At 46.2% G+C, this 72,089-nt stretch overlaps 1 protein-coding gene across 2 annotated transcripts; it reads right to left on the bottom strand.

The window, feature by feature from the left end:
- Nucleotides 1-37,756: 37,756 nt before the first annotated feature.
- Nucleotides 37,757-69,443, bottom strand: EOGT (EGF domain specific O-linked N-acetylglucosamine transferase). Of its 2 annotated transcripts, XM_073569739.1 has the most exons (17): nucleotides 69,213-69,443; nucleotides 62,236-62,332; nucleotides 61,924-62,142; nucleotides 60,698-60,798; nucleotides 59,063-59,171; nucleotides 58,050-58,144; nucleotides 57,378-57,482; nucleotides 55,191-55,297; nucleotides 54,725-54,828; nucleotides 51,422-51,514; nucleotides 48,291-48,362; nucleotides 48,087-48,173; nucleotides 45,378-45,446; nucleotides 44,959-45,020; nucleotides 44,385-44,504; nucleotides 40,631-40,733; nucleotides 37,757-38,723 (listed from the first exon to the last, which is right to left on the bottom strand). In XM_073569739.1, exons 3-17 carry the CDS (start codon nucleotides 62,125-62,127, stop codon nucleotides 38,577-38,579), a joined length of 1,578 nt encoding a protein of 525 aa, XP_073425840.1. In that variant the 5' UTR covers nucleotides 62,128-62,142; nucleotides 62,236-62,332; nucleotides 69,213-69,443; the 3' UTR covers nucleotides 37,757-38,576. The 2 variants fall into 2 exon arrangements, with proteins under 2 accessions (XP_073425840.1, XP_073425839.1); XM_073569738.1 differs by lacking the exon at nucleotides 62,236-62,332 and having other exon boundaries at nucleotides 69,213-69,442.
- Nucleotides 69,444-72,089: the final 2,646 nt, after the last annotated feature.

The raw sequence follows: 72,089 nt of genomic DNA, 5'->3' as shown, positions 1-72,089 counted from the left end.
TGTCAACACACATTAATGCGCCGCACTCTCCAGACGCCGTGCTTTTCACTTGGCAAGGACCTTGTTTGCTTTACATTTTATATTACCCTGCTAAAGAGACAAAGAGACACATCCAGGAAAATTGATGAAGACAGAACGAGTCACGCGGTGTAAAATTCATTATTCTATCAAGTTCTGGCACTGCTAAGACAGACTGATCAATGCTGGGAGCATGAAGATCCTCTAAACTGATTGATGTCTGGGACAACCCTCCTATCAAATATAACATCTTATCCTATTTTCATAGGTGGTGAAAGCGATAGAAGCGACACCGTGAAATCGGCCGTATTCCCAATATCAATATTACCAAGGCTCGGCCACCTTAGATGTTATTCATTAACATATACAGGGCATAAGTAATCTTAAAAAAATACTTATTGAGATATACATTTTTTTCATCTGTGACACTTCCTGAGCATCCACGATACAGTAAATATATATTTTTATCTGACATTCCCAGAACATCAATGATAGAGAATGCAACCTATTAGTATATATTTTCATCTGTGACATTCCCAGAACATCAGTGATACAATATACACCTTAATATTATATATTTTCATCTGTGACATTCCCAGAAAATCAATGATATAGTACAAAGCTTGTCCGCATATATTTTCATCTGTGACAATCCTAGAACACCATTGTCACAGTATACTGCTTACTAAAATATACATATTTTTTTTCATTTGTGACACTCCTAGAACATCAGTGATACAATATAGAGCTTATTTATGGATATTTTCATCTGTGACATGGACAGGACATCAGTGATAGTTTAATAATATAGATTTTCAACTGTAGCAATCTTAGAACATCAGTTGTACTGTATATAGCTTATTGATTATTCGTATTGATGACATTCCTAGTACATCAGTGCTGCAGTATACAGTTTATTAATATTTATATTTCATCTGTGACATTTCCAGATAATCAATAATACAGTATACAGCTTATCAGCATATATTTTCATCTGTGACACTTCAAGATCATCAGTGATATAGTACACATTATATATATATATTTACTTTTTTATCTGTGACACTTCCAGGGCTTCGGCATTATATTGCTTTTTAATATATATTTTCATTTGTGACACTCTCAAAAAACATCAGTGATACAATATACTGGATCTTAATCATTTTTTTTTCAATCAGGACACTCCCGAGAGTATCAGTGGTATAACAAACTGCTTTTTATTAATATATATTTTTCATTTGTGAAACATCCACATCATCAGTGTCACAGCATATTACATATTAATATGTTTTTTTCATCTGTGACACTCCTAGAACTTTATATGGCTGTCTCAGGAAAGTTTTTACGCAATTCTATTCTACAATCCTACATATCCTACCGTGTCAAATGTATTCGAACAGGAAATCATCAAGATCTGCTGCTGGCAGCTCCCTTTTACAATTGCCGACCGATAACATCCCATGACCGGTGGGAGACCGAAGACGCTGCAGGACATGGTAACATGTTTAAGGCACGCAGGCTGCTCACGGTAGCATGAACAACATGTGATCTAGTATTGTCATGTTGAAAAAATGGCTCCTAGGCCATTTTAAAGAAATGTCCGTACTACTGGTTCCACCACCAAATCAATGTAACACTGAGCTGTTAGTGCACCTTCAATGAAGACTATAGGGGTCCAGCTATCGTACAATATGTCCCCCCCATCCTACGTTCCCTCTCCATTGACCTCATGCCACCATGATGCAGGGCAAGATGGCAATGGAGGCTGGAGTGGCGGTCTGTCCTCTTAAATGATGAGTTCAACATTTGTCTTGGATGCAATGATAGGCAAATATTGGTCTGGAGACCACGTGGGCAATGCCGTCCATTCCAGACAACCCATAGAAGTAGTAGTACCCACCAGTAAATACCTATCATCTGTTTGCTGCTTTGTAGTTTCTCGTTTTTATTTCAGTCACATCAAAAGAAAGTAAAAAGAAAACAAAAATTATCATACAAATAAAAGCGCTTTAATACTCAATTCTCATGCTAACAAGAATATTTCAGTCATTTTTTTTTTTTTGTCTTCTCTACTCCAGAAAACCAGTAAAAGCTGCGGATGACATATAATAGCATATTGACTTTTACAGATCCTTCCCCGGAGAGGTTACAGATGGGATTGTATATATTGTTTAAATCTGAATTCAGCCCTAATTCTTGGAAACAAATGGTTCTGTGTAACCTCGGAGTGGAGATCCGGTCGGAGGAGGTACACCGCTGTTTTATTTCCCGCAGGTAATAAGGTACACGACCCTATTTCGCTGTCAACATCAGAAAAATTTACCGTAAAAATTGACTATATAAACGGCTGTGGGGTCTCGGCCTCTTCCCTTTCTCCTTTATATCAGTCCATAGAAAATCTGTATTTTTTTTTTGTTGTTGTTTCTCGAGATGATTTCCAGTCTGATGTTCCGATGTTTGTGGAGAGGAGCGGGGGATTAGCGCGTCGCAGACACTTCCTGTAAATACACACTGTCAATTTTTATTCCGCGTGCAGCCGGCAAGGGAAAGAGACTGGCGCATTACAACGAGGTTCCTGCGGCTCCTGAAATCATCCTCTAGTTTTAAAATTCATAGCTTCCTAAATTGTAGCATTAAGGGGAATCAGAAGGAAATAATAGGAAGGAAAGAGAAAAGGGGGAAAAACAATAAATGCATAAATGTTCTCAGCTTTGCGAGATCCGCGGTCATTTCCAGCTCGTCCGGCTCCTGATCGGTGTAATATGAGCGATATATGTAGGGACAGACATATATAAATCAGCAAATGGATAACGGCATCACGGCATAGAAAGATGGAAGACAGAGAGATAGATAATAGATAGATAGATGATAGACAATTTGAAAGGTAGATAAAAGATATTAGAAATATATTTAATAGAGAGATAAATTGAATAGATCGGAAGACACATTTTAGGAGTAGATATATTTATAGAAAGATAATAGATTGAAAAATAATAAGTTAAAGTTAGATAGCTGATGAAGAGACTAATGTGTGATTGATAAGTAGTACACTTAAGGCCCTTTTACATTTAGCGATGCACCAGCGATCCGACCAGCGATCCGACCCGGTCAGGATCGCTGGTGCATCGCTAAATGATCGCTAGTGAGCTTTCATACAGAAAGATCTCACAGCGATGCAGCAGCGACGCAGCGCACGATACTTACCATTCACACACAGCGATCCTGCGTCCTCCCGCCCGCCTCCACACGTCGCTGGCGTCACAGCAGGAAGTCTCAGCAGGAAGCGCCCGACGAGAAATGGAGCCGGACATTCTCGCGCGATCAGCGATGGACAGCGGGGGAGCCGGTCGCTGGTAAGTATCACACTTAGCGATATCACTAGCGATATCGCTATAACGTCACAAAACCAGTGACGTTTTAGCGATATTGCTAGCGATATCGCTTAGTGTAAAACCCCCTTTACACTCACCCTCAGGATGACCAATGCTTGTGATGGGCCAGGATCAAAGCCACAAGGACGTCTTGGTGCTTATTTTGATTGGTCGAAAGGGAAGATCAAAAGCTGCAGAGATATCACAAAGTTCGGAACTTCAGAAACACTCCAAGAGAGAGAAGCGCCAATAGGGTCTTATCCGATGATAATTTTTTAGAAATACCGTATTTTTCGGACTATAAAGACGCACCGGACCATTAGACACACCCCAAATTTTCAGAAGAAAAATAGGGAAAAAAATTAATGCGTCAAATAAGGGTCCATCTTACAGTCCGAATTATTCAGCTTACCTGGGTGGTAGGGTGTGATATGGAACGCTGGTGGAGTGAGGTCACAGGAGGTGGTCTGGCTCATCCCTGGCTGGTGCAGTGTGGCGCCCCTGAGGCTCAGTCATCACAGAGGTGCTGCACCTTCTCCTAAGGTGTGGTGCCCCACCATCCAGGTAAGTTGGAGGCTCCTGACCACGCTCCAACACTCGCACCCCACACAGTAGAGTAGTTCAGCAAAACCACATTGCGGCTCCTTGCTTAGAGAGAGACAGAGCACCTTTGGTGGTTCCCTGCTTGGAACACTAAACGTGCTGGGAGGTGGGTGGAGTTGAGAATACATATAAAAGAGCAGGAAGATTTAGGATTAGAAGTCAGTCAGTCAGATGGGGAGTCGGAGAGAGGAAGCCACTCAGAGGGAAGTGGGGATCCCTGGAAGAGGGATGGAGGAAGGAGTGCTGCAGCTGCCTCAGTGATCTGAGCCAGCTGGCACGGGAAAGGAAAGAAGGAGAAAGACATTGAACCGAAGCCTGAGCTTCCATAGGAGGGAAAGACAAGTACGGAATGTAGGAGTGAAAGGGAACATAGAGGACGTGGGTTAGAGGAAGAACCCTGCCTAGACGTTCTAAGCGCCATGCCGGGGCCCAGTCCCCGAGGTTGTATGGACACTAATGGTTCTGCAGCAGACACCGGTGGAGTAGTGGGCTGTAAATGCGCTACTCCCATCTAAGACTTGAGGGCACAACAGCAACACGGATAGAGAGCCGGGACTCAGGAGTAGAGTCCCCGAAGCAGGTTACAGCTGTCTGCCATACAAGCAGAGTTCTTGGGAACATCTGTCAGGAGGAACTCCAGTGTAACTCAGTACTAGGAGATCTTCACAATCAAAGGCGCTATAGAGGAGACGTTCAGAAAAGGCACATGAGTTGGCGGAGTGTTGGAAGGGAGCATTCCATCTTGCCTGGAGGTTCACTGAGTCCCTGACCCAGAGGACACGGCACAGAAGCGGGCACTACAGACTGTGAGTAAAGCTTTGGAACTACATGCCCTGGTGTCCTCCATTCCTTCTTGCGTCCATCAGCCTGGCACTGCTACATCCCCTGCGCCGGACACTACACCATCTAAGTGTCTCTTCACCTATCCTGCCCTGGGACAACAGCCCTGCCTGTGGAGGGCTATAACATCATTGCTTCACTACACCATCTGTCCCAGAGGATCTGTCTGCAGCGTCGGCTTAACACCTCCCTTGCCGAGCACCACAGGTGGCGTCACGAACTATTCATCTAACTACATTCCACCATTCACATCTTCCTATTACTTGGGCGCCCAGGGCCACGGTCCGGGTCACCGCTGCTGTGACACATCCCACTGATAGCGGCCCGGTACCGAGTACCCCACAGCCCTGGGAGGGCGACCCAACTTGGCGTCACGAACAGGATGACGAGACCCGATGCCATCGAACAGGATGACGAGACCCGATGCCATCAGGTTCTGTGTGCCCAAGATTTGTTGGACTTAAAACTTTTGAGAATGTGCAGAAGACCCAATTTAATAGACTGTAAAATGAACATTAAAAATGGCCATTGGTGTGGAAAAGAAGGGCGTGACGAGATGGGAGGTCCTAGGAAAAGACCGCGAACAGTCTTGGGCCTCCCCTGCCTGAATTACTATGTGACAGCAACATGGCCCACCCCCCCAGGGGTTCGTATACTGGCTTGGTATGGAGGCGCTGGAAGAAGACGCCGCCCCAAGAAGGAGGGGCAGAAGCCAGTGGCGGGAAAGGGGCCGAGAGAGGAGGGAGAAGAACGCCAGAACGCCATCTTGGAGAGAGACGGAAGGAGGCCTGCGGAGCGCGGGGGAGTGGATCTCCCCGGTGCCATGGCTGAAGGCTCCAACCCAGTGTCCGAGGTGAATCGCCAGCAGCTGGAGGAAGAAATAGCCCAGCTGACACGCAGCTTGCAACTGAGACAGGAGGCCTTGTGGAGGCTGAACTGGCAGCACGCCCGGGAGGGGCCTACGTCGGCGGTAACCGCCGCTGCTGCATCGTAGCTTCCCCAGGCAGATTCCGTGGAGCCTGCCGCCGCCATCACACCACCGGCAGCATCCGAAGCCCCCTTGCTGCCGCCACAGGAAGAATTGTATGAGGCCCCGAGAGCTGAAGAGGAGGAAGAGAAGCCCCCATCCAGACCTGACGCGGCCGCGCAGGTCCCTACAGAGACCCCCGCGGATCCGGAGCCGCCATTAGCGCCACCGCCGTTCCCGGTATTGCACCAACCGGCGTCCACTGCCACTAAGCCTGCACCGGAGCAGAGACCACACCTCTAGGAGACTCCAGGTACGTCTGATGCCCCTACACCTGGGAAGGCCCTGGGGTGTACCCCGGTCGCAGCGGCTGGCCAGTTCGTGCTAGGTCTGGTCTGGGACCGGGATGCCTGCCCCCAGGGGGAAACACTGGAACCCCTGACGGTGGCGCCGCGATACCAAACGAGCCTAGATCGTTCTTGGGAGGAACGGGAGGATGAGGAGAACTGGGCTAGTTGTCAAGCTACCATCCGGCAACTGGCAGCTGAACACCGGGAGAGGGAGCAGCGCCGGCAAGCGGTACTAGGCCCAGATTTGGACAGGAAGGAGCAGGTCCGTGCCAGTCATTATGGTCCCAGAGATACAGCAGGTTGGGGCCACGTCCTGAATGTGAATCACGAGAGGGGGTTCGGCTTTATCCATGACCCTAGCCGAATCTCCGATCTGTTTTTCAACCGGAGAGACGTAGAACCTCACTTGAGAAAAGGGCACCCTGCCAGGAACCTGAGCCCAGGAGATCACGTAACATTTACCAGACACGAAGGTCTAAGAGGCTGGTACGCGATGAACATCAGGCGAGTCCCAGAGGATCTCAAGACCTGCAGGCAGAAATCACCTACTGCCCCCATGTGCCAAGGTGTGCCAAAAGCAAAGAGAACCACAAGTTTGACCCCACTGGAGGAAGAGTACTTGAGGACTGTCAATGCGTTTATCACATCTGGTAGCAGTTCCCAGTCATCAGCTTCCAGAACCCCAGGAGGGGACCATCACTAGTAACCTGTTGGAAACTAACTCTCGCTACCCAGGAGGGTATTTGCACAGTTGTGCTTTGTTTTTCCATTGTTTTAGTTTTGTTTTTGCAGTGTTGCCCTGTTTTGTTGGCAGCCTTTCCATTGAACTAAGGAGATCATGAACGCTGAATGGTCCAGAACTGGAGTTGTAAATAGTTGCACCTCTTTAGATGCCCTCTCTTGGTTTTACATAGACACTTTGCAAAGATAACGTCTACCTCATTTGGAGCATGACTTTGGAGTCATGGAGTCACCTTTGATTGGTCAAAGGACACTGCAAGAGATCCCGGCTGGGAGCAGTGTCCAGCACTTACAAGAATTATTGAAAAGTTTAATGTGAAATATTTTTTTTTTTTTTTCAGTAAATAATTTTATTACGTTTAAGGCAAAGTGAACAAAGTATCGCTCATATCACATATAAAATGTAAATGTACATCGGTTAAAGTTAATTCAAACATGTGGATCAGGCAAATAGCACTGTATTGTGAATACTTTTACCAAGATAGGAATGGTAAAATAAGAAAAGAAAACAGAAAAAACAGAGAAAGCAAATGTGAAATATTTAATAATGATGTGTCTTATGAGAGTAAATGGCTTTTATATATAGAATGTTTAAATAAAGAGATAAGAGATTTAGATAGAGAATAATAAAGAATTGAAAATGTAGATGATGAACCAGGCACCACGGTTGTCACTCAGAGTTAAGAGAAAAGAAATGTGTTGATGAAGAATACTGAAGTGGTAGTGAGTAACAGATAATAGCACTTTGAATTAAGTATTGTATAGAAAATTGCACTTTTGACTTAGGATTTTAGATAGTTAATTAAGAATTGTTTGCAACGTTCAAGAATGAGTGCCTCTCATATTGGGAAGTTTAGTATAAGAAGTGTTTATTCAGCATTGAAAAAATTTGTATGTTCCTGTGTTGTCGGCTTTGTTTACCTTGCAGCCCGCGGATGTGCTGTGTTTAACGGGGGGGTATGTGGCGCCCCGGAGGCTCAGTCACCACAGAGGTACTGCACCTTCTCCTAAGATGTGGTGCCCCACCATCCAGGTAAGTTGGAGGCTCCTGACCGTGCTCCAACACTCGCACCCCACACAATAGAGTAGTTCAGCAAAACCACATTGCGGCTCCTTGCTTAGAGAGAGACAGAGCACCTTTGGTGGTTCCCTGCTTGGAACACTAAACGTGCTGGGAGGTGGGTGGAGTTGAGAATACATATAAAAGAGCAGGAAGATTTAGGATTAGAAGTCAGTCAGTCAGATGGGGAGTCGGAGAGAGGAAGCCACTCAGAGAGGAGTGGGGATCCCTGGAAGAGGGATGGAGGAAGGAGTGCTGCAGCTGCCTCAGTGATCTGAGCCAGCTGGCACGGGAAAGGAAAGAAGGAGAAAGACATTGAACCAAAGCCTGAGCTTCCTTAGGAGGGAAAGACAAGTATGGAACGTAGGAGTGAAAGGGAACACAGAGGACGTGGGTTAGAGGAAGAACCCTGCCTAGAAGTTCTAAGTGCAAGGCCGGGGCCCGGTCCCCGAGGTTGTATGGACACTAATGGTTCTGCAGCAGACACCGGTGGAGTAGTGAGCTCTAAATGCACTACTCCCATCTAAGACGTGAGGGCACAACAGCAACACGGATAGAGAGCCGGGACTCAGGAGTAGGGAGTCCCCGAAGCAGGCTACAGTTGTCTGCCGTACAAGTAGAGTTCTTGGGAACATCTGTCAGGAGGAACTCCAGTGTAACTCAGTACTAGGAGATCTTCACACTTAAAGGTGCTATAGATGAGACGTTCAGAAAAGGCACATAAGTTGGCGGAGTGTGGAAGGGAGCATTCCATCCTGCCTGGAGGTTGACTGAGTCCCTGACCCGGAGGACACGGCACAGAAGCGGGCACTACAGACTGTGAGTAAAGCTTTGGAACTACATGCCCTGGTGTCCTCCATTCCTTCCTGCGTCCGTCCGCCTGGCACTGCTACATCCCCTGCGCCGGACACTACACCATCTAAGTGTCTCTTCACCTATCCTGCCCTGGGACAACAGCCCTGCCTGTGGAGGGCTATAACATCATTGCTGCACCACACCATCTGTCCCAGAGGATCTGTCTTCAGCGTCGGCTTAACACCTCCCTTGCCGAGCACGACAGGTGGCATCACAAACTATTCATCTAACTACATTCCACCATTCACATCTTCCTATTACTTGGGCGCCCAGGGCCACGGTCCGGGTCACTGCTGCTGTGACACATCCCACTGATACCGGCCCGGTACCGAGTACTCCATAGCCCTGGGAGGGCAACCCAGCAGCAGGTTCGGTGGTGTGGGGGCTCTGCCATTTTGTGAAAGCCCCTACACATCCATCCTATGCTGATGGGCGGCGATTTGGCAGATGATCGGTGGTGCGGGGGCTCCGCCGGCATTGGTGGAAATTCCAGAGCCCCAGCACATCCATCCCAGGCTGGTTCGGCACGTGATCGGCAGTGCAGGGGCTCCGCCAGCATTTTGTGAAAGGAGCCCCCGCACTTCCATTGTTGTAATGCTGATTTGAAAATGGCCACGCATAGTGAGATCTCGGGAGACGAGATGTTGTACCGGGAGACGAGATGTTGTCCCGGGAGACGAGATCTCGTCTCCTGAGATCTGACTCTGTGCATGCACCGCCTCCGGTGGCCATTTTCCTGAAGCTTAATTCAGCATTACATTGCAGCCATTTTCCTGAAGCTCAATTCAGCATTACATTGTTGTAATGCTGAATTGAGCTTCAGGAAAATGGCCGCCGGAGGCGGCGCATGCGCAGAGTGAGATCTCAGGAGACGAGATCTCATCTCCCGGGACAACATTTCGCCTCCCGAGATCTCACTATGCGCGGCCATTTTCAATTCAGCATTACAACAATGGAAGTGCGGGGGCTCCTTTCACAAAATGCCGTCGGAGCCCCTGCACCGCCGATCACCTGCAAAAGTGCTGCACCAGTCTGGGATGGATGGATGTGCGGGGGCTCCGGGATTTCGACCAATGCCAGCGGAGCCCCCGCACCACCGATCACCTGCCAAATCGCCACCCATCAGCCTCGAATGGTGTCTCCTGGTAAGTGCATCTGGACCATAAAATGCACCCCCATTTTTCCCCCAAATTTTTGCGTCTTATGGTCCGAAAAATACATAATAAATAAAAAGTTCGGAACTCGGAATGTACAACCAAGAATCAAAGAAAACTTGACATCTTCAAACCTGAAATGGATAGAACAGGACTCGACTTACTCAGAATGAGCGAACTAAGATGGACTCAACCTGGACATTTCCAATCAAACGAGCATTGGGTCTACTATTCTGGCAATGATAACCGAAAAAGAAATGGTGTCCCTTTTATTCTCAACCAAGAATTAGCCGGATTGTCCTAAGATACAAGGAAGTCAGTCACAGTCACCTCGATACCACTACAATGAGCCACAATTCATGTCACAGTAATACAACTTTCCAACAACAGATGCCGAGGAGGAGGACTTTGAACTATTCTACAATCAAGTTCAAGAAGAAATCGAAAAGATGCCAAAACAAGACTTACTCGTTATTATGGGAGACCTGAATGCCAAAGTGGGCCACGGCAAACATGAAACCTTGGAGGGAAACTTTGGACTTGGTGAACGAGACGAGACTGGAGGAAGAGTCATTGACTTTTGTATGAAAGATCAACTGTCTATCATGAACCCCTTCTTCCAAAATCACAAATGGAGACTCTACACATGGACAATTGGACATCACCGAATGGGACATATAAAAATCAGATTGACTACATATGTGTTTGCCAAAGATGGAGGTTGTCGATTATTACAGCGAAAACAAGGCCAGGAGCTGACCGTGGAACTGATCATGAACTTTTGACAGCAGAGATTAGAGACAAGCTGCACAAACAGACTAGAAAACAGGTCGGTTATAACTTCGATTTGACCAGCAGACCTGAAGTTTTTTGGAACAGTCGGCACACCGACTGATACCACTGGACATGGATGAAAGAAAGCCTCAGAGATTATGGACATGTATAAAGACTATAATTACTGAAGAAGCCAGAAAGACAAAGAAGCACAAGAGACCCCCACAGCCATGGTTAACATAAGAGACCATAAAGATCATCTGATAACGACAAATAGCAAAAGCAAAAGGTATGCAGACAACATCAGTAAAAGACTAAAGAGAGCCATTCCAGTAGACAAAGAACTTTATTACCAAAAGATATGTACAGAGATAGAAAGCGAACAACTGAAGGGCATGACCAGGAAGGCATGCCAAAAGATCAAAGATGCAAAGAAAGTTTCAACCAAGAGTGGGAATGTTGAAAGACGCCAACGAGAACAAACTAACTGAGCCAGAACAGATCAAGGAAAGATGGAAGGAAAACACGAAGCACCTCTACAAGAACGACTCTGACATACGGGAAGAAACTGAGACGGGAAATGATTCCGAAGAGATGTCACCGAGTGTGGAAACTATCGGAATATTACGCACATGCCAGCAAAGTACTACTGAAGATCCTACAAAGATGGTGTTATGATACTGGTGTAGCACTGCTGGAATCCAGTGGCCAGAGGAGTACAAGAAAGGAACAGCAAGTGGTAATAGAAGTTCTTGGAGATAACAAAGGAGTTGGAAACAATCCGTAAATAAAGCAGAAAAGTCTGGATAACAAAGTTCAGGATCTGGAGACTGGAAATAGACTAACGGCTAGACACAATACTGAAGCAATGAGTGAGAGATGCATGTGGTGTTACGTAGGTCTAAACAGGAAACAAGATGGATGTCACAAGTTCAGAATCTGCCATCTTACTAAAGGGCAATTGCAGAACACAACAGCATCCTCCAGTGGTAAGGAGTAGAGATGGGCGAACCTGAGCAGTAAAGTTCTGCGTCCGTACTGAACACCTACTGTTTGGGCATGGACTTCACCAGGAAGTCTGTGTTACTGTTCAGGTTCGGCTGCCCAAATACCGGGTGATTGTCGCTCTGTTATGTGAAATCATCCCTGCCGGTCAGAGAGCCGCGGTTCCCACACTGTCAAATGACAGCGTGAGTGCTCAGCTGTGATCGGAGTTACAAAGCTTACCTCCAGTCACTGGTGTCAGCTGATGGGACTACTGATCCCATCATCCGACACCTGCTGCCGCTAATTACAGTGAGAGCAGGAGCGGTGGATGGGAGTATTCATTAGCAGCTCCTGTGCTTGTAAATAAATTATTTAAAAAGAAAACCAGGGTGGGTTCCCCTGTATTTTTGCTAACCAGCCAGACAAAACTGAGCTGTCAGCTTCAGCATGGCTGGTTATCAAGAATAAAGGGGTCCCAACGCTGTTTTTAAAATCATTTAAATAAATAATTTAAAAAAAAAACGGTGTGGGGTCCCCCCCATTTTTGACAACCAGCCTTGCTAAAGCAGACAGCTGGGGGCTGGTAATCTCAGGCCAGTAAGGGGCCATGGATATTGACCCCCCCAGCCTAAAAATAGCAGCCCGCAGCTGCTCAGAAAAGGCACATCTATTAGATGTGCCAATTCTGGCGCTTTGTCCGGCTCCTCCCAGATAGTTAGATAATAGATAGATAGCCATTGAATAAAGGTACATTTTTAGTAATAAAGATCCTGATTTTCACTTGTATCCAGATCACACACTTAAAAAAGAGAAAATGGGGGAGCTGGATGTATGCCAGTGTTGAAAAGTACTTTCTAAGCTTGCTCCTCCGCTGCCTGTACCCTACAAGACCCCCCCCCAAAAGTGCAGGGGGCAAATTTGGCATGAAATTGCTGCCTCGGTCATATTGATATTTTGCTGCAATGTTTTTCCATAGGAAACCTTTAAGTATCTGGATATGCTGACAATCTTCTGATAGGTAACAGTTCTAGAGTAAGAAGATCTGCACGGTCCTTACGTTGCGTCCCCTTTAAGCCCCTTTATAAGTTATGCACTAATTAATTTTGCTGGAATGGAGGAAACAATCTTTTTTTTTAATTTTCAATAAAAGATTCATTGTGGCGGGGTTCAGCGAAAAGAAACAGATGACCGAACCCCGAATTCTCTTTGAATTTTTGCATTTTCAGCTCTTCGTCGCTCGTCAGTTCTTCCTGTGATACGTGCGGCGCCGCTTTGGTTCGTCCTCTTTTGAAGAATGTTCTCGCACATGATCGTGGGTAACAAGTTTTGCGCAGAGTTTATAAAAGCATCGGTGCTAATTAAGTAAATTAGAGATGCAATTAAATGCTGTGCGCTGCCCCCAGAAAACACCGGTTAGTGCACAAATCACTTTCATGGATATTAAACAGATTTCAGCAATGACGGCACAATACTAAAGGTTGGCACAATGCTACTCGGCCACGTTGGCGTTGCAGACCCTATCTGAAATATATTAACAGCCATAGTGATTTTCTCCCAGCTTTCCCAGATTCAGATACATCTCATATGTACGATTATTTTAGCATTTAGTGTAAGTTCATTTAATTAGGCTCTGTTCACACCATGTGTTCTGTCCTCACTAAATGAAGCAGACATCACGTAGCTATACAGGCAGCTAAACCTCTATACCAGGGTCCAATAAGGAGACTGTAGGTTGAATCTGTGCTTTACTGAACGTGATAGTATATTGGCGCGGTGAAACTACAAACAAAAACATATATGCATACAATCAATACTGGGTTCATCAGGGATTCATATATACATAATATATCATCTGCACTAATAGTTAACCAGGGGAGAACTAACTAAGCAGGCTAATATGAGACAGGAATTGGATACAGGAAACATAAGTACATACCAGCGATGCTGTCACAAGGGGAGAAGAGAAATGAGATGCTTCCTGAATGCAGGCAGAAGGAAAATGGTGGACTGGAGGGAAAATGGGGGCTGAACTAACCATAATCTTTTGCAAAAGGCTACCAGGATGCATTGCAACCTTACCAGAATCACTTTCTATTTCCCTCCATTTACAGTGCAAAGTAAAAGCACACAATAACACTGCGGTTATGACTCCGGTCACTAGATGGAGCCAGAAAACACTGTAAACATTAACAAGCAGATAATGAGGGATTATGAATTAAATGTCAGAGACAGAACACCATGCTTGAGATTTTCATTGAATGTCTGGCATCATTGGCTGCTCATACACCGGGGAATAGTCCTCCAAACTCCCTGACTGTACAGGTGGACCTGACACCACTGATGCCGTTTGAGCACAAAGGGGCAGTCACCAGCTAGTGATGAGATTTTGTTTTCTCTTTTGTTCGATCACTTTTCATTTTGTTTATTGATAAAAAAAATAAACAGCATTACTCTGCAGCATTGTTTCCCACACCCGCCTGAAACTGCTGCACAGGACAGAGAGCTGCATTTCTGGTCCACCGCTGTCTTACTAATTCTTAGCACCCCGGAGCTAAGGGTCCAGGAATGTTGTCCCCTTTCTATTCATTAATTGTTGCAGCAACAGCTAGTGCCACCTCAATTTATTAGTATTACAGCAAAAGCACCTGTCACATAGTTTCCATACAATTAGATTATTGCTTGAGCCCATCAAAATTCTTGATGATCAGGATCTTTAGGCCTGTGAAGTAAAAAGCTAAAACACTAGATAATAAATAGATGGATAAATGATAGATTGATAATTGATGGATAGATAAAGAGATAATGATAGATAATAGATAGATAATAGATAATAGAGAGAAGATAGATAATAGAGAATAGATGATAGATAGATAATAGATAGAAGCTAGATAGATAGGTGATATAGATAATAGATAGATAGACAATAGATAGATAATAGATAGATAATAGATAAATAGATGATAGATAATAGATAGATAATAGATAGACAATAGATAGATAGTAGATAGATAGATAATAGATAGATAGACGATAGATAGACAATAGATAGATAGTAGATAGATAGATAATAGATAGACAATAGATAGATAGATAATAGATAGATAATAGATAGATAGATGATAGATAATAGATAGATGATAGATAGATAATAGATAGATAGACAATAGATAGATGATAGATAGATAATAGATAGATAGACAATAGATAGATAGATAAATATGTTATGAATGAGTCACCGTAGGAGGCAAAAACAGAAATACTAGCTAAGTCCAGAAAACCAGAGAAATTGGCAGCTATCGGATTGCAGACCCCTGAACCTATCAACAACAACTAGCAGTAGCCGTGGGGGTTCCTACGGTGCCCTAGACCCCTCGATCACAGCCGGAGAACTAAATAGCCTAAAGACAGAAAGGGAAATCTAAACTGCCCCAGAGCAGACCCCAAAGCAATAGGCAGCCCCCAACATATAATGACGGTGAAGCAAGATGAAAAAACACTCACACAGATAGAAAGATAGGCTGAGCCAATGATGGGGCCCAAGCTAAATAGGAAAGGATAGAAAAGCTGCTGTCTGCAATCCGCCAAAACCCTATCAAAACAAGAGCCAACAGACTGATAGGGAAAAAAGCCCTGAAGACGCTAGGCTTCAAAAAGACTATCAGTACTCAGGTATTTTCTGAAGACAGAGCAAAAAGGAATTCAGCTCACCCCAGCAGGGAATGGCAGAAATCCAGAAAAACAAGGCAAAACAAAACCAAAGCACAAATGCAAAAAGCAGAGGAGAAAACTTAGCTTTTGAGAAGCAGGAATCAGACTGGTCTCTTAGAATCCCTCAGAGAGATCACCAGCAAGGCAGAAGGGCGTCGGCTGCCTTATATCCAGTCAGCAATTCCAGTCACCCAGTCATCATCATCCTGCTCAGGTGCTTGGTAATCAGCCTCACTACCTTCCTTCACCAGAAGAGGGAGTTCATCAGACCTCAATGGTGAAGGGGAAAATGAACTCACAACATAAATAGATAGGTGATAGATTGATAATAGATAATAGATAATAGAGAGAAGATAGATAGATAATAGATAATAGATGATAGATGATAGATAGACGCTAGATAGATAGGTGATAGATAGATAATAGATATTGTTACTTAAAGGCGTTGTTCAGAAATAAATGATGACCTATCTGTAGGACAGGTGGGAGTCTGACACCCAGAAGTAACCGATGCGTGGGTCAGATCTCGGCAGCCCCATACATTGGCGCCTATCCTCCGCGACTACGATCGCTCGTCCCTGCGCGCTGCTCCACGCGAGCTCTCCTCCAGCATTCAGGCGACCTGAAACTTCCCCTGGATTCACAATAGAGGACAGGATATCCATAACACAATATAGAATCCTACTACCTGCCTCACCACATCAGTCCTGATGAAGGTCCGGATGTGATGACCGAAACGTTAGCCGTGAACACCGGCTGCATAATGAATGGAACTTTTGTTTCGCACGTTTCTCTTTGAGTGCCAAGTTTTTTTCACCGGTTTATACTCCGGGCTGCAGACCCTACTTGGGCACCACCATCCACTGACTGTATGAGTGCCGGGTCTTTTCCTCTCTATTTTACAGAGAGGTCATCAACCCTGGACAATCCTTCTCATTATCTTTAATGTTAGACCCTCGGGGTATAAGAATATATAATACTCCGTGGTGCAGCAGGAAAGCGAAGGCTGAGTGTGTGGACGTCTGTCACCACCGTGACATCATTAGAGCTCCGGTCCTTTTACCGCAGTGTTGGCAGTTGAAGGGTTAACCCGGCCGTTCTATCCGTATCTGCAGATCGCAGAGCATGAGCCCCATATAATCTGCCAGAATACAGCGCTGGCCCATGTGGGATAAACATTGTATGGTCGCAGTATTTCACCTCTGCATATTGGGCACTACATGGCAGTAATAGCCGGGCATTCTGTGGCTGCTTTGTTTTATTTAAGCACTGGATGTGGTGGTTTTTGGGCACATTTTCGTGGTATTATTTCACCTTTGTGTAGATGTATTATCTGGGCACTATATGGCAGTCTTATAAGGCTACTGTTTATCTTTTTAATTTGAGCATTGTATAGTGGGTTTATTTGGGCGCTGTATGGCAGTCTTATTTCTGTACTGTCTTGGTTTTTTTTTTAAGTTAAGCACTGGACGGTGTCAGCATTTGAGCACCATATGATGGCGTTACTTTACTATTGTATAGTGGTATTATTTGGGCATTGTATGGCAATCATAATAGAACATTATAAACCCCTTTAATTTGAGCACTGTATAGCGGTTTCATTTGGATGCCGCATTGAAGTCATATTTAATCATTATAAGGCTTTTTTTTATTTAAGCACTGAATGGAGGCAATATTTGGTCACGATATGGTGGTATCATTTCATCTTTGCATAGTTGTACTATTTGTGCACTATTATCCAGGTATTATACACTTTTTAATTTGAACACTTTATAGTGGTATTGTTTGGACGCTAAAAGTAAGTTTTGGGTATTTTTTTTTATTTAAAGGGAATCTGTCACCCCATTTTTCAAGTATCAGCTGCCGGTACCGCCATCAGGGACTTATTACATTATAGAATGCTGTAGATGAGCCCCCGATGTAACCTGAAAGGGAAGAAAATCGAGTTAGATTATACTCTCCCAGGGGCGGTCCAGGTCCGGTTTTGGTCCAATGGGTGTCACGATCTGGTCCGGCACCTCCCATCTTCTAACGGTAACGTCCTCTCCTTTGCTTGCCGTCGTGGCTTCTGTGCAGGCGTACTTTATCTGCCCTGTTGAGGGAAGAGCAGAATTCTACAGTGCGCAGGCGCCGGGAAAGGTCAGAGAGGTCCGGCGCCTGCCCTCAATAGCACAGAACAGTGCGCCTGCGCAGGAGGCATGACAGCAAGCAAAGAAAAGGACGTCACCGTTAGAAGATGGGAGGCACCAGACCGGACCGCAACACCCATCGGACCAAAACCGGACTCGGACCGCCACTGGGTGAGTATAATCTAACTCGTTTTTCTTCTCTTTCAGGTTGCATCGGGGACTTATCTACAGCATTACAGAATGCTGTAGATAAGCTCCTGATGGCGGTGCCGGCAGCTGATAGTCGAAAAATGGGGTGACAGATTCCCATTAAGCACCTCATGTGGTGGTTTTCGGGCAGATTTTTGTGGTATCATTTCACCATTGTATAGTTGTATTATCTGTGCGCTATATGGCAGTCTTATTTATTTACTGTCTTGCTTTTGTAAGTTAAGCACTGAATGGTGGCACTATTTGATCACCATATGATGGCATTACTTTACTGTTATTATTGTTTCTTTTTATAGCACCATTGATTCCATGGTGCTGTACATGAGGAGGGGGTTACATGCAAAACACAAATAGAAATTACAATGGACAAACTAAGTGACAGACGGGTACAGAGGGGAGAGGGTCCTGCCCTTGCGGGCTTACAGGATAATGGCGAAGGAGACAGTAGGATCGGAGGTTTCAACAGCACCGGTGTTGGTGAGGCGGCGACTCTGGTGGTGACGAGGTGGCACTAGGGTCATTGCAGGTTGTAAGCTGTACTGAAGAGACGGGTTTTCAAGTTCCTCTTGAAAGTTCTGAGAGTAGGGGATAATCGGACGTGTTGAGGTACAGAATTCCAGAGGATGGGGGATACTCAGGAGAAGTCTTGGAGGTGATTGGGTGAGGAACGTATGAGTGTGGAGGAGAGCAGGTATTGTGAGGACCAAAGATTATGTGGTGGGAAGATATTGGGAGATTAATTCAGAGATATATGGAGGAGACAGGATATGGATGGGTTTGTAAGTCAGAGTTAGTAGTTTGAAGTGGATACGCTGAGGAATTGGGAGTCAAGGGATAAGCACAGTGTTGAAGTGGAGGAGTAACGAGGACAGAGGTGGATTAGTTGGGCAGCAGAGTTAAGGACGAACTGGAGAGGATCGAGAGTGTTAGCAGGGAGGCCACAGAGTAGCATGTTGCAGTAGTCGAAGTGGGAGATGATGAGGGCTTGTAGTACTATTTTAGTAGATTGCGGGTTGAGGAAATGACTGATTTTAGAAATATTTTTCAGTTGGAGGTGGCAGGAGGTGCTGAGAGCTTGGAGGTGCGATTTCAAGGACATGACAGAGTCAAGGGTTACTCCGAGGCAGCGAACTTCAGGTACAGGGGAAAGTGTGATGTAATTTATTGTGATAGATAGGTCAGAAAGTGAGGCTATGTGAGATGAAGGTGAGACGATGAGTTCAGATTTGTCTACGCTGAGCTTTAGGAAGCGAGAGGAGAAGAAGGAGGATATGGCTGATAGACACTTTGGGAGTCTGACAGCAGAGAGGTGACGTCTGGGCGGAAGACGTAGATCTGAGTGTCATCAGCGTATAGATGGTACTGGAAGCCATGGGACTTTATGAGTGGTCCCAGGCCAAAGGTGAAGATGGAAAGGAGTAGGGGTCCTAGGACAGAGCCTTGAGGGACATGACAGAGAGATGATGGGATGAAGAGGTAGTGTGGGAGTGTGAGACGCTGAATGTGCGGTTTGGAGGCATGAGGAGGTCCAGGATAGGGCAAGGTCTGTGATACCGAGGCAAGAGAGGATCTGTACTAGGAGGCAGTGGTCAACTGTGTCGAAGGCAGAGGACAGGTCTAGAGGAGGAGGACACACAGAATTGTTTGTTAGCATTGGCAGTAAGCCGTTGGTAATTTTGGTTTAGGGCAGTTTTAGTGGAATGATGAGGGCGGATGCCGGATTGTCAAAGAGTAGGTTAGATGAGAGATGGGAGGAAAGTACAGAGTGGGACCTGCTTTTCCAGGAGTTTGGAGGCGAACTGAAGCAATGATAAGGGCCGATAGCTGGATGTAGAGGTTGGGTCGAGGGATGGCTTCCTCAGGATAGGTGTAATTGTGGCATGTTTGAAAGCAGAAGGGAAGGTACCAGAAGTTAGTGATAGGTTGATAAATTGAAGAGATGAGTAAGGGCTGGGATAAGACTGGTGGTGAGGCTTGGGAGGAGGTGTGATGGGACGGGGTCAAGTGCACAGGTGGTGAGGAGTGATTTGGTAAGGAGATGACCTCGTCATGTCGCAATAACCCCACTAACTCTTCCGTAAATATTGAAATTATTTTTATTTTCCTGTTGCTTATATGGCAGCAACATATTCCATAGCGCTGTACAGAATATGTCATCGTTCACATCAAGCATGAAACATTACTTTTTTTCTATTTGCTGGTTGAACTGAGAATAAGATTTAGGGGGCTTCTTTGCACCCCTTTCTGTGACACCGCTGAGAACAGGTGTAAAAAGAACATTTCTCATATCAAATCACATTGTTAAAAAAAAAATAAGAGCCCATCCATTCAACGTGTTTTTGTTTTCTTGCCCCAATGCATCAAAAATAAAACAAGTTTGCAAACAGCCTTCATTAAAAATCTCCAACAAGGTGGCAGAAAGCGCAGCATGAAGAAGGCTCCCTGGTGAACTAGGCAAGTGTAAAGTGACCGCAGCGCCCTCTTGTGGACAAACCCAGGTATTTCTGGCAATTCATTTTTTTGGGAAGAGTAGAAGGGTCACGACTTACAAACTTTATTTTGGGTCCATCTGACCAATACAACCTAAACCTATAAGGTTGAGTTCACACATGGCGTTTTTTTCGCGTTTCCGTGGCGGTTTTAACCGCGCGATTTTGCCGTGAAATCGCAAAAAATAAGCAGCCCATGCATTCCTATGGGATTCCGCCATGCTGTGCTAATGCTGCGGTATTTACCACGGCAGAATCAATTCACGGTAAAAACCGCAGCATGCTCATTAAGTTTGCGGAATCGCGGCGATCCCGCACCCATAGGAATGCATTGTTCCGCTTACTTTCCGCATGTGGCTGTGCACACCAAGCGAAAAGTAAGCAGAACAATTGCGGATGGTACCCACGGTCCGGAGGAGAGGAGACTGTCCTCCTGGCTTTGGGTACCATATCCCTGTAAAAAATAGAATTTAAATTAAAAAATATTGTTATTCTCACCTTCCGACGTCCCGCGCAGCCTTCCCGCCTCTCTTTTGCGAAAATTCCCGCGATGGCGTCCGTTCTCGCGGGATCGCGAAGTCTCGCGGTCATTCGCGCGACGTCATCGTGAATTACCGCGAGACGTCGCGATCCCGCGAGAACGGACGTCATCGCGGGCATTTTCGCAAAGGATTACTGGGAACAGGAGCGTGGAGAGAGGCGGGACGTCAGAAGGTAAGAAAAACACCATTTTTTATTTTGTTTAACTATTTTTTACATTTTATCTTTTACTACTGATGCCGCATAGGTGGCCTCAGTAGTAAAAAGTTGGTCACACTCGTCAAACACTATGCTTGACGAGTGTGACCAACCTGTCAATCAGTTCTCCAAGCGATGCTTCAGATCGATTGGAAAACGCTAGCAATTCTGCAAGCTAATTACGCTTGCAAGATGCTAGTTTTTCTGCGGGAAAATCGTGGGAATTTAAAATGCGATTTTCCCGCGGAATGGAATTCCGGAATTCTCGCGGTAATTTCCGCAAGAGTTCCGCTACGTGTGAACTTAGCCTTAAACATATACATTTATTTGCACTTCAGAGAGAGAGGATAAATAATAATAATAATAATTTATATATAATAGCACTTAATATTATTATTAATACTAAATAATTATATATGCATATGTAACATGCTAATAAACAATTATATATATATATATATATATATATATATAAAACAAGAAATATTATTAATAATAATAAATTATGATACATATATAATGCTAATAACTAGCACATCTAAAAATGTATAATCATACTAATACACAATTTTAAATAATGTTATTAATAATAAAACTGTAATACATGAGAAAATTATTTTTATTTATTATAAGATTTTATCTATATAAGATTTTATCTATATAATTCTAATAAAAACTATAATATATAAATACTGTATGTAAAAAATAATGTTTATAATCTTAACTATAATATATGTAATAAATACATAACAATAAATTATTACATGATATTGATAATCAATAACTATATTGTATAATAATAAATAATAATACATTATATATAATAATGTGGATAAATAACCATAATATATAACAACAACAAATAAATAATAATTATAGAACAGTCATAACTATAATGTAATAATAATACATACATAATTATATATTTATACATATAAATAATAATGATAATAAACAACTAATTAATACAGTGGGTGAAATAAGTATTGAACACATCACCATCACCAATTGCCTAAGTAAATATATTTCTAAGGGCTCATACTCACTTGCGAGAGACTAGCACGATTCTTGTGCGAGTCTCTCGCATGAAAACCTGGCACTGCCGCCAGCACTCGGACCGGAGTATGCGGCGGCATAGAAATACATGTAGCCGCACACTTCAGTCTGAGTGCTAGCGGCAGTGCCAGGTTTTCATGCTAGAGACTCGCACAAGAATCGTGCGAGTCTCTCGCACATGAGTATGAGCCCTAAAGGTGCTATTGACATGAAATTATAACCAGCTGTCATTAATAAAACCATCCAATCCACACAGGCAAAAGAATCAAACCACAGATGTCCATAAATTATTGTAATAATAATGAGAAATGGGACAGGGAAAAGGTATGGAACACATAAAGAAAGAGAGGTGCTAAAAGCCATGGAAAGTCCTGACACCAGCTGAAATCTATCAGTAATTAGAAAGCAATCCACCCACTTAGTGACAAATAATATCAGCTGGTTCATCAATGGCCTATAAAAGGTGTCTCATTATCAAGGTGCCACACAAGAAGCCTCTGATGGTGGTAAAACCAGTGAGCTGTCTCAAGACCTTTGCAACCTTATTGTTGCAAAACATTCTGATGGCCTTGCAGCGCTGGGGTCCTGGGTTCAAATGCCACTCCCCGTGTTTGTGTGGGTTTCCTCCCACACTCTAAAGACATACTGATAGGGAATCTAGATTGTGAGCGTGTTCAATGCATTTTCTCTGTGTCATTGCTCATTATTACACATAATTTATAGCTATCTATGGTGATTTCATTACCTGTGTGGATTGGATAGGTGGTGACCAACATCTGGGGAGCATGTCATGTGAAGAGCACTTTTAGAAATAGATTTACTTAGAAAATTGGTGAGGTGTTCAATACTTTCACCTGTTGTATAATAATAATAATAGATGGTGCATAGATTAGTGCCTTTTTGTACATTATGGATTTTTTTTCTAATTCTCATATAAAGGGCTACCTTTGGAAACATCTCAGCACCATGACTTGCTGTAGTATTTTATAGATGGGTCTCGCATGGTCCCAAATAGCATCCATTCCAGCACCTTGAAAATCTCAAGTTTCCTAAAGTGGCAGCAATCAGTCATTTCAAAGCCTCTGCCGCCACCTTGTGTCTAACTACCGCAAAAACATTCAAGAAAAAAAAAAACTTTCTGGACGACCAGATTTGTCATTTGCGTTCAGCCTATCGATAGCAACGATCTAATTTTTTTTTTTTCCCCCCTTACCCGCTGCCAACTAACAAGTACTTTCCAGACAAAAGGGTCAGAGACTTTCGTGAGTCCTCCCGACCTTCAAACGTAATTGGATCGGCGGTATGCATTTTTTTTTTTTTTCTGTCGTCCTAGAGGTTGCAAAAGTCCGTACTAAATTTGGAAGCATAATTGGAAGATGCAAAGTGCAGAAAGTAATCAGCGCAGACCGATGTAGTCAGCATTCTTAACAACGCCGAGGCATAGATCGTCCGCGTTGAGCGCAGGCCGGCCGGATCGCTGCCTACTCCGCCGCTATTAATTGCATTTTGCCTAAAAGTCTTATTAGCTGAACTAGACAACTGAAACCGTAGCAAATAGGATTGCAGTTATTAAGCATTTTCAGGGGCCGTTATGGAGCAGTTATGGGCGCCGTGAATTTTCTCATTATAATAATTGTTTTTCGCCGGTTCAGAGCTGGAGCGGCGGAGAAAACAATCGGATCGGCATTCATCATACCATCTTAATTCATTAAACCCAAATATCTAACATGGACGACGTCCGGCGTCAGCATTTTTTAGGCTAAATGATACATTTTTTTTAACGAGCGTCTGCTGAAATACGTGCCGTATTTACAAATAAAAGGACTCGGCGCCGGTTATGACTCCACCGGAGAGATATATACACACCGGGGTCCTCAGCCGCAGCAGATGTTATTGGAAGCTATTTATTTTTTTTAAATGTGGTTTTACGATAGATGTCATATATTTTTTTTTTTTTTACGGGTCCGACATAAAATTGTGCCACCGTTGGCTCTACACGTAAAGAGGCGGAGGATGTGAGCCCGAGATTAATGGCCAAGACCTCAGACAATGCCGGGCTTGCAAATGTGCAAAAATAGTCAAAAATTAAATTAAAAAAAAAACAGGTGTAAGGAGCGTCACCCAAGAAACGTGCGACTTGTACAATATTTAGGAAGCTTTACCGGAGTCGTAAATTTTGTAATCGGATTTATAGTTGGGGGGGGGACATGATTCCTGGGATGCAAGAAAATGATCGAAGAGGATCAATGCTGCGTATAGGGATCATGGGATGCATTGCCACAGTCCAGGCGAGTGACGCCCCTCATGTGATAAGAGAGCCCCCTTTAGTAATCTCTATAGACCCCATGCAAACAGTGGGGTCCGCAGCCTGCTGCCATTATATTGTTACTGTCTTTCCCGGAGAGGAGAGGTGGCTGCCATACATCCTGGGCACCTACTTTACGTCTGGGGGCGAACAGATCTACTTTTAAGGGGTGTGTACATTTTTTGCAACAAATTTTTTTACATTTTTTTTTTTTTAAAAGAAACTTAGTAAATCGTGTTAGTTACAAATGTAACTTTTGTGTTGTCATGGTTACAGACTACAAACAGACCCCGCGTGTAGTCTGATTTTGTAGTAATGTGTTACCTACCTTCTCTCTGTCCCCTCTCATTTACTGTAGGTTATAAAAGAGAAAGGAGACAGGAAGCCCACACGACTGAAGGATCAGACTACGCTGCCTTTGTAGTCTGTAGTCATGGAAACACCTAGATCTGCATAGGAGATGTGTAGTGAAACCTCCACCAGGGGGAGCTGGTGAGGGAAGAGAGGTTACACACTAAGAGCAGCAACCCTGAGCAACAGCACAGGTGCCACAGGTAACGAGAGAGAATAGTCAGACGAACCGAGTCAGAAACTAGCAGGAGCAGACGTACCAGAAGGAGCAGCAATACACGTAGTCAAAATACCAAAGCCGAGAGTCAGAAAGCCAGAACATGAGCACGGGGTCCAAAACGTGAGACGAAATACGTGGTAGGGGTACAAGCCGGGGAGTCAGATGCCAGAGAGGGAACGTAACAGCAAAGATGAATACCAAGAGACGGGGTCAGAGATCAGTCCAGGTCATACACATGGAAACTAGTCAAAGGCAGGAGGATCACCAGGGTACAAGGGTCAGCGGCTCTAAACTGGAAGCTTGAGCTATCACTAACACTGGTCAGCAGGCTGTGAGGGATTGAAATAGCCCAGCTAGCTCCAGAACGAGGCTGAGGAGATTAACTCCCGCATGACCAGTCCGGAGTGAAGACAGCAGAAAATAAACTCCGGACTGGACCATGACAGTACCCCCCTCTCAATGGGGGGCAACTGGACCCCCAGGCTTCCCTGGATGACGAGCATGAAAGGCCCGGACCAACCGATCCGCATGGCCCGAACGAGCCGGCACCCATGACCGATCCTCAGGACCGTATCCTTTCCAATGGACCAAGTACTGAAGTGAACGATGGAGCATATGAGAATCCACCACCTGTTCCACCTCGTACTCGGTCTGACCATCTACCATAACAGGCGGCGGGTGCGAGGGAGACTCATCAAAGGAAGGCACCGACGGCTTCAGAAGCGCTTTATGAATCCGTAATGACGGAGGCAAATGCAGGCGAAAGGCCACAGGATTAATCACCTCTAAAATCTCATACGGACCAATAAACTTGGGACCCAACTTAGCAGAGGGAATTCTCAGCCTTATGTTTTTGGTGGACAACCATACCTTATCCCCCACCTGATAAGTCGGCCCCACCGAGCGTCGTTTATCCACAAAAAATTTATATTTGCCCTGAGCCTCCCCAATGTTTCTCTGAACCTCCTCCAACCGCAAAAAGGCCGAATCAGCCCCTGGACACTCCGAATCTAGTCAGGAGAATTCACCAAAATGAGGGTGAAACCCATAGTTGCAGAAGAAAGGAGAAGTACCAGTAGACTGATTGACACGATTATTGAAGGCGAATTCAGCTATAGGTATCATAGAGCACCAATCATCCTGTCTGGATGTGACAAGACACCGCAGGATCTGCTCCAAAGACTGATTGGTCCTTTCAGTCTGACCATTGGTCTCGGGATGGTAGGCCGATGAAAAGGTCAGACTGATGCCCAACCTTTTACAAAAAGCTCTCCAGAATTTTGCCACGAATTGCACCCCTCTATCAGACACCACACTGACAGGCACACCATGCAACCGAATCACATGCTCAATGAATAGCTTAGATAGAGTCTCAGCATTAGGAAGACCTGTTAAGGGTACAAAATGTGCTTGTTTACTGAACCTATCCACAACTACCCAGATCACGGTTTTGCCATTAGAGGGTGGGAGATCGGTGATAAAATCCATGGACAGGTGAGTTCACGGTCTATCCGGAATTGGCAGTGGCACCAATTCCCCGGCCGGCCGGTTGTGGGAGGCTTTAGCGCGGACACAAGTTTCACAGGAGGACACCAAACCAGTGACGTCAGAAGTCAACGAGGGCCACCAGAACAGCCTAGTGATGGCTTTACGAGTGGCTGAGATTCCAGGATGCCCACTCAGAGCTGAGTTGTGGAACTCCCGAAGCACCCTTAACCGATACTGGACAGGTACAAAGAGCTTATTTTCAGGTATGGACGGAGGAGCAAGAGATTGGGTCTCACGAATCTCCTGCTCCAATCTCGGGGACACCACAGCCACCACCACCCCGCGCTGAAGAATGGAGGAAGGAGGCGATACCGGATCTAGGCTGCAAGACAAGGCATCCGCCTTCACATTCTTGGAACCTGGTCTGAAAGTGATGGAAAACTGAAATCGGGAAAAAAAAAGTGACCACCTTGCCTGTCTCGGAGTCAGACGTTCGTTTGGCGGATTCGATGTGAGACTGGTTCTTGTGATCTGTAATGACAGTGATACGATGGACAGCCCCCTCCAAAAAATGCCTCCATTCTTCAAAAGCCAATTTAATGGCCAACAACTCTCGGTTACCCACATCATAATTCCTTTCAGCAGAGGAAAATTTTTTAGAAAAGAAGGCACAGGGTCTTAAGTTAGTTAATGTGTTGGGCCCCTGGGACAACAAAGCCCCCACTCCCACCTCAGAGGCATCCACTTCTATGATGAATGGTTTAGACAAGTCAGGTTGCACCAGTACCGGAGCAGTCATGAAACGTTCCTTTAACAAAGAAAACGCCGCCACAGCTGGAGCTGACCAGTTTTTGAGATCCGCCCCCTTTTGGGTGAGATCAGTGAGGGGTTTGACCACTTGAGAGAACCCCTTGATGAATTTTCTATAATAATTGGCGAAACCCAGAAATCATAGAATCATAGAATCGTAGAGTTGGAAGGGACCTCCTGGGCCATCTGGTCCAACCCCCTGCTCAAAGCAGGATTCGCTAAATCATCCCAGTCAGATGTCTGTCCAGCCTCTGTTTGAAGACTTCCATTGAAGGAGAACTCACCACTTCTCGTGGCAGCCTGTTCCACTCATTGATCACTCTAACTGTCAAAAAGTTTTTTCTAATATCTAATCTGTGTCTCCTCCCATTCAGTTTCATCCCATTGCTTCTAGTCTTACCTTGTGCAAATGAGAATAAAGTTGATCCTTCTACAATAAAGTTGATCCTTCTACAATCGCTGAAGACCCTTGAGATCTCTGGGTTGCACCCAATCCACAAAGGCCTGTACCTTCCTAGGGTCCATACGAAACCCCTCAGCGGACAGGATGACCCCTAGAAAGGACAATTCTTGAGTAAAAAATGAACATTTCTCCAATTTGGCAAAGAGTGAGTTCTCCCTGAGCCTCTGGAGAACCGCATGAAGATGACCCATATGACTTTGTCTATCAGAAGAATATATGAGTATATCGTCAAGATAAACAACTACAAAGCGTCCAATAAAATCAGAAAAAACATGGTTAATGAAATTCTGGAATACCTCTGGTGCGGTAGTCAAACCGAAGGGCATAACCAAATTTTCAAACAGACCCTCAGAGGTGAGAAACGCCGTTTTCCATTCATCCCCCTCCCGCATACGGATGAGATTGTATGCTCCCCTGAGGTCCAACTTAGAGAACCACCTGGCCCCTGACAATTGATTGTACAAATCAGGTATCAGTGGGAGAGGGTAAGCATTTCTCATGGTTATTTTATTCAGTTCTCGAAAATCGAGGCATGGGCATAAACCACCATCCTTTTTTTTCACAAAAAAGAACCCCGCTGCCACGGGAGAGACAGATGGCCGTATATGCCCTTTACGGAGGCTCTCAGAGATATACTCCTTCATAGCAGCCCGCTCAGGGCCGGAGAGATTGTACAGCCGGGCTTTGGGCAATTTGGCACTGGGAACAAGATCCACGGCACAATCGAAAGGGCAGTGTGGTGGTAGAACCTCAGCCTCCTTTTCAGAGAACACATCCTCAAAATCCTTCAGGTACTCCGGAATACCCTCCAGACTGACGGATGCCATAGACACATTAGCAAGACAATTTTCAGAACAACCAGGTCCCTATTTAACAATATCCCGGGACCCCCAGTCAATAACTGGGTTATGCCGTTGCAAACAGGGAAACCCTAACACCAGGCCAGCAGGGAGGTTATCCAAAACAAAGCATGACATGCGCTCCTGGTGTAGGGCCCCCACTCTGAGGGTGAATTCTTTAGAAATGAAATGGAGTCCATCCTTAGTGAGAGGTGTAGAGTCAATAGCCACAATTTTTAAGGGAGTCCCCAACCTAACTGTCCCTAATCTACAGCGAGCCACCAGCTTAGAGTCAATCAGGTTCAGGGATGACCCACAGACTACAAAAACCGAAGTATGGAAAAAGCCGTTCTCAACACCAAGTTCCACCTTTAGCAGTATCTTTGAAAAAGAAGAAAAAGGTACCTGAGAGTCTGGGTGACTTCCACGATTATCACCCAGACTCAGCCGCTTGTTAGTCGGAGGACAGGAGGGGCAGTCTTTTTTCCAATGTCCGAGATCTCCGCAGTAAAAACACAATTTTCCATCACATCGCCGTTTCCTCTCTTTCTCCTGGGGGTTGGTGGCTCCCACCTCCATAGGTTCAGATGGAAGCAAAACATCAGGGTTACCAGGGAAAAACGGAAACCCTCGCTGAGTAACACCTCTCTCCCGCAGTCTCCGATCCATATGGATAGCCTGAGTGATAGCCTCCTCCAATGAGCTGGGAGGTGGATGGAGAGCCAGAGCGTCCTTCAAGCAATCCGACAGTCCCTTCCTGCACAGACATCTCAGTGTGGAGTCATCCCAGGACACCTAAGTGGACCATCGACGGAATTCGGAGCTGTACCATTCGGCTGAGTGCTTCCCTTGCCCCAGACCCAAAATAGTGTCCTCTGCCACCCTAACACGGTCCGGTTCGTCATAGATAAGGCCTCGGGCCTCAAAGAACCTATCTACCGACATCCATTCAGGGGCAGTAGGGGGCAACGAAAAAGCCCAGGATTGGGGACCCTCCCTAAGTAAGGAGATAACAATCCCCACCCGCTGAGTCTCATCCCCAGACGATCGGGGTCTAAGAGAAAACCATAATTTACAACTCTTCTTGAATATTTGAAATTTATCTTTTTCGCCAGAAAATGTGTCAGGAAGTTTAACTGAGGGTTCAGGAGAGTGCAAAATAACATCTACAGAGTCACCTGGTGGACAAACAATATGAGAGGTGTTTCCCTGCATGGTCTTAATAGTACTACAAAACCTCCAAACGCTAAGTATTAAGGATTATATAGTCTATGAAGAACCAGAAAAGGAATGATCTGTAAAAATTAACTTTTAATTCAATCACTAAAAAGCATATAATGGTAAAATTACCCAAATACACAGGGGGTCAAGGATGCAAGTCAAATCCAAACAGTACAATAATTCACAAGATAAAGGGCAAAAAAAGGCTACTTCGCCCTAGTACGCCCTAATAAGGCCCTTCCTGACCGTGGAGGTTGGCACCCTAGTTGTTGACGATGTGGCGCCCCCGCTCAACGTCGGCGTCCTAATAACGTCCTAGACCACCCTATGTATACAAATATAAGGGACACAAAAAACAACCACACTCACACCCAAAATACCGAAAATGAGGAGACAACTAGTGTCTCGTGCCAAAAAGTTCTAAGTGCTGCAAACTTATCTCGTAGTCTAAAAAGTCTCTTACAAGCAAATGTATATTTCAAAAAATGGGTTTTCCGCAGGTCAAATAAGACTTATCTCGTAGTGAAAAAAATGCTAGCCTGCAGTAATAATGAAATAACCCCCCCCCCAAAAAAAAAAAAAAAATGTTGAAGAAAAAACGTCTACAGAGAGATCAATATCTATAGTTAACAGTATACAAAAATACACAAATATTTGTCCACAATTAAGGACCAGCACACTGTGCTGAAAATACTCCCCATAATAGTGCGGGAGACCATGAAAATTCATGTATGAAATAACACAGCAGTGCTCAGCATTTCACAAATCAGAGAGATCTCCGTCTCAAAGGGTTAACATTGTTCATTACAAGAAATACCACATGGAGTCTATCAACAACATAGTGTGCAGCGTATACTTATCAGCCATAGATGCAGACAGGAACCCGACGCGTTTCACCCTCTGCGTTAGTGACGGTTCATCAGGGGTCAAAAAGTGCGGACTCAATACCCCTGGCCGAAGCCGCACACTGCATTGTCACTTCGGCCAGGGGTATTGAGTCCTCACTTTATATTTATATTCCTAGTGGAATCACTGCATATCCAAATCTGTACTGTACAAAAGTAAGTGAACCTTTTTTCTGACAATGAACATCTTGTACAGATTAGTTTGTTGGTCGGATTTATTTTGCCCTCTTTTATAAAAGTCCAGCACTTCCAGTTCCCATATATGTGATCTGTAAGTACATTATTACTAGTCTTATTAATGCTGAAGTGGATAATCTCCTGCAAAGACGATAACCTTCATGTGCAATCAGAAAAAAAGTGAAAGTTTATTATAGATGGTACAAAAAGCATTAACTATATGGAATTGCAACCTTTACAATCTTATTGGCTGATTTCGTCAATTTTGACGCCTTGGGGATTGTTAAAGTGATGTTCGTGAAAGGTTAAACTGAGCATGAAACTCGGCAGTATTGCTCCCACTGTTTACAACGCTGAGCAGTCCCTTGTGGGTGGGACTTAAAAAAAAATGGGAACAGAAGAAATAATTATTTGAAGAATTCATTGAAAGGATTTCTTTACAATAATGTAATGGCTTCCTTTAGTCAATGTGTTGTCCAGTGTACAAAATCCATTTTATGACTTAATTAGGGGAATTCTGCGTTAATAAAGTCGATCCTTTGATGCGATCCTCCGAGCTCAGGCAGAACGTAGTAGCAAAAACTGTCTCTTCCTCTGTAGGATTTGTATGTATACGGTGTATGGCTTTATTTCACACATTACAAGTGATTGCTGGGGGGTCTAAGCAGTGGGACACTGTGATCAGTTTATGGTCATAGGACCCTTCTACCAAGTAGGTATTTTTCCAATGAGGAGAAACCCTTTAACAGCACCAGGGCGGGTATAATAAACACATTTTCGAAAAATTAGCAATAAAACCTGATGAACCCAGTTGACTTGTTCAAGGGTAACCCTTAAAGCTCACTCTATAGTGCTGACCACTAGGTGCTTCCCTTCTAACTTGCTGACTACTCCCTAGCAGCAGAGACACCTAGATGGGTTACAGTAAGAGGGGGCAAGTATTTGTTTTTCTACAGTAAGAGGGGGCATCTTTATCATTGTACAGTAAGTGGGGGGTCTCTGTCATTCTACAATAAGTGGTGGCAGGTATTTGTCTTTCTACAATAAGTGGGGCAGATCGTTGCCATTCTACAGTAAGTGGGAGTGGGTCTTTGTCTTTCTACAGTAAGTGGGGGCAGGTACTTGTTTTTCTACAGTAAGTGGGGGCAGGTACTTGTTTTTCTACAGTAAGTGGGGGCACGTCTTTGTCTTTCTACAGTAAGTGGGGGCAGGTCTTTGTATTTCTACAGTAAGTGGGGGCATGTCTTTGTATTTCTACAGTACAGTAAGGGGGGGTCTCTGTCATTCTACAATATGTGGGGGCTTTGTCTTTCTATAGTAAGTGGGGAAGGATCTTTGTCATTCTACAATAATTGGGGGCAAGTCTTTGTAATTCTATACTAAGTGGGTGTGAGTCTGTCATACTCCAGTAAGTGGAGGTAGGTATTCGCCGTTCCACAGTAAGTGGGGCAGATCTTCGCCATTCTACAGTTAGTGGGGGCGGGTCTCTCTCATTCTACAGTAAGTGGGAGTAGATCTTTGTCTTTGTACAATAAGTGGGGGCAGGTCTTTGTCTTTCTACAGTAAGTGAGGCATATCTGCCATTCTACAGTAAGTGGGGGTGAGTCTGTCTTTCTACAGTCAGTGCGGGCGGATCTTTGTCTTTCTGCAGTATGTGGGGAAGGATCTTTGTCATTCTACAATAATTGGGGGCAAGTCTTTGTAATTCTATAGTAAGTGGGTGTGAGTCTGTCATACTCCAGTAAGTGGAGGTAGGTCTTTGCCGTTCTTCAGTAAGTGGGGCAGGTTTTTGTCATTCTACAGTAAGTGGAGCAGATTGTTGCCATTCTACAATAAGTGGGGCAGGTATTTGTCTTTTTACAGTAAGTAGAGGGGTCCTTGTCATTCTATAGTAAGTGGGGGTGGGTCTGTCATTCTATAGTAAGTGGGGGTGGGTCTGTCATTCTATAGTAAGTGGAGGCAGCTCTCTGTCATTCTACAGTAAGTGGCGACTGCTCTTTGTCTTCCTATAGTAAGTGGGGGTGGGTATTTGTCTTCCTATAGTAAGTGGGGGCCGGTCTTTGTCTTTCTTTTCCTGCTCTGTATACTACATGCATGCATAACAGAGAGGTGGGCTTTAAGTTCAGGGCAGGTAATCCATTTGACAATGCATGTTGGAAAATGAGGGAAAGCACCTATAATACTGTCAGAATCCTCATGAAGAGGAACAGACACAAAAAACAATTACTTGTCAAATTACAGAGCCCAAGAATCAAGGCAGTTCCTAGATATATTAGACTGATGTGAGAAGATTTATCTTGTGGTGGTGGGGAGGGGATGGAGCAGCAATATGATGCTTGTACTCTGGTTTTGTGTGATATGACAGGTACAATTTTAATTAAAAAAAAAAATCTAATTTTACTTTATTTCTAAAACACCTTTGGCCCGACTGTAAACAGTGAAAGGAAAACACCATTGGAAAATAGGAATGTTTTTTTTTTTTCCAAGCACATCCCCACCCGGTGACATACCGCCAACAGCAGCTGACTCCGGGGTCCATGAATTGGGGGCATATAGTGATGATCGGTGGCAGATACATGATGGAACCTGATGGGACCGAGTCTAGCGTTGATCGCAGCTAATTAACCCCCTTAGATGCTGCTGTGAACAGTGACCACGGCATGTACGCAGTTAGACATCTGTAACCCCCACAACGTGATCGCAGGGACTTTATGGGCAACGTAGAGTATATAGGAGGGGGCTTAATTCGGACCTTTGATATAGGGTCCCTGGCCCCATTAAACTGATGGGGTAGCATCATTGACCACAGGAAGCACTGAGCAGCCTTGAATGTACCGTATATATTTCCTTCCAAACCTCCGTCTCCCGTCATTTTTATTTATATATGTATGTGTGCGGTGAAATTTATGGAAAATCGCTCTATACAGGACAGCGGCCCCCGAAACCTAACATGCTTTGTATGATAAACGCTGCGCTTCTGCATTTAGCAATCTCCCTCTCACAGTCACCTTCACCAGAGCAGCCAGCGACAATTGGCGTCGTAATGGCGTTAGTCACAATGAAAGTTCCCAAAGTTGAGCAGGTATTGGAGCGCGTTTCACGGCGAGGTCAGAGCCGCGTACATCACATCTAAACGCGCTGGAAACATTTTGATTGCCTGCCAGAAACAATTTGTGTATTTATAGCCGGTGAGAATATTTTCTATCTTTAGACACATTAAAGTAAAGCCGAGCTATCTGATGTAATCAGATTTCATGACCGGGAGAATGAAAACAAAATCGTATTTTTTTATCATCTTGCGTGGAGGAGTAATATTTGCCAAATAAATAAGTGTGACAGCACAATAGTGATCACAACCACCGGGTACAATGACATGCAAATGGAATTTCAGAACAGCTTAGTCTTCAGCCAGCGGAGGTGTGAAGGGATTAATAGCGATAGATAGATAGATAGATAGATAGATAGATAGATAGATAGATAGATAGATAGATAGATAGAGATGATAGATAATGGATAAATAGATAATGGATAGATCGATAATAGATAGATAGATAGATATAGATGATAGATAGATATAGATGATAGATAGATAGATAGATAGATAGATAGATACTAGATAGATATAGATGATAGATAATAGATAATGGATAGATAGATATAGATGATAGATAATGGATAGATAGATATAGATGATAGATAGATAGATAGATAGATAGTCCAAAAGAACGAAGGCAGCACTCCAATAGAAAAAATATGTGTGATTTATATGCCCATGTGTGACGTTTCGGTCCAAGATATGGACCTTTCTCAAGCTTGAGAAAGGTCCACATCTTGGACTGAAACGTCGCACATGGGCATATAAATCACACATATTTTTTCTATTGGAGTGCTGCCTTCGTTCTTTTGGACTATAGCATTAGGTTTGGTACATACCTGGAAGGATTTTTTGCACCCTTTGCTTTATTTTTCTAGATAGATAGATAGATAGATAGATGATAGCTAATAGATTATAGATAGATAAGATTATAGATTATAGATAGATAGATAGATAGATAGATAATAGATGATAATAGATACATAGACGATAGATAGATAGATAAGATGATAGATATAGATAGATATAGATAGATGATAGATAATAGATGGATAGATAGATAGATAGATAATAGATGATAGCTAGATGTTAATAGATAGATAGATAATAGATGATAGATAGATAATAGATGGATACACAATAGATAGATAGATAAATCATAGATACATAATAGATAGATAATAGATAGATAATAGATGATAGATAATAGATAGATAGATGATAGATAATAGATGACAGATAATAGATAGATAATAGATAGATACAGTGGGGAAAAAAGTATTTAGTCAGTCAGCAATAGTGCAAGTTCCACCACTTAAAAAGATGAGAGGCGTCTGTAATTTACATCATAGGTAGACCTCAACTATGGGAGACAAACTGAGAAAAAAAAATCCAGAAAATCACATTGTCTGTTTTTTTTTCATTTTATTTGCATATTATGGTGGAAAATAAGTATTTGGTCAGAAACAAAATTTCATCTCAATACTTTGTGATATATCCTTTGTTGGCAATGACAGAGGTCAAACGTTTTCTGTAAGTCTTCACAAGGTTGCCACACACTGTTGTTGGTATGTTGGCCCATTCCTCCATGCAGATCTCCTCTAGAGCAGTGATGTTTTTGGCTTTTCGCTTGGCAACACGGACTTTCAACTCCCTCCAAAGGTTTTCTATAGGGTTGAGATCTGGAGACTGGCTAGGCCACTCCAGGACCTTGAAATGCTTCTTACGAAGCCACTCCTTCATTGCCCTGGCGGTGTGCTTTGGATCATTGTCATGTTGAAAGACCCAGCCACGTTTCATCTTCAATGCCCTTGCTGATGGAAGGAGGTTTGCACTCAAAATCTCACGATACATGGCCCCATTCATTCTTTCATGTACCCGGATCAGTCGTCCTGGCCCCTTTGCAGAGAAACAGCCCCAAAGCATGATGTTTCCACCACCATGCTTTACAGTAGGTATGGTGTTTGATGGATGCAACTCAGTATTCTTTTTCCTCCAAACACGACAAGTTGTGTTTCTACCAAACAGTTCCAGTTTGGTTTCATCAGACCATAGGACATTCTCCCAAAACTCCTCTGGATCATCCAAATGCTCTCTAGCAAACTTCAGACGGGCCCGGACATGTACAGGCTTAAGCAGTGGGACACGTCTGGCACTGCAGGATCTGAGTCCATGGTGGCGTAGTGTGTTACTTATGGTAGGCCTTGTTACATTGGTCCCAGCTCTCTGCAGTTCATTCACTAGGTCCCCCCGCGTGGTTCTGGGATTTTTGCTCACCGTTCTTGTGATCATTCTGACCCCACGGGGTGGGATTTTGCGTGGAGCACCAGATCGAGGGAGATTATCAGTGGTCTTGTATGTCTTCCATTTTCTAATTATTGCTCCCACAGTTGATTTCTTCACTCCAAGCTGGTTGGCTATTGCAGATTCAGTCTTCCCAGCCTGGTGCAGGGCTACAATTTTGTTTCTGGTGTCCTTTGACAGCTCTTTGGTCTTTAACATAGTGGAGTTTGGAGTCAGACTGTTTGAGGGTGTGCACAGGTGTCTTTTTATACTGATAACAAGTTTAAACAGGTGCCATTACTACAGGTAATGAGTGGAGGAAAGAGGAGACTCTTAAAGAAGAAGTTACAGGTCTGTGAGAGCCAGAAATCTTGATTGCTTGTTTCTGACCAAATACTTATTTTCCACCATAATATGCAAATAAAATGAAAAAAAACAGACAATGTGATTTTCTGGATTTTTTTTTCTCAGTTTGTCTCCCATAGTTGAGGTCTACCTATGATGTAAATTACACACGCCTCTCATCTTTTTAAGTGGTGGAACTTGCACTATTGCTGACTGACTAAATACTTTTTTTCCCCACTGTAGATAGATAGATAATAGATGATATATAAATAGATGATAGATAATAGATAAATAGATAGATGATAGCTAGATGATAATAGATAGATAGATAATAGATAGATAATAGATGGATAGATAATAGATAGATAATAGATGATATATAGATAGATAATAGATAGATGATAGATAGATAGATGGATAGATAAGTAATAGATAGATGATAGCTAGATGATAATAGATAGATAATAGATGATAGATAATAGATAGATAATAGATGATATATAGATAGATAATAGATAGATGATAGATAGATAATAGATGGATAGATAATAGATAGATGATAGATAGATAATAGATAGATAGATAATAGATAAACATATATGTTTTAAACATACAAAGCAGCATAAGTCCAATAACCTCAGCAGGTAAACTGTAAGCTCATCAGTTTTAAACTAAAAAACGCTCTTAGATAAATAGAATATATAGGAGGGCTCCAGCTGTCCCTTTGTTAATTTCTTTTTTTTTTTAAAAAAAGCATTATTTTAATAAAAACATTGGCACTATTCACGAGCTTTAAGACCCCCCCCTTTTTTTTTCTTCTTTTTACTGAAGGACGTCTGGAGCGCTGCCTATCTTTTTCTACATAGGTAGATGTGGATGTTTTTTTTTTTTCTCCAGAAGTAGCGCCACACTTGCCCACAGGCTGTGTCGGGTATTGCAGCTCAGCCCCATTTACATGAATAAGACATGACATCACGATGGTTCCTGCATGGCGGCAGATGAACACCGCGCGCTGATACTTTTTCTGTAAGTCATTGCATTCTCTCCCTCATTTCTCAGGGATCCTGTGGACGGAGCACAGGAGGGGTCCATAGCGCTGGGCGCCATGTTTTGGATCCTTATTCCGCCAGTGCGTATGATCTGTACAGGACACCGCAGATATCAGAAACATGGTGAATGATTCATAAAGACGTCATACAGAAATCTTCTTTTTCTAAGAAATCTATTCAATTTACAAAATAATTTCCATTCGATAAAAACGCATTTATTACAAAAAAGCGCCTAAACGTCATCAAACTATCAAGCCTCCGACGTGTGGGATTAGCTCTGCGCCCGTCAGCTGGAGCAACCTCTGGCTTCAGCTACATTTCTGCAGTTCCTCTATGTGACAGCAGATTATTTGACACGAGCGCACTGTCAGGATTCCGCACCGTTGCCTGCTCCAGCTGTCTTCGTTTTACCGCACGGCTGCAGTCACAAGCTTGGTAGCAACTTATTTTGCTTCTCTCTAGCTCTTTGGAGAGAAGTAGGTCGGAAGCTAGTCTGCAAGAGACGCCCGCTCTAGAAGGCAACGGATGTGAATCCTGACAGTGCGCAAGTCACACTCCGTCAGGATTCATCAAATCTGCTGTCAACTAGACGAGCGACTGCAGACATTTAGCTGAAGCCAGAAAAAGATCTCCACGAGTAATCTACGGTAGATCCCATGAAGATCCAGGAATACCTCTGCGGCATTGATGGCTGTCCCCAGTCTGCGTCGATCGTTCTTTTATTTCATTAAGGTCACTGATTAGAAAATAATTCATGAATATTTCTGCCCCTTCCGGATAAATAAATGTGACCAAAAGGCGAAAGGAAAAAAAAAAGTTATCAAAACAAAATATAATGGATAAAAAATTGCTAAAATACTTAAAACGCGTTGACTTAAAATTTACCTAATTATTGTTTTCTTATAATAAATAAATAATTTACGACATTATAAAATAAGGGGTTCGATCTACGGTGAAATGTTGCCGTTTCTTCTTATCACAGCTCATCGTGGGGTCTTGGCTGCGGCCATCCGGGATGACGAGACACGTGCTCCGCTGCGGACCTGACCAGCCGTACGAATTCCTCAACGTCGAAGGCGTAATTGGTGAATTTCGGGTGCTCTCCCAAAGTCGGGTGATGTCCCTTAATTAGACGGCATAACAAGCTTTGTCATTGTCTGGCGAGTTATCCTTGACGTTGAAAGACAAGTTAATTAAGCAATTCTGGACACAGAAAACAACTTTCATTTAAGCCCCCCGGGAACTATTGATCTTTTTTTTTCTCCAGCACCGAGACACGGGGGAGAATTATTGACAGGTTGAACTAATGACCAATTAATTTACTTCTGATTCTGCCAAGGCATGAAATGTGTCACAACTCAATGGAAGATGCCTAATAATGGGAACAATAGAGTATTAAATATAAAAAGCCGATGGAAAGCCAAGAGCGACACCTGGTGAACGACACAGAGAAGTGAGGACTCTTCATCGTAATATTCTCATATATCAAGGGCTTAAAATGTCGGATAGTCCATCAGATTGGTGAGTGTCCGACTCCAACACCCTCAACAATCAGTCAATTGAGGGGGCTGTGACATTTAACCTTCCTTATTGCCGGGGCAGTGCCATTCTTGTAAAGACCGGCAATACCAGGCACAGCCACTACAATATGTACGGCGCTGTGTTGAGGACGCGTCACTGGTTTGAGGGCTGTAGTCGCCTCAATCAACTGATCAGCTGGAGCAGAACCCCCATCAAGGTGATCCTATAAGCTAGAACATCACACTCAAAAGTTCTAGAAAACCCAAATATGTTATCTTGTTACCTGATGTGAATGCCGCTGTTCTCCTGAATCCGGCGTCGTGTTTCTTTTGTTTCTGCGCCTCTCCGTTCCTGAGATATGGCCTCCTCTTTCCTGCATATAAAGCTATTCTTATTAACAAGTGGGTGTGGTCCCCAACGCTTATGCGTGGGCGTCTTCTTAGGGGGCCACACCCAGTTGGCTAATACTAGATTTATACACAAGGAAGAAAAGGCCGTATCTCAGGAATGGAGTGGCACAGAAAAAAAAGAAAAACAACACCGGAGTCAGAAGGACAGCTGCATTTACACCAGTTTAAAAATGTACATATTTATGGCAAAGTGACAGGTCTCCAATAAAACCACTGCTTGCTGTCATTTGTTAGTTTTACTTCCAGGGGATAAATATCTGTGCATGTACTAAGTCCGGCACCTGTGTGTCCACCACAAAACAAGTTTATAGCCACAGAACATAGAAGCAAGGACCCCCCAAAGTAAGGATGAAAACGGGAATGACAGCAAGCAGAGATCTCCAAAATGGTAATGAGACTGAAAAACAGCGTATATCAGAAAGTTGCATGATTTTATTATACACTGCTTACACTTTACTACAGGTATCAGGGGAATATCGGACAGCAAACTTGCTGACTGTTTCCAGTGACAACGAACAGTAGTGAAAGTAGCTTGTCGGGGTACATGGAATGAAGAATGTTTGCTTTGCAAACATTTGTCTGTTTCTTTTAAAGGGACTGTTTAGAATCATAGAATCATAGAATCGTAGAGTTGGAAGGGACCTCCTGGGCCATCTGGTCCAACCCCCTGCTCAAAGCAGGATTCGCTAAATCATCCCAGTCAGATGTCTGTCCAGCCTCTGTTTGAAGACTTCCATTGAAGGAGAACTCACCACTTCTCGTGGCAGCCTGTTCCACTCATTGATCACTCTAACTGTCAAAAAGTTTTTTCTAATATCTAATCTGTGTCTCCTCCCATTCAGTTTCATCCCATTGCTTCTAGTCTTTCCTTGTGCAAATGAGAATAAAGTTGATCCTTCTACAATGTGACAGTCTACATGTTTAGTGTCACCCATCATTGGTGGGACATCTCTTGTTATCCTGACGCCTTTTTTTTTTCTTTTTCTTAATTAAAACGGGAAATTTTGGATAATTTGCATTCATTGTGATGGTGTAATCGTCGGAGATGTCTGTAAATCCCCAAAACTGTTTGTGCGTCCAGTGTCATATCAGCACTTACTTTGTCCTGTGGGTAGACTTTATCAGCCTTCTCCCATGTGATATAGTGGACTCCTCGAAGTCTGGCCAAATCTAAGTAGCACCTCACATCTTCACAATTATACCTAAGGAGAAAACATTACATTTTCAAGCTCCCTATAAAAAAACATGGGGCATGGGGGTGGCTCAGTAATGCCTACAGTGATGCATTGAAAGGGCTCAATGATGCCTACAGTGAAGCCTGGCAGGGGCTCGATGATGCATACAGTGAAGCCTGACAGGGGCTCGATGATGCTTATGGTGAAGCATGGCATACAATGAAGCAAACCAGCTGGTGATGCCAACAGTGATGCATGGTGGTGGTTCAGTGATGCAAACACCGATGCATAGCGGTGGCTAGATGATGCCTACAGTGAAACATGGCACAAGGTCGATGATGCCTACAGTGAAGCATGGCAGGGGCTCGATTATGTCAACAGTAAAGCATGTGAGGGGCTTAGTGATAACTACAGTGAAACATGGCGGTGCCTGGTGATGACTACAGTGAAGCATGGAGGTGGCTCGATGATGCCTAAAGTCAAGCATGGCAAGGGTTTGGTGATGACTACTGTCAAGCATGGAGGTGGCCCGGTGATGCCTACAGTGAAGCATGGTGGTGGCTCAGTGATGTCTACACTGTAGTATGGCGGTGTCTCTGTAATGCCTATGGTAAAATGTGGTGACTCAGTGAGGCCTACAGTGAAGCATGGTGGTGACTTAGTGATGCCTATAATGAAGCATCGCAGGGACTCAATGATGCTTACAGTGAAGCATGGCAGGGACTCAGTGATGCCTACAGTGAAACATGGCAGGGATCGATGATGCCTACAATGTAACAAGGCAGGGGTTCAGCAATGACTACAGTGAAGCATTGAGATGGCTTGGTGATTCCAACAGTGATGTACGGTGCTGGCTCAGTGATGCATGGTGGTGGCTAAGTGATATCTACAGTGAAGCATGGCAGGGGTTCAGTGATGACTAATGTGAAGCATGGAGGTGGCCCCATGATGCCTACAATGAAGCATGGCGATTAATATAACAACCACCAGACTCATAGTAACTTACACCGGGTGTACACACACCCTATAAGTGCGCTAGCCACTCCACTACAATAGTAGAAAACCAGAGAACCACAGGAGTTTTCCATAAAATGAATAGTCTTTATTAATACATACAAAAGATAAAATATAGCACATATAGACAATGCATGAATGTAAACACCAAAGAATGGGAATTGTGGCATCAGGCTGACAGCTTACCCCAAGTAACAATCCCTCATAACCGTAAGGGTTAAGCAATAAAGTCCCCAAATGGAAAATCCCATGGCACTAAGATGGAACCTGACTAACACTGTAGCCTCCACTGTCCAACTTATAGTGTAACAGCACCATGTAAAAAAACCACAGGCGGACAAGGGAAGAGAGAGTGGGGTAAAAGGCAGCGAGTAAATACTCACATAAAGAAGCACAACAGCCACGTCCCGGGACACCCCGACGCGCGTTTCGCTAATCACAATTAGCTTTATCGAGGGGAAGTGTTGTGAGTAATGACACAGGACCTTTTAACTATGTCATAATTGGTCATGTGACCATCAGCTGGCCTACTCACCAGGCGCCGTGTATAAGCGGCGCATTGCCCGATCCCCGGCGTCCACAAGCCCCAAACACCCGGCGGTGCCCTGCCGGCAGGCGAGCGGGGACACTGGCGTCCCCAGTCACATACCGACCCAGGCCGTGCCGGATGATCCGGGCCGGGAAAACCGGGCAAACAGCGCAGGCGAACAGCGCAGGCGCACAACAGCAGCGCCGGGCACAGGCACACAGTGTAATGACAAAAGTCCCCACAGAATGAAACGGCAATAGTCCAAGATTAAAAATAACAATAGATGGATCCTTTCCAATCCAGATGTGCTATATTTTATCTTTTGTATGTATTAATAAAGACTATTCATTTTATGGAAAACTCCTGTGGTTCTCTGGTTTTCTACTAATGAAGCATGGCGGTGGCTCTGAGATGCTTACAGTGAAGCATGTTGGTGGCTCGGTGATGCCTACAGTGAAGCATGGCAGTGGCTAGGTGATGCCTACAGTGAAGCATGGAGGTGGCTCAGTGATGCCTACAGAGAAGCATGGTGGGGGCTCATTGATGTCTACAGTGCATGGCACATACTCGATGATGTACATTGAAGCATAGCATGTGCTCGGTGATGACTACCGTGAAGCATGGAGGTGGCCTGGTGATGCCTACAATGAAGCATGGTGGTGGCTTGGTGATGCCTACAGTGAAGCACGGCAGTAGCTTGGTGATGCCAACAGTGATGCATGGTGATGGCTAGGTAGTACCTACAGTGAAGTATGGCAGGGCTCAATGATGCCTACAGTGAAGCATGGCGGTGGCTCGTTGACGCATACAGTGAAGCATGGCGGTGGCAGATTCTGAGCATGCATTAGTTAGTAAAAGTTGCATTTTGTGCTGTATTTGGAGAAAACACTTGGTACATTAGCTGATGAACTATTTACATTGTTCTCATTTAACGCTAATAAAAGTTTGCACATTTTGTTAATAAACCTAATTTGCAATGTGGGTGAAATACGGTACTTTTCATTGCAACTGGAAATCTTTAGTACATGGCCACACTTAGCATTTCTTTACTTTTATTGAACATTAAACGCCTTACATATCAGTCCAAGGTGTCCAATCCCCATCCTGCCCTACCTAAATATTTGCTGTAACCCTTCAGGTTTAAGGTGCCTATAAAAAACACTGATGGTGTAACATTATTGTACAGAGCCAGTGCTGTGCACGAACTAATGGTCCCGGGACACTGTCATTGTGATTAATGGCGGCTGCTGCACGCAGATTCTGATAATCCACATACAGATATGGGCAGCGCAGAGCTGAACTTGCATAAATGGCTCATGGGAACTGAACTGAGCTTTTATGTTCAGAGTCTATAAATATTTAGTGTAAATTCCATTGTATGTCGTCATGGCCAGATATTTCTGGAAATGTGAATATATGGACATATCAACCGGCTCGGTGGAAACAGTTCAAAAATCAGAACTGGCACCAACTTTTCAGCAACGCCATTATATGACTTGTATCCTGCATTTTTCACCAGTTTTCCCCTTTGTAGGCTCTCGCTCTCATTTTTTACTGTCTTCGAGCAGGAGACGAGATGCTCTGACGTCACCCATAGACAGCACGCTCAGACATGTGGGATACCTGCTATCCTGCCTCTATGTTCAGAAGCAACATCAGCATGGAGGACATTATACAGCAGTACTGAGCAGTGTAGCTGTGAACCCAGCTCATACTTATTAGAAAGCAATACTGTGGGCTGCAGCTGTGAATCCAGCTCAGGAAGTGAGGTAATATTCTTACTCAAATGCAGCAACATGGAGGTCATTGTACAGCAATACTGAGCAGTGTAACTGGGGACCCAGCCTGAAGGTGAGATAATACACATACTATAAATATCTCTGTGTGTTTTTCTGCCGCTCTCTCTCCCACTGCTCCTGATCTTCCCTCTTTTCTCTATAGAGTGGTCATGTGGTTGGTCTCTATGGGAGTTGTAACACTAGTCATAAAAGGTGACATTCAGTTGAATATTCGCTGTTCTTGCAGCTCAGGACACCGGCCCAAATATAAGATAATCATTCTGATAATGCCAATGTATTGAGGAATTGCTAATAATGCAATTTCTTAATGCGGAGAGAAATCAGAGAAGGACTTACAGCTCGAATATCACTGCCCAGTCAGGTAAAAAGAGTAAATGCGTCAGTCCGGCCCCGTGCATCCCAATAAATATGTCCGAATTATGTGTGATCTTCAGCTGCTCAAGAAATCCAAGCGATCTAGTGAAATACATAAAATAACACATAAGCAATTATACACATTCAATATATTTTCTGGTTTCAGAAAACCCCTCTTTTAAAAAACAAACTATCCTTTACTCCCCCTCCCCAGGTCCAGAGCTGCAGCTCTGACATCACGTGGACAGCACTGCAGCCAATGAGCAACTCAGGCACAGCCTCTAGGCTCACTGATTGGCTGCAGTGCTGTCCACATGATATCAGTGCTGCAGAAAGTGGGGGGGGGGCAGCGGTGGAGGCTCAGTGATGGACCTGGGAAGGGTGAGTATAACACAGTAAATTGTAGCCAGAGGGACAGGGATTTTCCAAAAATGGAAATCCCTTTTAATTTTTCTTTCCGCCACATGCCATAATAGGCCTTGTCAGGGTGGGGTGCAACGTTGGATGCCCTTTTTTAGGATTTGTCCCGGATGGGTCCGCGCCCATATAGACATACCTGTATTTGTAGTCCACGACGGTGACTTTGAAGAGCGGGATTGCTTTCAGGGCGCGGACCAGCTGAGCGAGAAGAGGAATGTTTAGTGTTATTAAACTGTTGTTACATTTATGGATGTTTAGTAGGATTCCCCATGATCCGAAGCGTCGGGGGTCAGAAATGACTCCATGGAGCCTTCACCAGACCTGCTCCGGGATCTCTGCTTTTTAGCCAAGGACGTCGGCTCGAAGCCAAACATTAGTAATGGAAGGACTGGACAGAAGTGAACTCACTTGGGACAATCGGGAAAGCTCCAGGCAGTGAGAAGCACATCAAGTCCTAGTTATCCACCCAAACCACCCCCCGAGGGTTAATCTGCAGTTTTAACCACGACTACCGACTTTTTCAGGATTGTTCTTTCCAAATAAAGCAATGATTACCTCATCTAAGTTGAGTATTTTCCGAAACTCTGTGCTGCGGATGAGAATGGTGACTCGGATTTTCTCCTCCTAGGATTAAAGTTGAAGTAAATCGGTTAGCTGTATTTTTCCAGTAAGAGTCTATTGACGAGGCGCGGTCAAATCAGGGTAACTTCACTGCACTATCCACTATAGGTGGTATCACAGCTCACCTCCTCCTCCTGTACAATGACTGATAACACCTTTATATACAGTAGATAACACAGGATCCACCATTCACAATAGGTGATGTCACAGCTCACCTCCTCCTCCTGTACAATGACTGATAAAACCTCTCTATACAGTAGATAACACAGCATCCACCATTCATAATAGATGATGTCACAGCTCACCTCCTCCCCTCCTGTACAATGACTGATAACACCTCTATATACAGTAGATAACACAGGATCCACTATTCACAATAGGTGATATCACAGCTCACCTCCTCCCCCTCCTGTACAATGACTGATAACACTTCTATATACAGTAGATAACACAGGATCCACTATTCACAATGGGTGATGTCACAGCTCACCTCCTTCTGTACAATGACTGTTAACACCTCTGTATATTAAGTGGATGCACCTTCACAATAGGTGATGTCAAAGCTAACTTTCTCTTCCTCCGACATATTGACTGATAACTCCTCTATAAACACAAGATAACACAGGATCCACCATTCACAATAGGTGATGTCACAGCTCACCTCCTCCTCCTGTACAATGACTGATAAAACCTCTCTATACAGTAGATAACACAGCATCCACCATTCATAATAGATGATGTCACAGCTCACCTCCTCCCCCTCCTGTACAATGACTGATAACACCTCTATATACAGTAGATAACACCGGATCCACTATTCACAATAGGTGATATCACAGCTCACCTCCTCCCCCTCCTGTACAATGACTGATAACACTTCTATATACAGTAGATAACACAGGATCCACTATTCACAATGGGTGATGTCACAGCTCACCTCCTTCTGTACAATGACTGTTAACACCTCTGTATATTAAGTGGATGCACCTTCACAATAGGTGATGTCACAGCTAACTTCCTCTTCCTCCGACATATTGACTGATAACTCCTCTATAAACACAAGATAACACAGGATCCAGCATTCACAAAAGGTGATATCACAGCTCACCTCCTCCTGTATAATGACTGATAACACCTCTATATACAGTAGATAACACAGGATCCACCATTCACAATAGGTGATGTGACAGCTCACCTCCTCCTCCTGTACAATGATTGATAACACCTCTATATACAGTAGATAACACAGGATCCACCATTCACAATAGGTGATGTCACAACTCACCTCCTCCTCCTGTACAATGATTGATAACACCTCTATATACAGTAGATAACACAGAATCCACTATTCACAATGGGTGATGTCACAGCTCACCTCCTTCTGTACAATGACTGTTAACGCCTCTGTATATTAAGTGGATGCACCTTCACAATAGGTGATGTCACAGCTAACTTCCTCTTCCTCCGACATATTGACTGATAACTCCTCTATAAACACAAGATAACACAGGATCCAGCATTCACAAAAGGTGATATCACAGCTCACCTCCTACTCCTATACAATGACTGCTAACACCTCTATATATTAAGTGGATCCACCATACACAATAGGTGATGACACAACTCACCTCGTCCTGTATAATGACTGATAACACCTCTATATACAGTAGATAACACAGGATCCACCATTCACAATAGGTGATGTGACAGCTCACCTCCTCCTCCTGTACAATGATTGATAACACCTCTATATACAGTAGATAACGCAGGATCCACCATTCACAAGTCACAATAGGTAATGTCACAGCTCACCATCTCCTCCTGTACAATGACTGATAACACCTCTATATACAGTAGATAACACAGGATCCACCATTCACAATAGGTGATGTCACAGCTAACTTCCTCTCCCTCCGATATATTGACTGATAACACCTTTATAAATACCAGATAACACAGGATCCACCATTCACAATAAGTGATGTCACAGCTCACCTCCTCCCACTCCTATACAATTACTGATAACACCTCTATGTATTAAGTGGATGCACCATTCACAATAAGTTATGTCACAGCTCACCTCCTCCCCCTCCTGCACAATGACCTTTGCTGAGATTAGAGCATGCACAGATGACCCTTCTGTACAAATAGTGTCTGAGTCAGTCCATTGCTGCTAATGTCCATGTGTAGAACAGTAAGGAACAGTCTAACATTGGACCTGAAGGAGCTGCAATACCAGACACAGCCTGCGCACAAGGTGGCACTGTTTAAAAATGAGACTTTTTTTTTTTCTAATCATGGATTACAAATGGGGTGACTTCCTGGAGAAGAGCGAGAGATGATGGGATCTGTTTGCAGCCAGCGTTGCCTTTAGCTTAGACGAGAACGAGTTATTACCCTTTTATTGTCAGGGAGAGGGTGTGGGGCTGGCGCCTCTTTAATAGTCTCCGCCCCTTTACCCGTCGTTATAGGTTTAGTGCTCCATATAGTGCTGGCTGGCCAGGATAATTTTACACATACAGAGTTTACAGCACGAGCGGAGGCGTCTACTTTATCCATGCCGAAGGCTTTAAAAAAGAAAATATATATATGGCTGTAATGAACTGCGCCGGGAACAATCGCCTGCGTAGATTTATTTCGCACCTTTAAAGCATCTTGGGAAATATTCAGCCGGAAGAGCACGTGTTGGGAGAAGGCTCGGAATAATCCGCTGCTGCCGCAATTTGAGATCTGGAGGAAGGAAAAAAAATAAAGCGCTGAAATTTACTGCGCTAATAAAGCGCCCATCTCCTGTCTTCAAACAATCCTTGCGCTGCCATCCCTCACATCTCCGGATTACGAGCTTACCAGCGGCGTGTTGTAAAATAACCCGTATCTCATTCTGGGCAGGAGCGCAAACACGGCCTCCTTAAAGCAGACCTTAAAGGGACATAAAAGCAGAGGGGATATTAGCAGAAAGGCCGTAAAGGCATGAAACACCAGCTCACAGACAACCTGTATTACTGCTGCACACAAGTTAAAACTGCTGTCGATGCACATAGCAGTCTCATATGTCCAGGAACTGAGCCAAATCTCAAGCTCTGTTACTTGAGAGGGCTGTTCCTTTTCATCAGCATTCTGCCAGCATTATAGGTGCTGGAACCTCCTTTCCCCTCACTTCTCAAAATGTATTTTTCATGCTGGTGTCCAATGGCTTGCCAGCTCTGAACTATAAGCCATACTGTATTATTATGTATGTGAGTAGTTTGATAGAGAGTAGACCAGGAACAGAAAAAGAAACACCCGGCCCCACTTCCACTAAGAAAAAAACTTGCCCCCACTTCTTGTAAGAGAAAGAAACGCCCCCACTTCCCATAATAAAAAAAACTTGCCCCCTTTTCTTGTTACCTACCCCCACTTCCTATAAGAGAAAGACTCACCCTCATTTTCTATATGAAAAAAACCCGTCCCCACTTTGTGTAAGAAAAAGGCTCGCCTCAGCTTACTGTCAGAAAAAGACTCGCCTCAGCTTACTGTCAGAAAAAGACTCGCCTCAGCTTACTGTCAGAAAAAGACCCCCCTGTCTTTCCTGTAAGAAAAAGACCTGCCCAAACTGCCTGTAACAGAAAGACATACCACTGTTCTTGTAAGAGAAATACCCATAACCCAGTTCCTGTAAAGAGACAAAAACTAAAAGACCTGCCCCTCGATCCTGTAAAAAAAAAAAGACCGCCCCTAGGTCCTGAAAGAGAAAGACCTGCCCCTAGATCGTGTAAAAAAAAAAAGACCGCCCCTAGGTCCTGACAAAAAGAGAAAGACCTGCCCCTAGATCGTGTAAAAAAAACACCTGCCCCTAGTTCCTGAAAGAGAAAGACCCACCCCTACTTCCTGAAAGAGAAAGACCTACCCCTACTTCCTGAAAGAGAATGACCCACCCCTACTTCCTGAAAGAGAAAGACCTACCCCTACTTCCTGAAAGAGAAAGACCCACCCCTACTTCATAAAAGAGAAGGACCCACCCCTACTTCCTGAAAGCGAAAGACCCACCCCTACTTCCTGAAAGAGAAAGACCTGCCCCTAGATCGTGTAAAAAAACACCCGCCCCTAGTTCCTGAAAGAGAAAGACCCACCCCTACTTAAAGAGAAAGACCTACCCCTACTTCCTGAAAGAGAAAGTCCCACCCCTACTTCCTAAAAGAGAAAGACCCACCCCTACTTCCTGAAAGCGAAAGACCCACCCCTACTTCCTGAAAGAGAAAGACCCACCCCTACTTCCTGAAAGAGAAAGACCCACCTTTACTTCCTGAAAGAGAAACTCGCCCCTACTTCTTGAAAGAGAAAGACCCACCCTTACTTCCTGAAAGAGAAAGACCCGCCCCTACTTCCTGAAAGAGAAAGACCCACCCCTCCAGAGTACTGAAGGAGATAGCAGAAAAAATTTGACCCACTCTCCATAATCTTTGAAAATTCCTGGAGAACAGGAGAAGTCCCAGAAGACTGGAGAAGAGCAAATGTTCTTCCTATCTTCATAAAGGGGAGGAAGGTGGACCCAGGAAACTATAGGCCGGTGAGTCTGACTTCTATACCAGGAAAGGTCTTTGAACAAATTATTAAACAACATGTATGTAAGTACCTAGATAAGAATGAAGTGATTAAACAGAGTCAGCATGGGTTTGTAACTAACGAGTCATATCAGACTAACTTAATTTCCTTCTATGACAGAATCACTGACTGGGTGGATCAGGGAAATGCTGTAGATATAGTATATCTTGACTTCAGCAAAGCATTTGACAAATTATTTCACACCATCCTTAATGAAAAAATGAATAAGTATGGAATGGACAAGGCAACTGTTAGGTGGATTCATAACTGGCTTAGTGATCGGAACCAAAGAGTGGTCGTAAATGGCTGCACATCCAGTTGGAAGAATGTCTCAAGTGGGGTACCACAGGGCTCTGTATTGTTCAACATCTTTATCAATGATTTAGATGAAGGAATTGAGGGTAAACTGATTAAATTTGCTGATGACACAAAGCTAGGAGGGATAGCTAATACTAGAGAATAGAGAGGATTCAAAAAGATCTAAATACACTGGAGCAGTGGGCAGCAACCAACAGAATGGTTTTTAACAGAGAAAAATGCAAAGTACTACATCTGGGCAATAAAAATGAAAAAAGCATATACAGAATGGGAGGAACAGGGCTAAGCAACAGCACATGTGAAAAAGACTTGGGTATACTAATAGATCACAGACTGAATATGAGTTAACAGTGTGATGCAGCAGCAAAAAAAGCAAATGCAATTCTGGGATGTATTAACAGAAGCATTCAGTCTAGATCACGTGAAGTCATTATTTCCCTCTACTCCTCTTTGGTCAGACCTCATCTGGAATATTGTGTCCAGTTTTGGGCGCCACATTTTAAAAAAGACATCAACAAACTGGAGCAAGTTCAGAAAAGAGCGACCAGAATGGTGACCGGTCTGCAAACCCTGTCTTATGAGGAAAGGTTGCAGGATTTGGGAATGTTTAGCTTGCAAAAAAGAGAAGACTGAGAGGAGACTTAATAGCTGTCTACAAATATCTCATTGGCTGTCACATTGTAGAAGGATCAACTTTATTCTCATTTGCACAAGGAAAGACTAGAAGCAATGGGATGAAACTGAATGGGAGGAGACACAGATTAGATATTAGGAAAAACTTTTTGACAGTGAAGGTGATCAATGAGTGGAACAGGCTGCCACGAGAGGTGGTGAGTTCTCCTTCAATGGAAGTCTTCAAACAGAGGCTGGACAGACATCTGTCTGGGATGGTTTAGTGAATCCTGCTTTAAGCAGGGGGTTGGACCAGATGACCCAGGAGGTCCCTTCCAACTCTACCATTCTAGGATTCTATGATTCTACTTCCTGAAAGAGAAAGACTCGCCCCTAGATCCTGTAAAAAAAAGACCCACCCCTACTTCCTGTAAGATAAAGACCCAGAAAGTCGACGACTTTCTTACCCGTTTTGAATCGTACACCTTTAAGTGCGTCACATCATAGTCTGTGAACGCTTTCCACGTCTCGCTAAACAAATCGCCATAGCCGTAGAAACTCTGCAAGGAAAACAGATTTTAGTGTTTAGCACCAAGACGGATCCTCTGAAATTCGCAGTCCATTCCTAAAATTCTCCAATAGGAGTTTAAAAAAAATGGGGGGCACCACTTCCCTACTTCCGAAGAAGCACCTAAATTAACCACAGGAGTCAAAGCAGACCTCCGACCGACCCCTCTCAGAAGGGACAATTGTCAAAATCCTACAGTAAAAATAAAGATTATTATTACAGTAAAAACCCTTTCTTAGGAGCATGGACCATAAACTTTTTTTTTTATTTTTAGGAACACGGTATTTTACACGAGTGTCCTGAAAAATTCGTCCAGTGTGAGTTTCTGCCTGTTTTATACTCCAGAGCTGCATTCATAATTCTACACACCTCAGTGATCAAACCGACCAAGATTACCAGCTGGCTCCATATCTTCTCTACCGGTTTCTTTTCTACGAATGCCCGTCCACCTGGGGTGGGAGATGAATCTTTCCTCTGTATCATCGGAGCTCATCTAAGCTGTTGGGGGCGTGTCTGACAACAAGTTTGTTGTCTGTTTCCATTAGCTACCGGCAGAATTGCGAATGCAGCTCTGGTGTAAAATAAATCTCTTTGCTAAAAGCTGCACCTGCTAAGGGGGCACATATTTTTCAGTATCAGAATAATGAATGGGATATGGCTGACAAAGTACCCAGAGCTGCCTGACCTGGATTAGAGAGAGTAGATGGTTGGGGAGGTGGATGATTATATCGGCCCAGCTATTATAATGGTTATTGTAATCCCTGACGTGGCGGAAGATTGTTCTCGGCCTCTGTGCAGCGACATGTCCCAATGGTGGAGATTGCAGAGGATTTATAAATCACAGTCTGGCCCAGAACACAACAGGGGACAAGAGGAGAACCATCTGCCCAGGGGAGATAAGCCTCTTACCAACGCCCCCGCTCCACGGCCCGTGAATGGACCCAAACCCTACGGGACCGGACGAAGCTGCTGAACACTACGAGGGGCGTGCCGACCTCTGCTATGGGGCAAGCGTTTTTCAATTTTACTACTAATTGAAAAATCCCGCTCTTTGTGCCGAAATCTCAGACTCTTAAAGGTCACCATCTCCGCCCCCCCAGACCGTTTATTCTGGGGGCAGTGAAAGGGGCTGCAGTAATAAATAAAACCCGGTTATCACAGATGGATTAGTTCTCTAGGGGGGACGACTAAGTCGTACGAGCTGAATTAACCCTATAGCAACAAGAAGGACCAGAAAATATTTAATTTTTGTCTATCGAGGGACGAGTTATGGATTTTTTGCAATTTTTGGGAGCATATACAATTTTTTTTCAAAATGCATGAAAAAAGCAGCACATATATATATATATATATATATATATACACACTGCTCAGAAAAATAATAGGGAACAAATCCTAATACATTGTGTTGTTTATTTTTTTGAGCAATATATATATATATATATACATATATATATATATATATATATATATATATATATATACATATATATATATATATATACATATATATGTATTTACGCACTACCGCATGATATAGAATTTTTGTCTTATGAATGGAATCACAAAATGACAGTGAAGACTGACACACAGGCCGACGAGTGGAAAAACCTAAGGTTAAAAAGGGAGCGTTTTTTGAAGGGTACAGCTTAAAGGTTTGGTCCAGCATAATTTTTGGCCCAAAAAATATAATCTATAAGTAGCAAAAAATATATAAGTATTCTCATAAAAGTAGGCAGAAAAAAAAGCCTGGGTCAGCGGCCAAACCTCCAAGATGCAAATCCACTGAAAGGTGCAAGAATGACTTTGCCCTGAACCTACGGATCAGAACAGGTGCCGAGGATGCCACCGGCAGGTAGGAAGTTGCCGGCATTCTCTGCACCTGTTCTGATCCGTGAGTCAGAGGCAACGTCATTCTTGCACCATGCAGATGAGATGGCGCCAAGACGGAGGATCGCAGGGTCTGGTTTGGTGTCTATGGGCTACTGACATGGCCACCAGACCAGAGTCCTGCATACGTTTTTGCTCTTCTCTTTTGCCGCTCCTGTATGGCGCTGTCAGGCCCCGGGCTTCCTCTTCTGTCGGTGATTGGCTGCAGGGGTCTCGTGTCCGTATGACCAGATCAGGATGTACAGAGTCAGTCAAAGGAGTGTGTATGGGAATAAGAGAGGTGCACGACATCCGTCGCAGGAGACGTAACGCCACCGATGCGGAAGTGAGCGGAGCTGGATCACCCCTATGACATATGTCATCCCCTGAGGAAGAAGTATGATGAACTTCGAAACGCATTGGGAATAAAAGGGTTAATTCATCAACCTGTTTATGGATATGAAATTTGTCTGGCAGCGCACTTAAATTCAAGAATTTTATCCTAAAAGTTTTCAGGATAATTTGGCACAGGAGAAATCCTACAAAATTCAGATGTGCAAGACAGAACGATAATGGGAAGATAGAAAAGACAGAAATAAGAAGCTGCTGGAAATGCGAAACTGGGGACTAAGCAGCTGCAAAAACTAAAAAGAGGAAATAATCTAAAATCTTTCTCTTCCCTCCTCTCCCTATAAAACATGTTCATATCGATGTCTCCTGAAAGCTTCGTCTTACACTTTGCAGTAAATCCCGTGGGTCCCAGCGCGGACACTTGGCAGGTCCCCAGCCCGTGTTCTCAGCCCCGTAACAAAACACAAGAATTTGCTTCCTGTTCTCACGCCCAAGAATAAGCACTGATATCCTCGAGGTTGTGTATGAGCCCCAGGTGGTAACGGATGATACGTACGGGGTCCGCGTGGCCGCGTCTCAGCTGACGGCATCGTATGACACAAGTGACGGCGGAAAAATCAGCAGCAAAATCAGACGCCCCCCCAATGGATCTGCTGCAGGACTGTGGGGGGATCTGATTGCCTGCCGATCACACCTATGGAAGGTCCTTCTACCCCACCCATAAAGAAATGTCTTACAGCTAAACAGTAGGACCTCTGCTTGCTAACAAGGAACGGAAACATTCTCGATTACTTCTGCCCTCCCAAAAATTCTCAGTATCGTCGGCACATAGATGATTTTTCCAAGAAAAGCTGCAGTCAGACAGGCACCGACTGCCGCGGGGAAAGGCAGTACAACATGACAGCCATGCTTGACTTCTCCAGTGGTTCTGCCTCATAGATGGGGGTCCTGGGAAGAAAAAAAAAAAAAGTACGGTACTTACCGTGTCCCACATAACAATATGGACGTCGGTGCTGAAGGAGTTGTTAATGTGCTGTGTGATGTAGAGGTTCACAAAATCGCAGAAATGGTGATACATATTTACACCTGCCACAGGAAGAAAAGGATGAGATCTGTAAGAGGGATTAACGAAAATATTCCTGTGAACGTAACAATTAAAAGGACCCAAAAGGTACCGGATTATTAGATATTCTGGATTACTGGACTGTTATGCTAAAGTCACGTCTTGTGATGTTTTCTTATATTTTTCTGCAACTTCGTGCTGGAAACCAGGGCGGGGTTGTCAGATGTTGAATTACAGGGATGGAACAGAGAGGTGTCGGTGTGAGCACGTCCCCCCCTCCGCTCCATTCATTGTCTATGGGACTGTAGGAGACAGCGGAGTGCAGCGCGCGGTGATCCACGGCATCTCGGAGAGCGCAGCCTGTTTTATAGAGTGCAATAATTACCTGCATCTAACTTCATGATATATGTCGGCTTCTCGATGATAACGTCGCAGTGTCCGTCTTCTATGGGTCTGAACGTTAGGGAGGTGAATGTCTGCAGCTCTGCGAACCTGGAATCACAAGAAATGCAAAGAATTTCACAGCAAGTTCAATCAGGTGAAAAGCTCAGGAGGAAAACACCCAAAAACTACATTGTGTGGATTATTATATAACAGCTCTAAGATATAAAGAAAAAAAAACAGAGATCACGGCAGGCAGAAGACATAAAACAATAATCAAAGAGGGGTCAAAACCACTCCTTCCTTCCTCTGTTTTTTCCCTCCCTTCCTCTTTCCCCCAATCCTTCCTCTTTCTCTCTTCCTCTCTTCCTTTCTCCCATCCTTCTTCCCTTTCCTTTTACCCTCCCTTCATTCTTTCCTCCCTCTTTCCCTCCCTTCCTTCTTCCCTTCCTTCCTCTCTTCCTTTTGCTTCCTCTCCCTCTTTCTCTCCAATCCTTCTTCCCTCCCTTCCTCTTTCCCTCTCTTCATTCCTTCCTCCCTCTTTCCCTCCCTTTCTCTCCCTCTTCCTTCCTCCTTCCCTCTCATCCCTCTTTCCTCCCTTCCTTTCTTCCTCTTTACCTTCCTTTTCCCCTCTCTTCATTCCTTCCTCCCTCTTTCCCTCCCTTCCTTCCTCTCATCCTTCTTCCCTTTCCCTCTCTTCATTTCTTCCTCCCTCTTTCCATCCCTTCCTTCCTCCCACCCTTCCTCTTTCTCTCCCTCTTTCCCTCCCATCCTTCTTCCTTTCCTCCCTCTTTCCCTCCCTTCCTTCCTCCTATCCTTCTTCCCTTCCTCTTTACCTTAATCCCTTCCTTTTCCCCTCTTCATTCCTTCCTCCCTCTTTCCCTCTCTCCCTTCCTCCTCCGATCCTTCTTCCGTTCTTTCTTCATCTGTACCTTCCTCCCTTCCCTTTCCCTCTCTTCATTTCTTCCTCCCTTTCCCTCCCTTCCTTCTTCCTTTCCTCCCTCTTTCCCTCCCTTCCTTTTCCCCTCTCTTCATTCCTTCCTTCCTCTTTCCCTCCCTTCCTCTCCCTCCCTTCCTCTCCCTCTTTCCCTCCCTTCCTTCCTCCTATCCTTCTTCCCTTCCTCTTTACCTTAATCCCTTCCATTTCCCGTCTCTTCATTCCTTCCTCCCTTCTCTGTATACCAACCTATATATCTGCGTTTTTAGCTGTTAATCTCAATCCATCTATATGCTAATAATCTTTTTTGCATCTTGGTTTCATTCCAAATTGTTGCCCCGTTTGCATTTTACAGGCTCTTTGTTTCCTGCACATGTTCCTTTTTGTTGTGCTCTGTGGTGATAGATCAGCTGAGAGAAGTTCAGGCGAAAAGACAGATAAAAAAAAAAAATGCATGAGCTCACTGATAGAATGTCAGTTAACTCAATCTGCTGCTACCAGCAGCCTGTGGAACGCAGAGGCCATGATGCAAAATTTGGAATGAAACTCAACTGCAAAAACTATTTTTTAGCCCCAAATGAATGCATTTAAGTAAGAAAACATTGTCCCCGAAAGCCCCCCCAAACCTGTTATGTGTCCCTCAAGCCCCATTATTTCTAGGACCCATCATGGCTGCTAGATAAAACCGGCACAAACAGACCAAGAGGAATACAAGGCGTCATCCATCCAAGGCAGAAATGACCACGTCCTAGCAGGTGACCCCCAGCGCTGAGAGTCTCTATGTTGGCTTCCTATAATAAAGCCTTGTGTAGAGATCTGCTCGCCTCCAGTATTTCCCAAGGAAACAAATTCTCATCCAAAATATTTGTTTTCTCCCCCAAAAAAAGCAGAATTAGCAAATCACACAATCAATGGCTACTGAAGCGAGACGCCAAGCACTCCCATTGATTCCCCGGCCCCGTGCGTCCATTAATTACAGCCGTCTGACTGTGATTTATATATGGCCGCAGTCTGATCACAAGGATGATTTGGGGGGATTTTATAAAGGGAGAAATTAAGGTCACGTTCTATCGGCGCTGGTGCAGGTGAGCCACGTACATCATGTTTGGGCAAAGGGTAGAAAGGCAATTACGGCATAAGGCCTGGGATCAGACGGCTGTATTGGTCTGGGTATATAGACTGAAAAATATGGCCGTCTGATCCTGGCCTAAGTTAGGCTTGAAAAGGAGTAACGGCACAACGCAGTATACATACCAGGACTGTAGGGGGCTCTTTCGATCACTTTGAGAGAGCAGTTTCTGTGAGTCCAGGTCACAATGGCCTCCGATCTCACCTTCCCTTGTAAAGTCTTCCCTAAATCTGTAAAGAAACAAATATATATATATGCGTAAAATTGATATGCTCACAGTCATTTTCTCCCTGTGCAATCCTCTTCACCCTCTGAAGAAGCACAAGCGAAACGCATGTTGGCGAATACACAGTGATCTTTACACCATGGACATTCTGGGCATGTAATAAAAAGGGTTTTCTGGTTTCGGAAAACTCCATGGTTCTGGAGCAGTGAATGAGACTCAGTGCTGGACCCAGAGAGGGTGAGTAAAGCACAGATTGTTTGTTTTTTAAAGCAAACTGCAGCAGAAAAAGAAGGGTTTTCTGAAACAGGAAAACTTCTTTAAATAAAGGACTAAGCTTTAAAACATATCCATCATGCGCTTTCCATCAACATCCAAAGGGGTATGTTAAAAGACCGCTGCGACCGATCAGAGACCACTGATCCGCTGCCGTTTTCACATTTCATCTGAACGAAAAGAAACATCCTGTGGGACAACATGGTACCGAGTGGGGATTATAATATTTTTTTACACCACCATGGACCCATAAAGGATATTACATTGGGACACCGCTATAGTAAGGAGCAGTACAGACCTGTCTTGTGATCGTCTAGGACTTCTTAAGTCTAAATACAGGTTGGTGGCTCGGCAATGCTGCAGGTGACTGGAACAGACCAAGAGAGAGTCTCCCTGGAAGAAAAGGACACGTCAGACAATCTGCATTAGCAGCAAGCAGAAGCCGAGCATGCCGAGAATACAAACCTTAGCAGCAAGCTGAAGCCGAGCATGCCGAGAATACAGACCTTAGCATCAAGCTGAAGCAGAGCATGCCAAGAATACAGACCTTAGCATCAAGCTGAAGCAGAGCATGCCAAGAATACAGACCTTAGCATCAAGCTGAAGCCGAGCATGCCGAGAATACAGACCTTAGCAGCAAACAGAAGCCGAGCACGCCAAGAATACAGACCTTAGCAGCAAGCAGAAGCCGAGCACGCCAAGAATACAGACCTTAGCAGCAAGCAGAAGCCGAGCATGCCGAGAATATAGACCTTAGCAGCAAACAGAAGCCGAGCACGCCAAGAATACAGAAATTAGCAGCAAGCTGAAGCCGCACATGCCGAGAATACAGACCTTAGCATCAAGCTGAAGCCGAGCACGCCAAGAATACAGACCTTAGCAGCAAGCAGAAGCCGAGCACGCCAAGAATACAGACCTTAGCAGCAAGCTGAAGCCGAGCATGCCAAGAATACAGACCTTAGCAGCAAGCTGAAGCCGAGCATGCCGAGAATACAGACCTTAGCATAAAGCTGAAGCAGAGCATGCCGAGAATACAGACCTTAGCATCAAGCTGAAGCCGAGCATGCTGAGAATAGACATTAATAGCAAGCAGAAGCCGAGTATGCCGATAATACCTTAGCAGCAAGCAGAAGCCGTGAATGCGAGAATACAGACCTTAGCATCAAGCTGAAGCCGAGCATGCTGAGAATAGACATTAACAGCAAGCAGAAGCCTAGTATGCCGATAATACCTTAGCAGCAAGCAGAAGCCGTGCATGCGAGAATACAGACCTTAGCAGCAAGCAGAAGCCATGCACGCGAGAATACATACCTGCTCACGGGGACCACAGAGAACTTCTGCTTCAGCCTGACGCTCCATGACATATCCAAAGTCTGCCTGCCTCCAAAATACTTCTTGAGCGCCCTCCAAGTTCCTTGCCCTGGGGAAACCGGATCACATGAATCATGAAATAACTGCTGGAATAACTACTTCTCATACATATTTCTCATGAGTCAAGATATCAGTGCCAAAATCTCTACTGCCAGTCAGAATAACAAAAAAAAAAAAAAAATCCTTACCTCTTTTATTTTTAAAGGCATATCCTATCAAATCAAATCAATGAGCACAATTGTGTCCCCACCTGACCAGGGGTTTGGATAGTAACGTGCCACATAATCCCTTGTCTTCCACCCTATCGGCCAATGCTGAACACTTCTACAGCGCTTTTACCAGAAGCTGCCACTAGGTGGAGCAGAACACACATAACGTTGCCAGGACTGAGAGATTGACGACGTATCAATATCCGATCGGTAGGAGCCCGTGGGGGTCTGACATCAGGCATTTCATTTACATTGCAGCTCTGCCCCTTGCTGAAATTAAATTGAGCTGAGATGCAGTAACTAGTAACGCTCACAACACTGCGCACATCCAGCTGTGGAGGGGGCTGGATGTCTGACCACCACGGATCTGATGTTGACCAGTCTTAAGGTGTCCTGAACAACCCCTTTAACCAGGTTACTTCTGAACATGATACCAGAAAACACTGCCATACGTTTCCGACACTTTGCCAGCGTTGTTTCCAGGGGTATTAAGCTAGAAAGGATGAGAGTGTATAAACAGTGGCTCTGTATATTTTTATAGTATAGCGCCTGTACTTATGTGCAGGGTATGGCAGGATAGTCCTTATAGTATAGCGCCTGTACTTATGTGCACAGTATGGCAGGAGAGTCCTAATAGTATAGCGTCTGCACTTATGTGCATCATATGGCAGGATAGTCCTAAAAGTATAGCGCCTGTACTTATGTGCACAGTATGGCAGGATAGTCCTAAAAGTATAGCGCCTGTACTTATGTGCACAGTATGGCAGGATAGTCCTAAAAGTATAGCGCCTGTAATTATGTGCACAGTATGGCAGGACAGTCCTTCTAGTATAGCGCCTGCACTTATGTGCATCGTATGGCAGGATAGTCCTAAAAGTATAGCGCCTGTACTTATGTGCACGGTATGGCAAGATAGTCCTTATAGAATAGTGCCTGTACTTATGTGCACGGTATGGCAAGATAGTCCTTATAGTATAGCACCTGTACTTATGTGCACGGTATGGCAAGATAGTCCTTATAGAATAGTGCCTGTACTTATGTGCACGGTATGGCAAGACAGTCCTTATAGAATAGTGCCTGTACTTATGTGCACGGTATGGCAAGATAGTCCTTATAGTATAGCGCCTGTACTTATGTGCACGGTATGGCAACATAGTCCTTATACTATAGCGCCTGTACTTATGTGCACGGTATGGCGGGATAATCCATGTGCACTAGATTGACAAAATCATGCCTGCATCCAGAGAAACATATTTGCACTTGATTGTATCTAGATATAATGTTGCATGAAACAGTTCATTTGCAAATTAAGAGCTTTTTATGACGTGTTACTCATTAAACAGAAGGTTGTGAAACAAGCACGTACCAGCCAGTGTCGAGCTCGTGGCAGGTCGGGTAGCTGAAGCGGCGCTCCTTCCTGCACGACGTCTCATAACCCCAGCAGGAATCTGACTGCGTTAGGTATTCCTGTAAAATACACGACCTGCTGATTGACGCTCCATAAACCTACCAAGGAGCATAAACTGGAGCAAAGTGCAAGGTTACTGCTGTAAGCCGAAAGGAAGAAACGGATTCGTTTTTTGAAGCAGTTTTAAGATAAGTTCATATTCAGTTTTTTTTATGCATTTTTTATGGGGCTAAAATCCACACCGAAAACTCTTCCGAGCCCTTCTGCAACAACATTCCCAATCATTTAAATTGAGAAAACTCAATAAAAGTGCACGTTGCAGTTCTTATATGTGTTTTTTTATTTATCCCTTGCGCTTTTAATGCATGGTAGAAAAATATAATACATTTTTTTGGCACAATTTCCGCACCTATATCGTTTTTTTTCCTGCCGAAACATTCCAAAAAATAAATCACCGCATGATATCGTAATCAGGAAACCATGGCAAAAACTCCAGCAAGATAACGTAAAAAACGCACGATATTCTAAAAGTGCTCCAAAAAAAAAAAAAAAAATGCTGTCTTTTAGATGTGGATTTTTCTTCAGGATAAATCCACGGCAAAAAAAAAAATGAATGTGTACACACTCTAATAATTTAACTTTTCAAAGTTTTCTTTAAAGTGGAAAAATCCTATGTGGCTTTCAAGCGAAATCCAGGCATTTTTTTTTTTACAAGGTTTTTCACATCTGACGGTTATCGAAAAGTTTGTTGATACAGTTTTGAAGGTTTTTTAAAGTTTATTCCCCTCCCCCCACGGTTTTTTTTTTTTTGTTTTGTTTTTTAAGACTTTTGACTTGACGATGCATCAAAGAAGTGACGTAATTTTTTTTTTCAAAACTCTCTGCGTGAACAGAAATGTGGATTTTCAGCTGACGTTAATAGGGAGCGCATTTGAAACAGATTTTGATGCAAATCTGCTTCAAAATCCACATACAAAACTCTCCCTAAAAGATTTTGTCCTCGCTGATTTTTGTTTGTTTTTTTTTTTTGCTGAATTTTTTGAAGCGGAAATTGAGCAGAAACTCCAAGTTTTACAGCAATTAGTAGAATGATTTGGAGAGTTTCTACTCAGTTTCTGCTCCAAAAACACCTAAAAAAATATTCTGTGTGAACACAAGCCAAGGCTAAAGTTGTAAGAACGTACCCTAAAAGGACAGCGGGGGTCCTGGCGGCAGAATTCGGCCACATCTTGATTATTGTGCAGGAAGCAGGGCAGGTGACCGGGAGGTAAATTGATCTTCTGAAAGTCATAGGATGGAGAAGAAACGTTCTGGTCGGCGACGGCAATCACGCTCCGAGCAGTGAGGATCACAACGTGTAGTAATAATCCGATGGCTGGATACACCATGACCACACTCAGCTTCTGGAAGTAAAAAGAGAAGGGAAAAATCAGACAAGAATTTTAATGGGGAAAGAAGAGCACACAAATGAAAAATGAGGGTTCTGCCTAAAATACCTGAAAAAACTCGCTGAAAAAAGGCCTGAAAGACTCGTCCTATTCATCTCTAGAGCAAAACCATTTTGCTGTTCTTTTGTTCAGTCTTTTTTTTCTGCTTCAGATTTTGAAAAATGCCGGATGGAAAAAAAAAGAAAGTGATTTCAAGCAGCATTTTTCAGGAAGATTGTGGAGCGAATACCCTCCAAAAAAAAAAAAAAAAAACCTCTCCATGAGCACAGCCCCTTAGTATCTTCATTCTTATTAGACTTTTATATTACAAGATTGTGGCCAAAAATCCAACAGAAAAAGACGCTACATGAAGGCGCCGTGAAAACATTCTTTAAAAAAAAAAAAGTCTCACCTTATCATATTTTTCTTTCCCAAGATTTAAAGGGCTGTTTTTTTTTGAGGGATGAGCTGTAGATTTTTTGGGGGTATACACGACGATTAATTTTTTTCAGCTGATACGATGAACAGAAACGAGGGATACTGTTCCCGATCGTTTACGATACTCACACACTCAGGTCTCTGCCCTGGTCTGACATCTAATCTAGATACCAAGGTAGAGTGGTCGGTTGGGTCCGGGCACCTGCTTCACCAATCCTGGCACCACAGGCACCTGCCTCACCAATTCTGGCACCCCGGGCACCTGCCTCACCAATTCTGGCACCACAGGCACCTCCCTCACCAATTCTGGCACCCCGGGCACCTCCCTCACCAATTCTGGCACCACAGGCACCTGCCTCACCAATTCTGGCACCACAGGCACCTGCCTCACCAATTCTGGCACCCCGGGCACCTGCCTCACCAATTCTGGCACCACAGGCACCTGCCTCACCAATTCTGGCACCACAGGCACCTGCCTCACCAATTCTGGCACCACAGGCACCTCCCTCACCAATTCTGGCACCACAGGCACCTGCCTCACCAATTCTGGCACCCCGGGCACCTCCCTCACCAATTCTGGCACCACAGGCACCTGCCTCACCAATTCTAGCACCACAGGCACCTGCCTCACCAATTCTGGCACCCCGGGCACCTCCCTCACCAACTCTGGCACCACAGGCACCTCCCTCACCAATTCTGGCACCCCAGGCATCTCCCTCACCAATTCTGGCACCACAGGCACCTGCCTCACCAATTCTGGCACCGCAGGCACCTCCCTCACCAACTCTGGCACCACAGGCACCTCCCTCACCAATTCTGGCACCACAGGCACCTGCCTCACCAATTCTGGCACCACAGGCACCTGCCTCACCAATTCTGGCACCCCGGGCACCTCCCTCACCAATTCTGGCACCCCGGGCACCTCCCTCACCAATTCTGGCACCACAGGCCCCTGCCTCACCAATTCTGGCACCACAGGCACCTGCCTCACCAATTCTGGCACCCCGGGCACCTGCCTCACCAATTCTGGCACCACGGGCACCTGCCTCACCAATTCTGGCACCACAGGCACCTCCCTCACCAATTCTGGCACCCTGGGCACCTCCCTCACCAATTCTGGCACCACAGGCACCTGCCTCACTAATTCTGGCACCACAGGCACCTGCCTCACCAATTCTGGCACCCCGGGCACCTCCCTCACCAATTCTGGCACCCCGGGCACCTCCCTCACCAATTCTGGCACCACAGGCACCTGCCTCACCAATTCTGGCACCACAGGCACCTGCCTCACCAATTCTGGCACCCCGGGCACCTCCCTCACCAACTCTGGCACCACAGGCACCTCCCTCACCAACTCTGGCACCACAGGCACCTCCCTCACCAATTCTGGCACCCCGGGCACCTCCCTCACCAATTCTGTCACCCCGGGCACCTCCCTCACCAATTCTGGCACCCCGGGCACCTGCCTCACCAATTCTGGCATCACAGGCACCTGCCTCACCAATTCTGGCACCCCGAGCACCTCCCTCACCAATTCTGGCACCCCGGGCACCTCCCTCACCAACTCTGGCACCACAGACACCTCCCTCACCAATTCTGGCACCACAGGCACCTCTCTCACCAATTCTGGCACCTCGGGCACCTCCCTCACCAATTCTGGCACCACAGGCACCTGCCTCACCAATTCTGGCACCACAGGCACCTCCCTCACCAATTCTGGCACCCCGGGCACCTCCCTCACCAACTCTGGCACCACAGGCACCTCCCTCACCAATTCTGGCACCACAGGCACCTCCCTCACCAATTCTGGCACCACAGGCACCTGCCTCACCAATTCTGGCACCACAGGAACCTCCCTCACCAACTCTGGCACCCCGGCACCTCCCTCACCAACTCTGGCACCCCGGGCACCTCCCTCACCAACTCTAGCACCACAGGCACCTCCCTCACCAATTCTGGCACCCCGGCACCTCCCTCACCAACTCTGGCACCCCGGGCACCTGCCTCACCAATTCTGGCACCCCGGGCACCTCCCTCACCATCTCTGGCACCACAGGCACCTCCCTCACTAATTCTGGCACCACGGGCACCTCCCTCACCAATTCTGGCACCACGGGCACCGCCCTCACCAATTCTGGCACCACGGGCACCTCCCTCACCAACTCTGGCACCCCCCTCACCAATTCTGGCACCACGGGCACCTCCCTCACCAATTCTGGCACCCCGGGCACCTCACTCACCAATTCTGGCACCCCGGGCACCTGCATCACCAATTCTGGCACCCCGGGCACCTCCCTCACCAATTCTGGCACCCCGGGCACCTGCATCACCAATTCTGGCACCCCGGGCACCTGCCTCACCAATTCTGGCACCACGGGCACCGCCTTCACCAATTCTGGCACCACGGGCACCTCCCTCACCAATTCTGGCACCACGGGCACCTCTCTCACCAATTCTGGCACCCCGGGCACCTCCCTCACCAATTCTGGCACCCCGGGCACCTGGCTCACCAATTCTGGCACCACGGGCACCTCCCTCACCAATTCTGGCACCCCGGGCACCTGCCTCACCAATTCTGGCACCACGGGCACCTCCCTCACCAATTCTGGCACCCCGGGCACCTGCCTCACCAATTCTGGCACCACGGGCACCTCCCTCACCAATTCTGGCACCACGGGCACCTCCCTCACCAATTCTGGCACCACGGGCACCTCCCTCACCAATTCTGGCACCCCGGGCACCTGCCTCACCAATTCTGGCACCACGGGCACCGCCCTCACCAATTCTGGCACCACGGGCACCGCCCTCACCAATTCTGGCACCACGGGCACCTCCCTCACCAATTCTGGCACCACGGGCACCTCCCTCACCAGTTCTGGCACCCCGGGCACCTGCCTCACCAATTCTGGCACCACGGGCACCGCCCTCACCAATTCTGGCACCACTGGCACCTCCCTCACCAATTCTGGCACCACGGGCACCTCTCTCACCAATTCTGGCACCCCGGGCACCTGCCTCACCAATTCTGGCACCACAGGCACCTCCCTCACCAATTCTGGCACCCCGGGCACCTGCCTCACCAATTCTGGCACCACGGGCACCTCCCTCACCAATTCTGGCACCACGGGCACCTGCCTCACCAATTCTGGCACCACGGGCACCTCCCTCACCAATTCTGGCACCACAGGCACCTCCCTCACCAATTCTGGCACCACGGGCACCTCCCTCACCAATTCTGGCACCACGGGCACCGCCCTCACCAATTCTGGCACCCCGGGCACCTGCCTCACCAATTCTGACACCACAGGCACCTCCCTCACCAATTCTGGCACCACGGGCACCTCCCTCACCAATTCTGGCACCCCGGGCACCTGCCTCACCAATTCTGGCACCACGGGCACCTCCCTCACCAATTCTGGCACCCCGGGCACCTGCCTCACCAATTCTGGCACCACGGGCACCTCCCTCACCAATTCTGGCACCACGGGCACCTCCCTCAACAATTCTGGCACCCCGGGCACCCCCTCACCAATTCTGGCACCACGGGAACCTCCCTCACCAATTCTGGCACCACGGGCACCTTCCTCACCAATTCTGGCACCCCGGGCACCTCCCTCACCAATTCTGGCACCACGGGCACCTCCCTCACCAATTTTGGCACCCCGGGCACCTCCCTCACCAATTCTGGCACCACGGGAACCTCCCTCACCAATTCTGGCACCACGGGCACCTCCCTCACCAATTCTGGCACCCCGGGCACCTCCCTCACCAATTCTGGCACCACGGGCACCTGCCTCACCAATTCTGGCACCACGGGCACCTCCCTCACCAATTCTGGCACCACGGGCACCTCCCTCACCAATTCTGGCACCACGGGCACCGCCCTCACCAATTCTGGCACCCCGGGCACCTGCCTCACCAATTCTGGCACCACGGGCACCTCCCTCACCAATTCTGGCACCACGGGCACCTGCCTCACCAATTCTGGCACCCCGGGCACCTGCCTCACCAATTCTGGCACCACGGGCACCTCCCTCACCAATTCTGGCACCACGGGCACCTGCCTCACCAATTCTGGCACCACGGGCACCTCCCTCACCAATTCTGGCACCACAGGCACCTCCCTCACCAATTCTGGCACCACGGGCACCTGCCTCACCAATTCTGGCACCCCGGGCACCTGCCTCACCAATTCTGGCACCACGGGCACCTCCCTCACCAATTCTGGCACCACGGGCACCTGCCTCACCAATTCTGGCACCCCGGGCACCTGCCTCACCAATTCTGGCACCACGGGCACCGCCCTCACCAATTCTGGCACCCCGGGCACCTCCCTCACCAATTCTGGCACCCCGGGCACCTGCCTCACCAATTCTGGCACCACAGGCACCTGCCTCACCAATTCTGGCACCACGGGCACCTCCCTCACCAATTCTGGCACCACGGGCACCTCCCTCACCAATTCTGGCACCACGGGCACCGCCCTCACCAATTCTGGCACCCCGGGCACCTGCCTCACCAATTCTGGCACCACAGGCACCTCCCTCACCAATTCTGGCACCACGGGCACCTGCCTCACCAATTCTGGCACCCCGGGCACCTGCCTCACCAATTCTGGCACCACGGGCACCTCCCTCACCAATTCTGGCACCACGGGCACCTGCCTCACCAATTCTGGCACCACGGGCACCTCCCTCACCAATTCTGGCACCACGGGCACCTGCCTCACCAATTCTGGCACCCCGGGCACCTGCCTCACCAATTCTGGCACCACGGGCACCTCCCTCACCAATTCTGGCACCACGGGCACCTGCCTCACCAATTCTGGCACCCCGGGCACCTCCCTCACCAATTCTGGCACCACGGGCACCTGCCTCACCAATTCTGGCACCCCGGCACCTCCCTCACCAACTCTGGCACCCCGGGCACCTGCCTCACCAATTCTGGCACCCCGGGCACCTCCCTCACCATCTCTGGCACCACAGGCACCTCCCTCACCAATTCTGGCACCACGGGCACCTCCCTCACCAATTCTGGCACCACGGGCACCGCCCTCACCAATTCTGGCACCACGGGCACCTCCCTCACCAACTCTGGCACCCCCCTCACCAATTCTGGCACCACGGGCACCTCCCTCACCAATTCTGGCACCCCGGGCACCTCACTCACCAATTCTGGCACCCCGGGCACCTGCATCACCAATTCTGGCACCCCGGGCACCTCCCTCACCAATTCTGGCACCACGGGCACCTCCCTCACCAATTCTGGCACCCCGGGCACCTGCATCACCAATTCTGGCACCCCGGGCACCTGCCTCACCAATTCTGGCACCACGGGCACCGCCTTCACCAATTCTGGCACCACGGGCACCTCCCTCACCAATTCTGGCACCCCGGGCACCTCCCTCACCAATTCTGGCACCCCGGGCACCTGGCTCACCAATTCTGGCACCACGGGCACCTCCCTCACCAATTCTGGCACCCCGGGCACCTCCCTCACCAATTCTGGCACCCCGGGCACCGCCCTCACCAATTCTGGCACCCCGGGCACCTGCCTCACCAATTCTGGCACCCCGGGCACCTCCCTCACCAATTCTGGCACCACGGGCACCTGCCTCACCAATTCTGGCACCCCGGGCACCTGCCTCACCAATTCTGGCACCCCGGGCACCGCCCTCACCAATTCTGGCACCCCGGGCACCGCCCTCACCAATTCTGGCACCCCGGGCACCGCCCTCACCAACTCTGGCACCACGGGCACCTCCCTCACCAATTCTGGCACCCCGGGCACCTCCCTCACCAATTCTGGCACCCCGGGCACCGCCCTCACCAATTCTGGCACCCCGGGCACCTGCCTCACCAATTCTGGCACCCCGGGCACCTCCCTCACCAATTCTGGCACCCCGGGCACCGCCCTCACCAATTCTGGCACCCCGGGCACCTGCCTCACCAATTCTGGCACCCCGGGCACCTCCCTCACCAATCCTTAAGCGCTCACACACCTGTTTAATAAGGAATATATTCTTGGACTTTGAGTGCGCTGCCAGACGAATTCAATAACCACACAAGGTTAAAAAAGTTAACCCTTTAATCCCTACGCGTTTCGAAGCGTAACGCTTCTTCTTCAGGGGTAGATCCCCGGGCACCGCCCTCACCAATTCTGGCACCCCGGGCACCTGCCTCACCAATTCTGGCACCCCGGGCACCTCCCTCACCAATCCTTAAGCGCTCACACACCTGTTTAATAACATCACACTAGGATTTGCTTTAATCATAGATTATTATTATGTGAGAGGATTATCAAGACTAGTTAAATCGATTATTGGAGCTGTTGCCCATAGCAACAGACTGGTAAAACTGACTATTAGAGCTCTTGCCAGTATCCACAAGTTGGTTGAATCGATTAATGGAGCTGCTGTCCGTAGCAACCAATCAGGATGGTGCTTTCATTTTTTCCATTAATGATAGCAGCAATCTGATTGGTTGCTATGGGTAACTACACTGAGCCCTGGGGAACGCTGGGAGTTGTAGTTTCGCGCCTCAGGCTGCCGATACATCACTGGAGCGCCTGTTGCATGTAAATGGCGACGACACCCGATATTCTCTCACCCGGGTCCTGCCGCTCAGTGTCCGCCCGCATCACCCCTCAGTCTCCCGCTGCAATGGATGGATCATCTGTATTGCTGGGGGGAGTCACCGCCGGAAGCCCGAGGAGGTGACAGGGAGGAGAGGCCCGCCCTGTGTGCAGTGACGGCAGAGAAGGGCGCAGCGGGCACTGTATGGGGCACCGGGGCAGAATAGGTGCGCGGCGCCCCCTGCCGGCCACTAGTGGTGACACGCCCCTGTATTCCGCCAGCACGTCCCCAGCACGGCCGGACGGGTTTCCCTTTCTGCCTTTTTTTTTTCTTTTCTTTATACACGAGACATCATAATTTTTATTTTTACTATTTATGACGTTGATTCTATATTTTCATCTACTGGATTTTAACGCTCCGAATATGAAAAATTGCCTCTTTATTGACATTTTGTTTCATTTTTTTCGTCTTATCGGCGACTCAATGGCTTTTCTATATACTGCAGCATCGCAGCGTATGGAAGAAGTGACGGTCTGCCGAGACTCTGCCTGCGGCGGCTGAGCTTCTCGGGAGAACACAAAAAATGGTGACCGGCGCCAGTTGTGATAACGAGTGGTTTGTTTCCCTGGCCCATCCTGGTGGCCCCCATCACACTCCCCACTGCCTATCACACTCCCCCGTGTTCAGTGCCCATCACACTCCCCGATGCCCATCACACTCCCCGGTGTTCGGTGTCCATCACACTCCCCGGTGTCCGGTGCCCATCACACTCCCCGGTGTCCGGTGCCCATCACACTCCCCGGTGCCCGGTGCCCATCACACTCCCCGGTGTTCAGTGCCCATCACACTCCCCGGTGTTCAGTGTCCATCACACTCCCCGGTGTCCGGTGCCCATCACACTCCCTGGTGCCCAGAGTCCATCACACTCCCCGTTCAGTGTCCATCACACTCCCCGGTGTCCGGTGCCCATCACACTCCCTGGTGCCCAGAGTCCATCACACTCCCCGGTGCCCATCACACTCCCCGGTGCCCATCACACTCCCCGGTGTCTGGAGTCCATCACACTCCCCGATGCCCATCACACTCCCCGGTGCCCATCACACTCCCCGGTGTCTGGAGTCCATCACACTCCCCGGTGTTCAGTGTCCATCGTGCTGTCCGGTGCCCATCACACTCCCCGGTGTCTGGAGTCCATCACACTCCCCGGTGCCCATCACACTCCCCGGTGTTCAGTGTCCATCGTGCTGTCCGGTGCCCATCACACTCCCCGGTGTCTGGAGTCCATCACACTCCCTGGTGTCTGGAGTCCATCACACTCCCCGGTGTTCAGTGTCCATCGTGCTGTCCGGTGCCCATCACACTCCCCGGTGTCTGGAGTCCATCACACTCCCCGGTGCCCATCACACTCCCCGGTGTTCAGTGTCCATCGTGCTGTCCGGTGCCCATCACACTCCCCGGTGTCTGGAGTCCATCACACTCCCCGCTGCCCATCACACTCCCCGGTGTTCAGTGTCCATCGTGCTTTCCGGTGCCCATCACACTCCCCGGTGCCCATCACACTCCCCGGTGTTCAGTGTCCATCGTGCTTTCCGGTGCCCATCACGCTCCCCAGTGCCCATCACACTCCTTGGTGTCTGGTGCCCATCACACTCCCCGATGCCCATCATTCTTCCTGGTGTCTGGTGCCCATCACACTCCCCAATGCCTATCACACTCCCCGGTGTCCAGTGTCCATTGCGCTCCCCGGTGTCTGGTTCCATCACACTCCCCAATGCCCATCACACTCCCTGGTGTCTGGAGTCCATCACACTCCCTGGTGTCTGGAGTCCATCACACTCCCTGGTGTCTGGAGTCCATCACACTCCCTGGTGTCTGGTGCCCATCACAGTCCCCGGTGCCCTTGTGCCGCGCAGTAAGTAAACTTCTCTAACCCCTCTGCTCCTTTCTGGAGTCCCAAATGGGTGAAGAGTCCACCCCCATGAGGAGGCTGGGGGGCACCATAAGGACGGGCTCATCACTGCTCGTACCTCGAGCCGTCTCCAATAGTCACAAAAATCCTGGGTCCAAATGGTTGAGGGCCACCTGGCCTGGCATTATACGCCACAGGGTCAGTGCCCCCAACCTACACCACACCTGTGGTGCCAGCCTTATTACCAGCATGGAGAGGAACAGTTTGGGGGTCTCCAAGGCCCTGGTGTCCTTTCGTTTCTTGCTCCCAGTACTTTTTGATGTCCATGAGATACGGAAAGGCTGGACCAGTGCATGTGTCAGCAGGTGGGCTTCCACCCATCGGACAAAGGTCAGGAGATGCAGGGAGGGGGGCGCGTGAAAATACACTATGTGAGACGAGTATTGGGATATACGCTGTAATCAGTGAAATCAGGTTATTCATTGAGCCCCTGGCTATATAACATCCCATCGCCCCCAGTGTATCACATCCGGTTACTCGTGCCCAGGGTGTAACGGCCGGCCCTTCGCCCCCGATGTAGAACATCTGCCAACCCCGCCATGCAGTCTGCCTTTACTAACGTGTGGCAGATCGGCCGGTGGTGCAGCACTCACAGATACCAGCCCGGTCCTGTAATAGGAGCCACCGGGGTAACAAGGCCGGTCATGACATTTCTTCCGCCTAAATTTTCCCCCATCACCTGTTAGCGATATTATTGAGAAGTGGAAGGAACCGCAGCAACTCAGCAACGACGTGGGGACTTACAGAGCGGGGGGGCCGAATGCTGTGGGCAGAAAAGTCACCAACTCTCTGCTGACCCCATAATTGCAGAATCCAGCCCTCCCCTTGTATCATCAGCACAAACACTGCTCCCCACCAGGAGCTTCATGGCCTATAAGCTGCATGCAGCCGTACATCACCAAGCACAATGTCGAGCGACTGATGAGTGGTGTAAAGCCGCCA

This window comes from Dendrobates tinctorius, unplaced genomic scaffold, assembly GCF_039654945.1.
Source record: "Dendrobates tinctorius isolate UK_male_01 unplaced genomic scaffold, ASM3965494v1 ptg000027l, whole genome shotgun sequence".
Classification (NCBI taxonomy): Eukaryota; Metazoa; Chordata; class Amphibia; order Anura; family Dendrobatidae; genus Dendrobates; species Dendrobates tinctorius.
The sequence above is the reverse complement of the archived record's forward strand: the minus strand, read 5'-3'. Positions and strand labels throughout refer to the sequence as shown.

What these genes read in the sequence shown, in the direction of transcription:
- EOGT (XM_073569739.1), bottom strand. Translation starts at nt 62,127, where the DNA reads ATGGTGTATCCAGCCATCGGATTATTACTACACGTTGTGATCCTCACT. An exon ending in AGGTGTACGATTCAAAACGG is followed by an intron (nt 48,363 to 51,421) that starts GTAAGAAAGTCG and finishes TGTCCCTTTAAG; the next exon opens with GTCTGCTTTAAGGAGGCCGT. An exon ending in TATTTTACAACACGCCGCTG is followed by an intron (nt 48,174 to 48,290) that starts GTAAGCTCGTAA and finishes TCCTTCCTCCAG; the next exon opens with ATCTCAAATTGCGGCAGCAG.